This window comes from Pelobates fuscus, chromosome 5, assembly GCF_036172605.1.
Source record: "Pelobates fuscus isolate aPelFus1 chromosome 5, aPelFus1.pri, whole genome shotgun sequence".
NCBI lineage: Eukaryota > Metazoa > Chordata > Amphibia > Anura > Pelobatidae > Pelobates > Pelobates fuscus.
Window position 1 is genome coordinate 174,569,921 of NC_086321.1, and position 69,419 is coordinate 174,639,339.

The following is a 69,419-nucleotide window of genomic DNA, read 5'->3' on the forward strand; positions in this document are numbered from 1 at the left end:
AGCTGATCTTCTCTTTACCGTTGGTACACCTGGCGTCCGCCATTTTAAGTGTGGCAGGCTGGTTCCCTGGCCTCAGTTGCCGCGTCGCGGTCAATGCCACAGGGTGAGGACCGGGATCACCCCCCCGGTCCAGTGGGGGGGGAAACGGGGCCGGACCCGCTTCGATCTGCACCCGTGGCTGGATTCCGTGGCGCAGGATAGTGGGGCAGCGGCCGTCTGTCCCACTCACCGCAGGAGAAGGCCCTGGTCGGGGCAACATGCTTTTCTCCCCCCGGGGGACTGAAGCACGGTAAGCCAGCCTCTCCCCGGGTCCAGCAGTCTCTCAGCTTCGGGTAGCTGCTCTGGCGGTCTGATTTTTAGGCGGTTATACTCGGATTTATAGGTTATATATCGTAGTTTTGCAGGAGCTGCTCAGGCATGCGACCTTCCAGCTCGGCGGTCCGGCCCCGCCCCCCGTTGTAATATGTTTTAATGTTTTAAAACACTTATTTTTGTGTTCAGTGTAGTCTCTCAAGTATAACAGTATCCCCCATGTACAGTTTTTATGGTGTTTTGGAAAGTTAGAGAGTCAAATATAAGGCTTGCATTTCATTTTTTCACATTGAAATTTGCCAGATTGGTTATGTAGCCTTTTGAGACCGTATGGTAGCCCAGGAATAAGAATTACCCCCATGATGGCATACCATTTGCAAAAGTAGACAAAGCAAGGTATTGCAAATGGGGTATGTCCAGTCATTTTTAGTAGCCACTTACTCACAAACACTGGCCAAATATTAGTTTTTTGCTTTTTTCACACAAAAACAAGTATAAATGCTAACTTTGGCCAGTGTTTGTGACTAAGTGGCGCTACTATAAAAGACTGGACATACCCCACTTGCAATACCTTGGGTAGTCTACTTTTAAAATGGGGGTAAATCTCATTCCTGGGCTACCACACGGTCTCAAAGGTAACATTACTAATCTGGCAAATTTCAATGTAAAAAACTGTAAAATGGAATGTGCTATATTTGACCCTTTAACTTTCCAAAACACCGTAAAAACTGTTAATGGGGGCTACTGTTGTACTCGTGAGACTTTGCTGAATCCAAACATGCCTTTTTTTGCAGTAAAAGCGAACAGTATAATGACATTTATAGTCAAAATGTGAGGTGGAACTACAATTTTTTTTCACAGTTTGTTTTTTTATTTTATTCATAATAAATTTTGTTTCATATATAAATATTTGAAAGCCTTCTTTCTCCTGAACAAACTGATATATAATAAGTGTGGGTGCACTTAATATGAAAGAGGTGAATTCCGGTTGAACAGACATATAGCGCAAATTCCAGTTTTTGTTTACATTTTGTTTTGATCAGAACGTGTATTATTGACTCCGTCCTGAAGGGGTTAATAAACAGGAATAATTTCACCAAAAATATAAATAAATTACTGAGCTGAGAATATTCTTTCACTATTTTTCTACCACCGGCGTGATGTAGAGAATTTTACAATACATTTGCCATTTTACCTTAATTTACTGTCAAGTGTATAAACCTCTTAACTTAACATTTCTTTGTTTAGTACATATGGCTTTAAAGGTTTCGTCAGTTTATGAGAACTTACGTACACAGCCTTGTGCTGCTACAGTATTTTCCAAATAACAGTAGATAGTTTGTGTCTACATTGTTAGTCTCTTTTAGCAGATATACAGATTTTGTAGAATTGACTTTTTTGGGGGATATTCCTGCCAAGAATTCAATAGTTGTTCAAGCTTTCATCTTTATGCTGTGCTTAACATTCATTTCTAATGTGTGCTATATTAAATTTTATTTTTCCAGAAGGTTTATATTACTAGGCAGTCCCGTAACCATGATTGAAGTCTGTTCCTTCATCGTTACATTGGTAACATTCACAGGTATTTCTGTATTCCAATTATTGTTCTATTTTGTGTCCCCAAGCTATTTTCCTGTTCCCCATCTTGGTTTCTGTATCTTTCCAACTTGTTTTCCTGCATCCCCAGCTGAATTTGTAAATGGTTTACCAAATGTTGTGTCTCTACCCTGGTACTTGGCTAAGTATTTGCTCAAGCATCAAAAGAGCAATAATGATCGGCTGAGATCACTAGCTGAGTCAATCAGTGGCTGCCCATCACCAGTACAGCTTTAACCCCTTAAGGACACATGACGTGTGTGACATGTCATGATTCCCTTTTATTCCAGAAGTTTGGTCCTTAAGGGGTTAAGATGCACATATAATTACTCTTGATGGCCTGCCAGTGATAAGCTGACTGCAACACTCCCAAACAGTCCTAATTTTGGCAGAACCGTACCTATGTTGAGGTCCCATCACTCCATCCAAACTTTGTTCCCTGGCATCTAATTTCTGAGGACAATAGGGAACTGTCCCCAAAAAGCTTGATTGTATCCAGGGCCAGCTTGAAGGGAATGCAAATACCAGCCAGTGATTAAAGCAAATTAAGCATCTGCCAACCACAACGGAAGGTGCCTACTCAGAACAACCCCACACTGGACAAATTAAAATGATAAAAATGATTTGAGTGTATGAAAAACTGTATGTGAGTGTGTCAGTATCAATGTGTGTGTCTATCAGTGAAAGTGCATTTGTCAGTGAGTGTGTGTGTCTGAGTGAATGTGTTTGTCAGAGTGTATCAAAGCAGCGAAGATGTGTGTGTTTGTGACTTTGTGTCTAAGCATTGACAGTGTATCTGTCAGTAAGTGTGGGGGGAGGGGGAGGTGGGGTGTCCGTCAAAGTATTACAAATCAGTGAGGATGTGTGTGTCTGTGAGTGTGGATGTCAATGTATGTCAAATCAGTGAGTGTGTGTGACTCAGTGAATGTATGTGGTGTGTATCTGAAAGCTTGTTCCTGTCAGTGGGTGTGTGCCAATGACTGTGTGTCTTTCAGTGAGTGTAGGTCAGTGTAGGTATCAGTAAAGGTGTGCATCTGTCAGTCAAAAATGTTGGCTTCCTTTCAGGCCCTCATGGCACGTCTATAGAGTGGCCCTAGGTGCATGGGCCACCCGACTGGCTCCTCACCCTAAGGTTCCCAACCTATGCGGTTGAACTGGCAAAGGTGCTGCCATAACCACTGGATTAGTGAGTCTCTGTGACTATTGTGCATGCACTGTATGTCAAATAATTCTCTTTGAAAAGCACTTAGTTGGATAAAATTCATCAACCTGTATGACTTCACAGGTCAGACTCAAAAAGTTATTCTGTGTTTCAAAAAGTTACTGTTGTGCATCACCTGCATATCTCAAGTTGTACTTCAGGAAGGCCACCTTGGGCAGAGAAACTCAGCGAAATCATGTCTCCACAACCATCCCAGAATTCCCAGTTTGGCATGTAAATAAGCACAGACAGGCATTGTTTTTCAGACTTTGCCCTGTTTTAATGCAGATACCCTTGGCAATGGACACAGCTTCTTCTTTTTTTTTTTTTTTTAAACCAAAGCATCCCTTATGATCCAAAAACACCAATAACTAGACATCAGCCATTAACTCTACAGCTCCAGCTGCTTTCTTTTCATTGGTCTTTTTAGAACACTAGAAGGTAAAAAACAAAAAACACCAGTTCTGGCCTGGAATTTGAAGTCTCTCTGTGAGCATATAGCTAGGTGAAAAACTATTTGTGGTGAGACCAGACAATAAAAAACCTCCCACAGTGCAAATAGCAAAAATACTGTTGAGCATCACCTGCATATATTAAGTTGTTTTCTGTGTGTGTTTTTTAATTAGGCAGTTCATTTATGCACATAACTAGAGCACCACCTGCTGGAGAATTATGGGATTGTAACATACTCACAAAAGGAGGACTCTGTAGTAGATTGTTCTCAGAGGTTCATTATAAAGAACAAGCACTGCCAATATAAAAAGTATTTTATAATATGTGAATAGAAAGAGGAAGCATACAAAAGAGAGGGATAGAAGTAATCAGGGAAGATACATGTGAACATAGGCATTATGGGAAATTATGCCTTAATAAAATGGTTACTCCGTCAACGAATATACTGCTTTTTCCCTATGCTGGTATCCCCAAACTTGAAGAAAAAAAATAAAAAATAAACCTTAAACCTTAAACTTAACTCAATTCCAGCACTGAGGCCAGGATGTCCCCTCAGCCCAAACCTCCAACACTAACTTCAATCCCCCTCGCTGAAGTGGAAGGCAAGCAGGGGGAGGATATGGGCAGCACGAAGGAGGGGAGAGGGAACCACTTCAAATCGCTGAAATGGCTTTTGTGCATGGAGAAACCCTTCAGCCAGCTGTAGTGGTTTAATTAATTGTTCCCTACAGACAGCGTCACTTTAAGATGTTAATGTTATCGTGAAATGTACGAAGCCTGTTATTAACTTTACTTTTTATCTTTCACAGTACAAAAGTCACAAGTCACATGACAAGTCACCAAAGGTCACCTCAAATACTTATGAAAATAAAGCACGACTGTATGTGAATGTAGAAGATTTATACTGTCAAGAGCTGCTTTCTCAATTTGGGAAAATTAAGAAATGTATGTCTCCAGCTCACAGACAGATGCCTTTGCCTGCAAGCCCAAATCTCTGTAACAAGCGGTGTTTTGAAAAGCTAACTGAATGTCATGTCACACCTTGCAATGTACCAAGTAAACACTCAGAACACTACATACATCGTCCTACCATCTCACTCCCAGAGCAAGGAAGATTTCACATGGGTATAATCTCCATTCTGGAAATGAGAAACAGTAGCCAATTTCCATGTTCATATCACCATAAAAAATATAAACAAATATATATCTCATTCACAGCTGATGCTCACCACAGCCAGCTGTTGGTAGAATGAGAATGGAGGTGGTGAACAAAATGGTCAGTCCAATCAGGTCATGATGGCAGCTTGGAAAATGGGCAGTCCTTTGAACAAATAGATTGTGCCGTCCAAGCTGGTAATGCTTATCTTCATTGAAAGCAACTCACTGCCAACAAAAAGTAGCCAGCTTAATATGTATAGAAACCTTTAGCTATAGCTGTATTTGTTGTTTTTAAGGCAGTTCAAAATGGACATTTCGGGTACTAAGCACATGCATTTATGTCAAATTTTGAAATGTTATATTGCACTTACAGTGCATTTGTCCTTTAATAACTATCAACTTTTAAGAAATCATTAACTACCTTGTTCGGGAGAATTGGTAGATTTGCTAATGCGCAGACACAGAGTTATTCACAAAGTGAATTTCACATTCAAGGTAAAAAAAATAAAAAAAGTCAGTTATGCTTTCAGTTTAGCCACTTAGGCTTTAAATTTGAAATTCACTTAGAATTCTCCCGTTATTGAATAATGCTGTTAGAAATGTTAAGGATTATTGGTTAATTATTGGAAAAGTGCTTTCAGTTGATTTTCACATGCTGAATTTGGTTCTGTCATACCTCATCTTTGGAATTCTTGGGAGCAGTGAAACTTGAATGTTTAATGTCATATTATAGATGACTTTTTCATCAAATCAATAATAATAAAACTAAAGTCAAACATCAATATCTGATCAGCAGTGGTGCTGTGTTCGCATTGTGCTGGCTCTGCCCCTGATCTGCCTCTTTGTCAGTCTCAGCCAATCCTATGGGGAAGCATTGTTATTGGATCAGGCCACCACTTCTGATGATGTCAGCAGGCAGGTCAAAGGAAACAGTGACAAAGCAAGCAGCTGCAGACGTGAATACAAATAAGATTTTACTATATTGAGGGAGTCATGAGGGGACCAGGGGGGCTAGATGGTGGTTTTTAACCCTATAGGGTCAGGAATACATGTTTGTGTTCCTGACCCTATAGTGCTCCTTTAAGTTGGTGCTGTCTGTTATGGTGGCTTTGCCTTGTAAAGAGCAATCTTTGGAACTTTGTAATGCTCCCCGCCCCCTCTCCACAGCCTGAAGAGCAACTGTTAACTACCGGTACTTCAATTATGTTAGTGCTGTAAATAAATATAAACAAAACTGTGATTTGCACATACAACAAGAAACTGCAAAAAACAACTCCAATAGAAAACTTGTTATAAAATTCTGATTTATTAATATCTTACAAATATAGCTGTTTGTATATATGTGCATTATCATCTTCCGGTAGTAAGAGTTATAGGACAATCAATGATTGGATTAATATGGTGACCAGCACAGTAGGAGGGTTGTACAAGAAACCAGATCTGATTGTCTGCATCATGGAATGCTCTCAATTCATAGAAAGAGCAAAACAAGTCAGTTAGTTAGCAATATAAGGAAGCTTTAGGAAACAGGCTTTCAAAACTGGTTTTAAAAGAGAAGAGATTATGTGGACCTGTATTTTAAAAGCAGCTATTTTCTTGCCTTCACGTTCTTATCTACAGTAGGATAGTATGGTTAGATTCAAAATCAAACCTTAACTCATTTAAAGAATGACAAATCTCTTCATATTAGTCATTTCCTGAACAGTCCATGAAGACATTGTGGTCGAGAGAGGCTTTGTGTTTGCAGGGTAGAAGGGTAACACACCCATTTATTCGTCACATTCCTCCTAGGCTGACCATCCTTTATGGCGGTCTTCGGCAGAAACAGGAAATATGAATACTGGCAATTGCATAGTGAGGTGAACGGTATGTGGAAAACATTCAGTTAACTGTGCGGGAACGAGGACGCAGGCCACCCGGAGCAAACTGTAGCTCTATTGACTTCTTTCCATGTGCCTGAGAGTGCTCCTTGTACCATTCCTGAGGAAAGCACAATCAGACATGTAAAATACAGTATTGAGATTGTGCCATGGAGGACTGGCATACAAAATTTAAATGTTAATATACATTAATGCTAAATAGCCTTATGGAGAGTGAAAATGCCAGACAATTCATCAGAAACAAAATGCTGAACAAAAACACTCTCTAAATTATTAGCATTTTAAAAAACTCAAAGTCAAACATTCTACCAATGCAATAGTTCTTAAAGTGTGGATCTGAAGATTGCAATATATATGTTTTTTTTTGTGCCCATAACCATTATTGCTGCAGGAACAATCTCATTCAACTAATTTGGATTGTTCTTTTAACATTCCTCCTTAAGTTTGAATATGAAGTCTAAAAACTACAGAATGACATGTATTGCAGTAAGCCTGTAGAGGAGACATGTCCAGAAAAAATAGAAACATATTAAACTGCCAGTCACAATTATGACTGAAAATGTTAGCGATTCATTATACCAGAGTTGTTGTTTTAACCATACTAGATTACATTATGTTATGTTAGAACATAAACATAACAAGGAAATATAAATATTTATGCTCACGTATCGTGAATGAATCAAATTAAATTTGGGAATGTAAAGTTAAAATGCAGTAATTTTATTGAGGTTATGCCCAAATTCAGAGGTGGATGAGGTTTCAGATTCCTTCAGTGATTATAATATGCATGCTGACCTTCTTTCCCATACACGACTACCTGCTGTTCCTAATATACAAAACAATAAACAGAACACAGCAGGAACCTGAAATATATATCTCACCTGGATCTCTTCCTCGTACATTTTCATGCTTAGGTCACTCTTGGTTCTAGATCTGCGGCCCACAAACAGAACAGACCCAGTCTAAAGAAGGTATAAAATATGGCAATGTAAATAAGAGGCCAACGTGATAAATAGCAATATGGGATAGAGGTAGTCAGGGCAAGAAATGCTAAGAGACGGACAACAACAAAAACACAAAATAAAACTAATTTTCAGTATGGAATAGCATTATAAGATCAATATATGTAATAAGAGTTAGAATAAATAATAAAATGTTAGAACTAGAGAGAAAGAATGAAATCTATAGCGGAGATACAGCCCAAGAGCACCAGGAAAGGATAACATAAGATGACTTACTTCATTAGCTTGCAGATGAGAGAGCAATTTGCGTAGCTGTGACTTCTCTTCATTGCTTTGGGCTTGTCTAAGAATAAGAGTTAACTCCTCTCTCCCAACTTCTGTTTCCAAAGTAATTCCTTTATCATCTGCAATAAAACAGTAAAAGAGGGAACTTTTTATTTAAAGCGGACAGTTCAACCCACTTTGTTTACTTTTATTTTCCATAGCAGGTGCATATAGAGGAACCGTTAAATAATAAGCAATACCTTTTAGTATCAATAGCTTTACAATTTTGCAGTAGCCTGTGGTTCAAATTATTATTTTTGTCTTGTGTGCGTAAGTCTGTCTCTCAATAGCTTTGCCTGGGATGTAGCGGTCATTTCATCCAGCTCTGTGTCCAGTAATGTAGTAATGACAGGATTGGGCTGATTTGATTCTAAACCCCAATGTTACATGTCAGTGTAAATTCCTGATCAATGTCTGTCTGTTGTATACAGCTTGAATGAACACATAGTTACTTTATTTCATTGATATGGTTTCTACAGTTTCTTGTTAAACTAATCTCTCAAACTGACAAAATAGGGCTGGGAATTACACTTTTGGCTTTCATACCAATGCATGCGCTAATACCTGCCCAGGGCTCTGTGTGGCAAGCACCAATCATGTCAGAGACTGTTTTCAGACTTGCAACTGCTTGCTGCCAGGGAAAAACAACTGCAGCAACTTCCTTGCATGGAGGTTGTATTTCAAAAACTCCACTGTGGAGAGGCAAGGAGCTGCAATTCACATTGACTGCTCACCTTCTGCATCCTTGTTCTTCCTGCTGTAGTTCATGCGGAACACAAAGGCATCCAGAATACAAGCTACGATTATGGTGATTACAACCTGCACACAGACACGGCCATAAGATATGTTACACAATTCTGCAAGGGATCAGCCAATTCGTCATAATATTACTCACTCACCATGGTGACAATATAGAAAACCATGAAGTATAGACGTGCCCAGTGTGACGTTTGAGATGTAACACCTTCCTGAAATGGGAAAAAAAACATTTTAAATGTTATAGGTGCTTTAATGCACAATGAATACCACACTGTGTTCAAAGGCTTGATATGGTCATGGTGTCATGGGGGGGGAGGGGGATAGGGAGTGTGAGGAGTAGTTCCACAACCTTCAATTGACGCAATCATTTGAAGTAATACAAATCTAAATATGCATCAGATCAAAAGCAACTCATATTACAAGCAAAAAAAATATACGCCCAAAACATGCAATAAAGTATAAAGTAAGATACCTTTATTTTCTTCACTTAAAAAAATCTCATCTGGGACTGTACAGCAGGGGGAAAAAGCACAACCATGATGACGCTTACCCATTTCGTGCCTCAAGGGCACTTCATCAGAGACCTAGATAGTCTAGTAATGTACCTGCAAGCTAGAAATTGTGAGAAAACCATATGCAGCATTTGGGGCCTGTGCGAAGCCATCCTGGAGGAGGCGTTTGAATCTGTTCATTTGCTAGCAATTTTACCAATGCAGTATATATCTTGAGGATACATTTGGCATTTTGACTTGTAGATAACAATTTAAAGGAACACTATAGCGTCTGGAATACAAACCAGTGTTCCTAATGCTATAGTGCTCTCACTGCACATTAGATTTAGATCTCCCCAACCCCCCAATTTCAGTAAAAACCTGAAAATAAAATAGGATTTAAAAAATGATTTACTTACCGTTTCTCCAGCGCCAAGACTTCCTTGCATTACTTAATTTGGATCTAGAGTCAATGGTCAATCCAATGTTCCCCATAAAAGAGCACTGGAAACCGAAGAGCATGCGCAGCGAGTGTTGTACGGCACACATCCAAATGCTTTTCATAGCAAAGAATTGAATTCAATGCTTTCATTTGAGCTGCAACCTCACGTGACTTAGTTTTACTCAGTCGCTGAAGAGGAAGCACCTTTGGTGACTGTGAGGAAGACAGCCACTAGAGGTGCATTTGTTTAACTCTACACCCATGCAACTAAATTGAGATTAAATGGTCTCGGTGACTTTAGTGGTCCTTTAACTCTAAGATTTATAAGTTCATTATTTTGTGTTTCTCGAAGCTGGAAAATTATTTAAAAAAAGGCTTGTGATATTTTCAAATATTTTGCATGACGTATACATTAGTGAATTATATAAAATTATATAAACTCCCTTAAAAAGATATTTAGCCCCCCGCCTGTTTAACTACAACTACCAACAAGTACAAACATTAAAGTGAAAAATGATTTAATTAAATTCCTTCAATAACAGGAGTTTATTGTATGTGTTCTGGCCATTTTAATCTAAAGCATTTTTAACAAATCTGTTATGTTCTGTTTAGAAATAATATAATTCTTTAGTAAATACTGTGTTTCTTTATTTTATAAAAAATATTATTTTCTTAAAGATGGCGTCTAAGTGTCAATCTAACATCTGGCAATAGGCAGATACGCTTATTTTGTAAATAGTCCCAAAATGTACTTAATAACTTGAATTCAAGCCAAGCAACATTAGAAAGAAACACAAATTACTAAATGTGTTCTATGTTTTTTTTTTTTTAAAAAAAGAAAAGAAACCAAACAATGTGATCTGTTCTGTATCAATGAATGGAGAGTATGAATGATGGAAAACAAACATTTTATTTCAAATTAAATAGTGAAACTTTTTAATACTGTGAAACCATTACACGGTTTCTGAAGAACTTAAGAGAAGCATCTAAATATCAACATCCAATTAAGCAATGCATTCAGCAAGGTGTACATTTTCCACTTGCCACTGGCTTTTGGTGAGGGAAAATGTAGTGCTCTGTAATAAAATTAGATGGTCCACTGCTTGCTAGCTGGAATTTCTTTATATTTTCAAAAAGTCAACAATATGACTTCTTCGAGGTGCATATTAAAACAGCCCCCAAATAACTAGAAAACCAATCGCCCAAAAATAGCAACACATCGACATCACCAAGAGAAATGACATCAATGAGTTAGGACAAAACGTCTTCTCTTTATTAGATATCAAAGCGTAAAATATACATAAAGGCAGAAATATAAACCAAATGCCAACTGTACATAATGGGGAAGAGAAGGCGATACATACTAGTAAACCCACTAAAGATGAGACATTTTAACTCCTTGGTATCATTTCTCTTGGTGGAGTGCAATATTTGGGGTTTTTTTAAGTAAAAACTTAGCCCTGGCGAGTAGAGATTCAGCCCTGGTGAAGTGTGCCATGAACCCTCCAGGTTTGCAGTGGTGATCAACTTAAGGCTTGTCTACTAGTGTAGGTCTTGACATGCTAAGCACTGGCATTCAGTACATAAATCTTTGCCTAGTTGGAACACTCACCATTATGATGTACCAGTTATTTACCACTGTCAGCTCAAACAGAGTCACTGCACAGAAAGATATGGAGAAAATGATTAAAGTGAGATGTTGCTATGCAGATATAAATATATTTTTTTTTAACTCAAATGATATCTGGACTTGAGTCTCTTTAGCATTTTGTTTGGAGACAATAAGTAAAATTATAGTTTAAGAACTAGAATGCTAGCATGGGATCTACTCTATCAGGACACGCAGGAAAAAATAGGTCACGTCGATAACAACAAAAAAGTAGGCTAGCTTGGTCCAGTAAATCTATTACATCATGTTTGATAAACTGCATTAAGTTTTCATCACATTCCAGTAGCAGAGTTAGAAAGTAGTTGGGTTTAAGACACAATCTACCTGTGACCCCCCCTCTTACCAAAGCTGTTAAGGATGTTGTCAAAGTTGTTTAGGTAATAGTATCCCTCCTCAGGAAGAGTTTGGTTGCCCACTGTACGGTTCAGAAAACGATATGAGTCCGCCACTGTGCTGGTGCTGAGTTAAAGGGACACAGGAGACAGACATCTTTACGAAAATGGTCGATAACATTTCGTCCTATCATGTATTTCACATTACTCTGTACATGGTGTTCACGGTGTGTTAGACTTGTAAAAAACGTAAAAAGCCTTAAAAAGAAATAAATAAAATAAAACTTGCCACAAATAAAGGAGCACACTTTAAAGTGAGGAGTACCTACATAACTGATGGTAATGGGGATCCATCTATGTACACTCTTGTTACACAATACTGATTGGTGTTGCCAAGTGAGTGTTGATCACGCTTTTACCTTATATTATTGTTGTATATTGTTTTATTTGTTTTGTATAAGTCACATAAAGCTTAAGGGGGAAACAAAGAGAAACAACAGAGGGAGCCTAATTATTTCTGTGGTTTTTAAAACAAGCCAAGGTATTAGAAGAAGAGATACAAAGCATTTAGTGTTTAAAACTATTTAACTCATTTTATGCCAAATATCTTACCACTGTACTGCTTTAAAATCTCTTCCCATTTCTGGTGGTGTAGGCCTTTGCTCCCAACTAACAGAATGTGTAATCAACTAAATCAACTAAATAACTATGCTATAAATAGGATTTTAATTTAAGAGATCTTACAGATTTTAGATCTGTGTGTATATATATATATATATATATATAATACAGACTCAATTAAAGCATGCAACAGCTTGTTGGCTTTCCTTGTGCACTGCAAATAACAAAGGGGTACTGTCACTTTTTCTGAAATTAGAAAACTGAATTAAAAAAAAAGTCACCTATCACTAACTCATATTAACCTTTCTTCATGTGATGTCCAGTTTTCTTTTAAATACTTATTTAGATTTGGCCAGGACATCCCAATCCAGTTCAGTCCAGGCACAGTCACACCACTGAAATGCCGCGGAGAACAGAAATACCCGGGAGATTTTACAAAGTTTTGCAGACCTCTTACTCTTTAGTGTTATTATTGGAGCAATTTATTAAATCTGTTGCTTTTGCAACCCAACCGGTGATTCTGAATGTACGCCATTTCTGTTCCAGCCAAACAATCAATTTATTAATCTGTCCTTTTTTTATTCCACCAGAAAAGTGTATTATTTTTAAAGAAATTTTTAAATGTTGCAGATTATTATAAGAACAATTTACAGACCAAATACAAAATACACTTCATGCAGGGGGCATAGTATGTCTGTTCTACTTACTTGCAGCAGTTTGGATATAGCACTCCAGAGAAGAACTCCATGCCCACAATGGAGAATGAATAATAGAAGATGAGCAGAGTCAGACCCAAACTGCAAAATTAAAAGTGCACTTGTCAGCAATGCAAAGAAATAAAGACAGAGAAAATAGAGGCGATAGTTATTTGAGAAAGCAAATCATCCTATTCTAAGACCTACTCAAGCATTTAGGCCAGCAGCACAAATCCATATTTTCCAATACAATTGTAATAACCATGGATGTGGACCAGAATTCAACTGGTCTGGATGCAGCCACGTGGCTAAAATATGAAACACGCAGGTACACTGGTAATTGGGTTGAATAGGCATCTCTCTGCCTGCAAATTTGGTCCAACTGTCCTTTTAACATTTGGTTGGGATGAAATTGCAGGCAGGCAGTTGCTGATTTCAATGAGAGCTACCCTGATAAAAAGCTGTCATTACCACCAATCTGACATCTAACTCCACAGATAGTTCAAATATAGTCCAACAATTAAAATATTTATATTACATTTCTATTATTTTTCTATTACGATGTAACCTTACTGCAAAATGTTGTTGGATAAAGCCTTGCAGCACACCTAACTTACAAATGTGTGCTATGTGACTATAATTCTGCCCTCTCCCTTGCCAAGCAAGAGTGTTTTACCTCTCTCAATTCTACCTATTCTCGTGATCCCAAATGCCTCTTTCATGCCTTTAACTCCCTTCTTCGCCCCACTGTAATCCAGCCATTAACTAACCTCACAGCTTGTGATTTTTCACGTCACTTTACTGATACGATCAACTAAATTAGAAATGCAATATTCCCTTTTTGATTCTCCCCTCCAATACTCTTCTTCTATTCTTTACCTTCTTCCACTTTTAACTCCTCTCCCTCGTCTCGGAGCTACAGGTCTCTAAACATCTCCTGTCCTCTTGCCCTACCACATGCCCTTTTGATCCCCTCCCACCTTGTACAATCTCTTTCCCCTGGTCTGGTCCCATCCCTAATGCATATTGACAACTTTTCTCTCTCTACTGGCAAGTTTCCCTCTTTTCTCAAACATGCAATTATTAATCCAATCCTAAAAAAGACATCTCCTGACACTTCCAATCCTAACTACTATCCCATATCACTACGCCACTTCACTTCTAAGCTTCACTTTCTAAATACTAACTCTTTGCTTGACCCTCTTCAATCTGGCTTCCGCTCCCACCATTCTATTGGAACTGTCCTTACCAAAATGACTGATTTAAACTGCTAAATCTAAAGGCAAGTACTCTCTATTAATTCTCCTCAACCTTTATGCTGCTATTGGTATGGTTGACCATTCTCTTCTTCTTCATACCATCAACAGCCTTGAACTCTGTGACACTGTACTTTCCTGGTTTTCATCTTATCTTTCTGAATGCACATTTAGTGTCTCTTTATTTGGTGCCACCTCCTCCCTGCTTCCTGTCTTAGTTGATGTTCCCCAAGGATCTGTTCTTGGTCCTCTTTTCTTCTCCATCTACACTGCCTCTCTCAGTAACCTCCTTTGGATTCATTACCATCTATATGCGGACAATACTCAGATTTACCTCTACTCCCCTGACCTCTACACTGCAATTCTGGAACTTGCCACAAACTGCCTCTCTTCAATATATAACGGGATGTCTTCCCGTTTTCTAAAACTTTGTTTTTCTAAGACTGAACTCCTCATCTTTCCTCCCTCAAACAGTCCTTTCCTCCATCAATCTCCATGCAAGTCAAGGGGACACCTATTACCACAATCTCTCAAGCTCACTGCCTTGAAAGTCATACATTTTCACCTCACGTCTAGTCTATCTCCATATCCTGTAGCTTCCAACTTAAAAATATTGCGCGCATGTGCCCTTTTCTTACACAAGATACAACTAAGGCACTTGTTTATGCATTTATTTCCCGATTTGACTTTTGCAACTCACTACTTATTAGCCTTCCAAATACCCTCATTGCCCCTCATCCATCTAAAATGAATGCTGCAGACTGTCTCATCTTCCTGACTGACTGCTATTCCCACACATCACCAGTTCAGCAAGCTGAAGTGCTTTAGGCATCTGGAGTGTCCCTTTAACGCCTGATATTTAAGAGATACACATGAATAAAATAGGATTCATGTCTATTTTATATGTATAATATCTTCACTATTTTGGAAGATTACTTTTTTCATCTTCCAGAGCTACAAATTTCAGTCATTACAAAGACAGTGGTAACATATAGCAGACAAGCGAAAGTGATACCTACAAATAAACAACTTCTCCTGCAAAAAATAGGGCCCTCCAAGGAACGTCAAAATATTACTTCGGCACAGCCCTACCAAAAGGTTACCTACCCCAGATCTAAGTAATAGCATGGGAGAGAAATAAAAAGTTGACACAGAAGGCACATATAAACATAAAGAACCAAAGAAGAATTAAACATAAGATGATAGGAAAAGACAAACAAACAAATAGCATATTAGGATAAAGAAACATTAACCTGTGGCAAAAGTTAGGACAAAATAGACTACCTGGCCATCCGTGGAAGTAATTCAAACATTGTGTCTAGCACTGTTCTGTAACGCTTCTTTAATTTAAAAAGCCTGGAATAGAACAGAATGATAGTGTTATAAACAGGTGTGTACTCAAACTACTCTACTCCATTCACAGTATGTGTGCTTAAATATAATACAAGATGTGAAGAAAAGCAACACCAAACAAAATAATTAGTTCATCAGAAAGTAACACTGATATAATAGTTTTTGAATGTCGTATGCCAGCATCAGCATCAGTACATGATATAGGTTAACTATGAAAATGGTGTTTGACACACCCAATGCAAGAAGAGACATATAAAAACTCCTTAAGACTGGTGTATGCAGATGAATGCTATCAGCATCAATGTACACTGACCTAAGTAGCTGCAAAGGTCGCAGTACCACAATGAAGTAAAAAGGCTTCATGTCAAAGGCCAGAGCTAGGAGTCCAAGAAGAGCCAGTAATGTCACTGAAAAATCAAACCTGGGCAGGAGAGAGTAAAGACAGAACTGTATGTATCCACAATACAAAACCGAGCACTATACATCATGTACCAACACAGAAAGTATAGCCTAGCCATATTTTCAATAAACCATACAGATCACTAACTGGACACACAACTACTGAGGAACAAAATGTGGACATGTGTCAAAATGCTGTCCAGCAATTTAAAACATCTTCTCACCTCCAAACGTAGGGAATCTTCATGCAAAAATTACTATACATTGTGTTAGCATCTGTATGAATAAAATGTTACCCATGCACTCCCACAAAACCCAATGCATGATTCCAGAGTGCAATGCACATGCTGTTGCAATTACAGGCAGGCAACTGGCCAAGAAGAGAATTAGATTAAAAACACCTAGTATAGGCAATACAGGTATAAGCAATTCCACAGGTATAATCACTGTTTTGACAGTTAATTACAGACATGGGGGAACCTCTTGATTCACACATAAATGGATCAGAGGCCCATTGTAATTAGAATAGAAATACTCACAGATTCCAGCCTGATGTAAAGTATTTAAGAGGCCCTAGACCTGTCACCTTCAGCATAAGCTCAACCCCATAGACTGCAACAAAGAGAAAACAGGGAGGAGGAGGATAAATGAGCAGGGACTATAGATGATATCAATGAAATTGAGAAAAGGAAGGGATTGTAGGACAAGCAGAGATTGCATTGCTCACGTGTCAGGAAAACAATGTAGCTCCAAGGAACACCTTCTGGAAAAAAGTTACCACCTGGGGAGAGAGAGAGTATTGAGGTCAGCGTAATCACCTTGTGAGTGTACAGTTTAAAAGCAATGCCCCCCTGGTGTAGGAAAGAGTGTGATAAGAGACCTATTTTGAAGTTTAAAATCAGTAACTGGTGCAAGTGGAGCACAAACTTGATTATGATGAAAGGTAGAAAAAATAAAAAGCTAGACTGATAATACAGAGCCTTCATAATGCCATCTATCGCCCAATGTAAAAAAGGAGATGTTGGGCTTACCCCGCAACATAAATGTTTCAGCTAGAATCCAGCAACCATTGACTGCCACAACTGCATCTGTATGGAGAAAACAAACAAGGATTGACAATACACAAAACTAAAATAAAGAATGTGGAAGAGAGATTGGAGGTATAACTACATTGGCGAGTCATAGGGCAGCTGAGAAGATATTTCCACTGTATCTACCTCATGTTAAATTCCACATTATATGGAGGATGCCCCTTTAAAATGTACAAATTACCAGAGGTTCTTTGAGAGTACCAAAGAACTGTACAATTAAAAATGATCTTTTATTACCTGTTCATTAAATGGACACTCCCCTGTTTAGTAGATATATCAACAATATAAACATGGATGCCATTAATTATGCATTTGTATCATTGGGGTATATACAGCATGCAGCATGCAAATACTGCAGGCATCTTGTCTGCAGCCTTTGCAAGCCCTTCCCTAATTCCCCAGCCTAGACATTCTGTGGCTGTCCAATCACAGACTTCCCAAAGCAGCTCAATGAGAACTCTGTACAAGATATGGGCTCGGAGCAATTGCCTCCTCTTGAATTTAGCTCCATTGAGCTAAACAACCAGGATGTAACAAGATTGACTGTCTGACAGCCAGGGGGTTATAACAAGATTCATTGCTAAAAGTGTCAATTTCTATTGAAATCTGCTCTTTTTTTTAAATAAAAAGCAAGCTTGAGTGGTCTGGAGTGACCCTTTAATTAAAACCACCTATCCCCAACAATTCTTCAAAGACTAAAAGAACAGAACCAATATAGTAACTAATAGAAACAATTATTTGTATTCCAATTACAGATATGAAACATAGTGTAATATGATTATATTAAAGCACATTCCAGAGGGATAACCTGACTGTGAGAGAGGAAAACAGCTAAAACAGAACACAAGAATAGTAGAGATGGTAGAACTAGAACAACAGAAAGCTGTAGATTGTCTGGAAACCATTGGGGACCTTAGCAGCACAGTCAGACAGTATGAGATGACACAGACAAGCAATGCATTGACCTTAACAGAGATGTCTACTTACATACGGCATACTGGAAAGCTTTTGAATTTGCCAATACATTGATACCTGAATAAGAAACCAAATGCGTTGATCATGTGTTTAAACAAAGTAGACAATATAAAATAAACAGAAATATATCAAATAAATCTTAGTAATTAGATAGATTTATTGACAAACATGTCATTATTCATTAATGGAAAGATCATGAAGATACAAAAATCCATGTAGTGTATATGACATTTCTACTATACCTTTAAATATAAGAAGTGCTGTGGGAGGCAGATCATCAAACCAGTGATCACGGATCCTCTGTACCTGTAGAAAAAGAAATGGATCATAACTAAACTGCAATGTGAATTCCACACTAGAATTGAGAAGTCATGTAAGGAAAAATTAGCTAGAAGACTAGTACATGTTAACCTTTTCATACTCACAGCTAATCTTTCAAAATGGTATAAAAATGATGGTTAATGACAAGCATTAAAGAGGAAGGAGTGTGTGAGGCATACCTGAGAATGATGAAAATATTTACAAATAGATGTTTGTCACTCTGAATGCAGCCACTATTCCACAAGAATAGGCAATAGCTTAAAGATTCTATGCATTCTGTACACAGAGGTCTTCTAACAAAACACGTTTGATTTCCATTAAATGGACACTATAGCTACCATAACCAGTATAGCTTAAATGGACACTATTGTCACAAAACCAACTTTAGCTTAAGGAAGCAGTTTTAGTGCATAAATCATGATCCTGCAGTCTCACTGCCCAAACCTCTGCAATTTGGGAGTTACTAGATCACTTTTGTTTCTGTCCATGCAGCCTTAGTCACACATTTCCTGGCTGGGACTCACACACCAGGCATAAAAAAAATGGTTTCACTTTCAATTAGATGTAACTTACTTTAAAAGTTCTTATTACCTGCTCTCTAAAGTGAACTTTAATCATACACAGAATGCTTCTGTGGGGTCTAGCAAGCTATTGTCAGTGCAGGAGATAATACATTTTAATTGAAATAGAATTTGCAATGACGAAGTATAAACATTAGTTGACTCTTTACAGGAAGTGTTTAGGAAGGCTGTGCAAGTCACATGCAGGGAGGTGTGACTAGGGTTCATAAACAAAGTGATTTAACTCCTAAATGGCAGAGAATTGAGCAGTGAGACTGCAGAGGCATGTTCTATACACCAAAACGGATTCAATAAGCTAAAGTTGTTTTGGTGACTATAGTGTCCCTTTAATGTAGTAGTTCTCGTTCCTGCAGGCTTTTCAATGTAAATACTGCCTTTTCAGAGAAAAGGCAGTGTTTACATTGCAGACTAGACACATAAATAGCTATTTTAACACTATGGTGTCAGGAATACATGTTTGTGTTCCTGACATTATAGTGTTCCTTTATGTAACAAATACCGTATTTATCGGCGTATAACACGCACTTTTTCCCCCTGAAAATAGGGGGGAAATCGTGGGTGCGTGTTATACGCCGATATCCCATAATTACTTACCTGTCCTGAAGCGTGGGCCGGCTTCACAGCTTGCACCACGGTACAGGAACTTTAATTTCATGTTCCGGTTTCCGGCGGGACTGAAAGGAAGTGTGCACAATAGTGTGCACACTTCCTTTCAGTCCCGCCGGAAACCGGAACATGAAATTAAAGTTCCTTTACCGCGGTGCAAGCTGTGAAGCCGGCCCACGCTTCAGGACAGGTAAGTAATTATGGGAGGGGAAGTACACTATGGGAGGGGAGGGGAGGGGAGGGGGGGAAGTACACTATGGGAGGGGAGGGGAGGGGGGGGGAAGTACACTATGGGAGGGGAGGGGGAGAATACTATGGGAGGGGAGGGGGGGAGAATACTATGGGGGGGAGAATACTATGGGAGGGGGAGGGGGAGAATACTATGAGAGGGGAGGGGGAGAATACTATGGGAGGGGAGGGGGAGAATACTATGGGAGGGGAGGGGGGAAGAATACTAAGGGAGGGGAGGGGGGAAGAATACTAAGGGAGGGGAGGGGGGGAGAATACTATGGGAGGGGAGGGGGGGAGAATACTATGGGAGGGGAGGGGGAGAATACTATGAGAGGGGAGGGGGGGAGAATACTATGGGAGGGGAGGGGGGGAGAATACTATGGGAGGGGGGGAGAATACTATGGGAGGGGAGGGGGGGAGAATACTATGGGAGGGGGGGAGAATACTATGGGAGGGGAGGGGGAGAATACTATGGGAGGGGAGGGGGAGAATACTATGGAAAGGGGGGGACACTATGGGATGAGGGGGGAACACTATGGGATGAGGGGGGAATACTATGGGATGAGGGGGGGGAATACTATGGGATGAGGGGGGGGAATACTATGGGATGAGGGGGGGGGGGGAATACTATGGGAGGGGGGAAATTTCCTGGAATTTCTTTCTAAAAATGAGGTGCGTGTTATACGCCGGTGCGTGTTATACGCCGATAAATACGGTAACCACAAATCAAAGAGCTGAGATGCATTGTTTGGTAAATAGAAACTTAATAGGGACTCAAAATAGTTTGCTAATTATTCACTAAACAGTGTATTAACAAAATGTTCCACATGTCATTCTCGCTAGCCAATAGAGAATATAGGTGAATTGGAGAATGTTTCAAACAGCTATTTTAGATTTCAATGCACTACAAGTCTCTATTTTTCTGTGAATGACTTACCCAGAAAAAATTATAGACACTCACCTTCCACTTCAAGTCAACAACTTCGTAAAAATGGTAAAAGTCACTTAATCTGCAAGCACAAACTGCATGAAAATCCGTAAACAATAAACACCAAACACACAAACCAAAACATAGTGAATAAAAAAAACTTCTTGACAAAACAATTACCACATTTTCAGCTCTAGTTTACATTGAGCACACACAAGAACGCATATATATATATATATTTTAAACCAAATAATGGTTTACTGACCTGAGATTATCTGCACCACTCTGCTTCAAGGCCCTGAAGGTCAAATATCGGTCCCGAGCAGACATGCGGGGCTTGTAAAATCTCATCATCCCATCGAAATGACAAAAGGAGACCCCAGGGGGTCCCTGAAAACCGAGGGATAAAGATTAAAACAAATCATCAACTTTTTTTTAAATGTCAGATTTAAAAGCAAACTAGTACAGGTTGTTGCTGCAGCAGACGCAGGGAAACATACAATTAATAGCACACAAAAAAGAATGGTAGAAATGGTGAAAGAAATAGAGCTGCACATGTCTAGCTTCCAATAGCATAGCATTTAGTAAGAAATAGTCACAGAGAGCATATAAATTAGATTAATGGGGTTTAAAAAGTCCTTTAACCCCTTAAGGACAAAACTTCTGGAATAAAAGGGAATCATGACATGCCACACATGTCGTGTCCTTAAGGGGTTAAAATATACGAATTGTTCTAGCGTCTTACGATTTCCACATTGCTTGGAATCCATTAGTTTCAAACTGTGAATTTTGTTTGTGATGAAAGACACTCCAGGCATCATATCAACCTATGTTCATTGCATCCATATGATACAATGAGGTCACCTGTCACAGTCTCCTTTTAAAAGTTGTTTGCAGCTGCAGAGATTTGCAACTATTGCTGCAGCAATAAGCCGCTGCTTTTCTTTGTGATGTTAAGGAGGAAACCACTCTACCTCCTCTGACAATATAAATATCTGCATGTTCATCCGTGTGTAGATGCAGGCTGTGCAAACTCCCCATCTCTCCTATGCATCTCTAAAAGAACCCAAGCCACGGCTCTACACACGCATCACTGACTGATCAGGAGAATGCAGTCTACAAGCACAATCCAATAATGAAAAAAAGAGCTGTGAATAAACTAATAGCAGCCATGGCTGCTACAATGATCTGCCATGGCTGCTACATATCCCACGATCCTCTGATGCACCCCATGCTACTCTTTTCTTTTTTTATTATTCAAATGTGGCTTTGGTGATGGCAGCCAAAGAGCTCAAATTCTAAGGTAGCAATATACTCACTATAGCAGTTTAAGCTAATAATCTAAATGAAGTTGTTTTAGTGCCTACTGTTGTTACCCTCTCCTTAGTGGCCCCAAATAATTAGAGGGCTTGGGAGCACAGCTTCAAGCCACACGTACAAGCCCTCTGGCTATGAGAGCCAGGACTCTTTGTGTTATCCAGATACTTATGTCTACTTATGACACGATGATACCCTGCACTTATCACGGTCATCGTATTTTTCTTTATTATTATTTTATTTTTTTTGCGGTGTCTACTATCATTTATCCCACTTTTTATTTGGTATAAAACTGTTTTGGTAGGTGGGAAAATGTTTATGCTTGCCTGATTGAGAGGGGTTATTGAGTTACCGGATAGTAAATGCAGACCATAAAACCAGTGATCGAGGGGTGCCCTCGAAGATATGGCAAGGTTACTTTGGTTTTAGCATAATTTTAGCACCTACTTATTACTTGGTGTATTAGCATACTCCTGCCCTTCTGATCCAGGAGTACATCCTATTAAAACTTTCCCAACCATTAGATACACCTTGTTACATAGTCTGCCAGTACTTTGCAACAATTAATTCTGGTTTTTGTTTTGGATATAATTAGATCTCTTTGTAGGGATTAGATATACATAAAATACAATCCTACATCAAGGATTATTATGTTGCAAGCTACTTTCAGACTGTGTGTATATTCTTTAGAGTCTCCTACATGTGCAGTGCTGTACCGATCTGCCATAGAGAATCATTGCATGCAATGACTCTTTGACAGAATCACAGGCACACTGCGGCGGACGCAGCGCGTGCACCTACTATCGCCATTGCTCCTCTATAAAAAGTACTGGATTGAACCATCATCCTGTAGGCATTCCTCCAGAATGACATTAGATGAGGAAGGTACTCTGCACTAGAGAGAAGGTGAGTAGATTATTCTCTTTTTTTTTTAAATTGCAGCTCTAAAACTAACTTGGGACATTAAGACTGTAGCATTAGGCATACAGAAATCCCTTTTAATTGATCAGACCACCGCACTTTGCTACCTGTGGAGTTTTATTCATTGAATAAGACTACAGAGGCAAATCCCGGACGGATCGATTCATTCAGGCGTAGAATAAAAGGAATTAGATTATTTCGAACCACCTGAAAAACATTTGTGCACAAGTCTAGTTATTATCTTCTTCAATCATTAAGTTTTGTGATGAGATTAGAGATTTACTTCTGTTGGCCCTTCAATGCAAATCATGCTTGTGCATCCATCTGTAAACAGTGGACCGTTGCATAACTTAATCATCTCGAACAGCAGAAATTGCAAGCAACTGCAATACTTATCATAATTTCAATTTTCTTACTAATTTATGTTGCTACATTTACTAATGTATATCTCCTTCTCAGGGCAGGATGAATAGGAAACCGTACTCTAAAATTAGTAGGAATAGAGCTACCCACTTCCTCACAGAAAGTTTGTGCAATTAGCTCTACAAACCCCATAGGAGAATAGTGGAAACTGTAGGCACCCAGACCACTTCAGCTCATTGAAGTGGTCTGGGTGCAAACTCCCATCACCCTTAACCCTGCAGTGGTAATTATTTCAGTTTTTATGAACTGCAATAATTACCTCTGAGGGTTAACTCCTCCTCTAGTGGCTGCCTATTAGACAGCCACAAAAGGGACTTCTGGAATTGCAACTGACTTTTGGTCCGTTATCTGACGCTGGACGTCCTCACGCTCTGCATGAGGACCTCCACCGTCAGATTTTCCCCATAGGAAAGCTTTGAATAATGGTTTCCTATGGGGAGATCCTAATGAGAGTGCGGCCATTGGAGGAGCGTGGGCAGAGCTGAGCCAAGGCCAAGAGACATCAGCGCTGGACCCAGGTAAGTGACTGAAGGGGCCGCGGGGAGGGGACCTTGACAAAAGGGAAATCTATAGTGCCAGGAAAACAAACTAGCTTTCCTGGCACTATAGATTCCTTTAATGATGTTGTGGTTAATAATCAGTAAAAAGAAAATTATAGTAAGTATGAAACAATTTTGTTTGACTGAAAAACTATTGCAGCATTAACCAAATATAAACAAAGGGACAGAAAACGCAGAGAGTTAAGATACCAGTAACAAACATTTTCACCAAGAAATGCCATATAACAACACAGTGAAGTGCAAATATCCTCACAAGATGTGAGCAGAACACTCCACTATTTCAGGCCTGACAAAAGGAGCACACTACACAGGTTGCACGTTTGCAACCCCATGGCATTTAATTACAGACGGTATCCTGGGTAACCCATTCTATATCAAGAGACATGGAGCAAAGGATACTAAAACTACCAAATGTATAAAAGGGAACAATATACAAATAATTCCCAATGGCATTGGCTAATTACAAGTCAACGTCCTGGAAGCCAGTAAGTGGTTATCCAGAATATCAAGGCAAACTTGACAGGCAATCAAAAATCGAATTTTAAAATGAACAAGGGTTCAGGCAAACTCAAACATCAAGATCAAAGTAGAGAGGTTTAGGTGAGATCCCTAACCTCTGAATACAGGAAACCCAAGGAAGACACTTTTGCCTACTAGCTGTTTTATGGATCTACAGGGAAACGGAAACTACACTTTCCTCGCTTGGACTTAAAAATTAAAGTACAAAATAAATAAATGCTTTAACATAGGCCAGGCAATCATAAACAACGCAAAAACATGGATGTGAGAGTAGGCACATGGATTTTTTGCATAAAACAAGTCTTACATATTTTGGCAACACAATAAACATCAGAAGATCTGCAGAATGGTTAAGTAAATTCAAGGCTGCTCTCGGTGAACCCAAATTTCTTGGCTTTACAGAAAGCTTGAGAGTTTGGTTCACCAGTATCCTGTGATAGAACATTATTGCTATACCTGTAGCGCAGCAGCCCTGTGTTATACAATAACTTACTGCTTCTGCCTCGGGATACCTGTGAGTTGAAGAGCAGCTGGTAGCTGTGCTGGATGGCTGTGCGCTTGTGCAGTAGCAAAGACTTGAACTTCTTTTTTTCTATATCATTGAATGTGTCGAAAACAACAGCCAGGAGCTGGGGAGATGAAGCAATCAAAAGGTAATTGGAAAGGTCAAGGAAATTGAAGGTGAAGACAACCTACAGCACATACAAACAAAAATAAAAAGCAGTAAAGGGATTATACATACAAGTAAACCTTTACATGGCAAACCACCACACTACATTAAGCACATCGGATCTGGGAATTAATAAGTGGTTCACATTATCCAGTTAAAACAGCACAGATGCAAAGGTGATAAAAATTATTATTATTACTAGTATTTATATAGTGTCAGCATATTCCGTAGCGCTTTACAATATTATCAAAGGGGGAGATTTAACAATAAATGAGACAATTACAAAAACTTACAGGAATAATAGGTTGGAGACGGCCCTGCTCAAACAAGCTTACAGTATACAGGAGGTGTGGCATAAAACACAACAGGACAGGAGGTAGGAATCAAACAAGGTGGAGTGAAGCAGAGCTGGAGGAGAGAATAGTACTGCCCTTTAGGAAAAAAGCAAGAGGCAGGTATGTGAGGTAGAGGTTATCCATAAGCTTTCCTAAAGAGATAGGTTTTGAAGACTTTTTAAATGATTAAAGACTAGGAGAGAGCTTGATGGTCGTAGGCAGGCTATTCCAAAGGAAAGGAGCCACCCGCGAGCAGTCATGCAAGCGTGAGTTGGCTGTACGGGTGCGAGCAGCAGACAGGAGAAGGTCACGGGCACAGCGGAGAGACCGAGAAGGGGCATAGATGCGAATCAGTGAAGAAATGTAGGAGGGGCTAGAATTGGTCAGTGCTTTAAAGGTGTGGATTAGTACCTTGAATTGACTCCTATAGGATACAGGAAGCCAATGTAAGGACTGATAGAGGGGAGAGGTGTGAGAGGAGGCGACAGGAGAGGAAAGTCAGTCTAGCTGCAGCATTCATTGCAGACTGTAGCGGGGCAATACGACTATGCTACAGGGACCATGCATGGAGGTCAGGAATTGGTTAATATTTCCACTAATCCTCTTGCAGGGCAAGTTATAAATGATGGTTGCTAATATGATACCACACTTTTCTCTGTAATGATCTTTGACATTACAAACTCAACATTATAACACTGCTGACATGACAGTATATCTGGTTCTCTACCTTGTGAAATGTCTAAAAATTACATGTGAGGCAATAAAATCTTCTGATGAAGCTAAAATAAGGCTGATGCAAGCCTTACCGTCTCCATTTTATTGTACTAGATACGGACCCTTCCCCTTCAAAAATTGAGAGGGGGGAGGAAAAACAAAACAACTTACCTGCAATCGAGCCGACTATGAACTGCTGCTCCATCTCCTCTGAGAACAACATACATTTTGATCTTGGTACAAATTAATGTGGCAAATATGATGCATCAATTCGAAATCCATTTACACATTCGGCATCATCATGCTGTGCATGATAATGCCAAATGTGAATGTCTTTGAAAAACAAAAAAGTCTTAAAATAGAAGAGCCTCTGATGGCTGCTAGTCTGATCGCCACTAGGGCAGGGCTGCTACAATAGCCATGATGCTTTGCATGCCTTGAGAATTACAAAGCATCATGGAAGCTGTAGTTTTAATCTACCTTTTGGGCACCCATTCATTAGAGGACTGGTTTAGGCAAAGTTTAAACATTGCTTTATCTTGGAAACCTTTAACATTGCCAGACAAAAGGGACGGCATCAATGCACCAAAATCACTTCAGTAGGATGAAGTGGCATTGGTGCCTAATGTCCTTTAACTGTTGAAGAAAACAAAAATTTATTATAAAAAATTATTATTATTATAAGCTAAAGTGGAAAAATGTAAATAAAATAAAATAGTGTTCCTGCTTTTTTATATATTTTATTCATATTTAATGTTGTGTGCCCTTTCTGACCATTCAAAAAATATATAATATGCATGGATGAGATCCCCTTAACCCCTTAAGGACCAAACTTCTGGAATAAAAGGGAATCATGACATGTCACACATGTCATGTGTCCTTAAGGGGTTAAAGAACAAAGGAACTAACACATGGCATACATTCTAGGTTTCCTTTTAGTCCAGAAGTTGGACCATTGCCTCCCCTTTTAAGGTGTTAAACAGATATTTTAAATTGTACATTAGCATGTAATCTCACTAGCACAATGCACAGAATATATACATACCTGTCTTGTCACTCACATTTGGCTGCTTTGGTGAATTTCAGTGTCACATACATATAAACCCACAACAAATCATAACATATAAACACAATTGTAAGCTAAAGTCCATGCTGTGAAACGCTCACAAGATTCATGATGAAGTAGAGTTCAATGGACAGATAGACAATGAAGAAGATGCAGGACCAAGGGTTGCGAGAATATGCCGGCATCATGACATCCGGGAAACTGCAAAGCAAGAAGTGTGTTGTCATTTCAGTGAGAACAATAACATAAAATAATGACAGAAAAAACAATGTGCGGAACTTACTTGGCAGTTGTAAGAAGCACAAACAGGCTGACCAAGCTATTTTCCAGAGTGCTAAAATACTGAAAAATGTAAAGGAACATATCAAAAAGACATTAATCCAAACCACACATAGTTCAGCAAATTTGTATATAGGAGGAATATATGACTAATTCAGTTAAAGCACAGGCAAAAACAAAGATATACATGAAATGTTTTAACTCAAGAGCACTTCAGTGATCATCAAAACTTACTGGATCAGACAGATTTGGAGAAAACAAGTAGAAACCTAAAGGGATAAAACAAAAAAAACTTAATATTTTACCTGTGTAATGAACTGGTCTATGTCTGTGGTCAAAGTGTATATATATATATATATTGATATCCAGGCCATACACAGATTGGTCTGTCTGGTCTTAGAATCCCTTGAAGAGACACAACCAAGTTGCTGGGATTGTGTACCGAAACATCTGCACAGAATATGGATTGGACCTGCCTAAGTCCAGATGGAAGATACCACAAAGGGTGGTTGAGAATGACAGGGCTAAGATCCTGTGGGACTTCATGATCCAGACAGACAAGCAAGTGCTGGCCAACCAACCAGACAGTGTTGGTAGACAAGAACCGAGACTGCAGTCGTGGTGGATGTGGCAATACCCAGTGACTATAACATCAGGAAGAAGGAACATGAGAAGGTGGACAAATACCAAGGACTGAAAGAAGAACTAGAAAGGATGTGGAAAGTGAAGGCAGTAGTAGTCCCAGTTGTGATAGGAGCATTTGGGGCTGTGACTCCCAAGTTGGGGTAATGGCTTCAACAGATTCCAGGTGGGACATCTGAGATCGCTGTCCAGAAGAGTGCAGTTCTAGGAACAGCTAAAATACTGCGCAGAACCCTCAAACTCCCAGGTCTCTGGTAGAGGACCCAAGAATGAGGAATAAACATACCACCCAGGAGGGGTGAGAAAATAAATTCTAAATTTTATATAAACTATGCCATGAACTATTGTCAATCACCTGTTGTATTTGTGGATGACAAGGGATTATAGGACATTTCATCAGTTAATAGCTGGTGCTATCTTAAGCCCTTCACAACATTTTATACTGTCCTAAAAATAGTGGGCTTTAACATCATTAGAATGGCATGGAATGTCCTGTAGTCACGGTGTGAACAGGGTTCAATCCCTGCTTAAACCAGGGAGACCCAGACATTAATCAATACTTGGGGCTCCCCTCTGTCAGCTGGAGCCATATTTAGTGGCCCCAGAGTGACAGATGAGCTGTTAGCAGCACTCAGAGTGAGAGCTGCATTTGGACGTTTAAATTAATTTAAAATCACTGCTGCTGAGCAATTACGCTCAGCAGCGATGATTCTCACCTTGTCCCCAATCTGAGAGAGACCCTCATGATCTGAAAAGACCCTGATAGTGGGATTTATTAATCAGGACGGAAATGTAAATCTATTTTGTGTTCTTTCTCAGTTGCACTTGATGCCATTTTTTTTTTTAACCCATATTTAGTTTAAGTTGCATTTATACTTAAGGTTGTGTTACGAATACATATAGGATATAAAGAGAATTGCATCCCATTTAAACCCAGTATATAACATAATATAGCAGGGCTACCATCAGAGATGTTGGAGCCCCTGACAGAGCTCAAATGTTCAGAATATTTGTACGTGTATGCACCCTGGCTACTTTGCAAAACAAGTTATGACAAAGGAACTCTTACCTAATATAGCAAAAATTACCATGAAGAATAGGAGGAGAAGAAGGATATCTATAAAAGGTGGAAGAGACTGGAAGATCTGACGCAGATTCCTGGAGATAAAAAATATAAAAAGCTTTAGTGGCAGGTCTCATTCAACGCTTAACTGCAAAAAAAATCTTGTTCTCAACCAATAAAGCAAATTCAAATACACACTTACCAAAGCAACAAAACAAGGATACAAACAATACAGTATCGATCAACTAACCCAATTCTTCAAGAAGAGCTTAGATCTTTAGACAATCACTCTAACATAAATACCATAAGCTTGCATCTGTACTGTACTTTAAAAGACAAAAACTGGACAAACTTTATAACCTTGTAAATGTATCCAAAAATATATGAAACAATACAGATAATGAAAAAAACAATACAAACATAATGAACCCATTATAGCAAACGCAGGTGGATGTAATATATGTGCATATGATCTCTTCAAAATTCCAAATTTTTAACAAGCATTTTCAAGTTGCATCTGTTTTCCACTGACAAACCTCCACATGATGAATAGTAATCAATACCCTCTCCTACTCGCTATGTGCTTTTCTTACGAACATGTCACTTGCTTTCTACCTCTACAGCTAGACATGCATGTTATTTCTACTGGTGTGCATCATATTAGATATTCACCATGTATTCAACATTCAGTTTGCACCCTGCACACATGTGACTTGAATGCTGGTTACACAGATATGCAGTAAATGACTTGATACAGCCTGATGCCACCAACTACAATTTACTTTACTGGTCAGTTCTGCATCTACATATACAATTTATATTACCTCCGTACAGCTCCACAGTATCTACAGTCCACCAAGAAAATGGGGCGCAAGGCTCGAGTTACGCGCATGTGTGAAGTCTGTCTCACTAGCACTACAATGGCTTCAATAAGTTGCACCAGTAGCACACCACTCTGTAGAGTAAGGATGAGTATATTAACAATGGTTGCCAATTAATAAAGTATTGATAAACACATGCAGATCTGCAATCAAATGCACTCAGGTGCCTTCTTTTGTTTTGTTTAAATCATCTTTTTCCACATCAATCTAGACTAAATACTCCATAACAAAAGAGCAAAACCAGGTTTTTGACACCGTTGCAGATTAAACAAAATCAATCATTTTTTAAATTTACATTTAAGTTTTCAACCCCTTAACTCAGTACTTAGTTGAAGGACCTTTGGCAGCAGCAAAAGACTGTCTCTCTGGGTATGATGTAAATCTTTGTACACCTGAATTTGGGTCAATCCTGCAGATCCTCTCAAGCTCTGTCACGTTGGATGGGCACTGTTGGTGTACATCCATTTTTAGGTCTCTCCAGAAATATTAGATTGTATTCAAGTCCAGGCTCTGGTTGGGTCACTCAAGAACATGTACAGAGTTGTTCCAAAGCCACTTTTGCTTTGTCTTGACTGCATGCTAAGGGTCAGTGTCCTTTACAAAGGTGGATCTTCAGTGACATCCTCAGTGCTCTGGTTTTCATTAAAGGGCCACTATAGTGCCAGGAAAACAATCTCGTTTTCCTAGCACTATAGTGTTAATAGGTCCCCCCCACCCTCATGGCCCCCCTCCCGCCAGGCTCTAGGGGGAGGAAGGGGCTAAATGCTTACCGTTCTCCAGCGCCGTTCTCCCTCGGCGCTGGGGACTCTCCTCCTCCCGACGTCATTGGCTGAATGCGCGGCAAGAGCCGCGCGCGCATTCAGTCAGTCCATAGGAAAGCATTCTCAATGCTTTCCTATGGACGCTGGCGTCTTCTCCCTGTGAAAATCACAATCCGAAGCGTGGAAGCGCCTCTAGCGGCTGTCAATGAGACAGCCACTAGAGGCTGGATTAACCCTAATGTAAACATAGCAGTTTCTCTGAAACTGCTATGTACAGCAGGCAGGGTTAACCCTAGATGGACCTGGCACCCAGACCACTTCATTGAGCTGAAATTGTTCTGGTGCCTATAGTGGTCCTTTAAGGAGATCTCTGTATTTTGCGGAGTTCAGCTTTACCACAACCTAAATAGTATCCTAATGTCTGCTGCTGAAAAACACCTCCATGCTACTACCTCATGCTTAGTTTCCCCCAGAAATGATGCCAAACAGTTCAAATTTTGCAGTCTGAGAGTCTTTTTTGTAAAGTCCAAGTGGGCTTTCATTTGTCATGCAATGGGGAAAAGGTCCCCAATTTGGTCAGTCTGCCATGCCGTTTTGGTGGAGTATTGCAGTGATGGTTGCCCTTCTGCAAATTTCTCCCATCTTCACATGTGATCTCTGGAGCTCACCCAGAGTGACCATCTGGTTCTTGGTCACCTCTCTTATGAAACCCTTTCTCCCATGATTGCTCAGCTTGTCTGGGTGGCCAGCTCTAAAAAGATTAATGGCTGTTCCAAACTGCTTCAATGGCCTTTCCCAGATCTGTTCCACCACATAATCCTGCCTCTGAGCTCATGGCTTGTTTCATGCTCTGATGGGCATTTAAAGTTGTGAGAATATAGGCAGGTGCATGCCTTTCCAGATCATGTCTATTCAATTAAATCTGCCACAGGTGGACTCCAATTAGAGTGTAAAAACATCTCAAAGATGATCCAGAGAAATGGAATGTATCAGAGTTAAATTTCCTGTGTCTTAGCAAAGGTTCTGAATACTTATGTCAATGACATCTCAGTTTTCTTTATAATAAATGTGCAGAGATTTCAACAATCTGCTTTTTGCTTTGTCATTATGAGATATTGAATGTAGATTGGTGTGGAAAAAAACTATTGAAACATATGTGGCATATGGCTGCAATGTAAAAAAAATGTGGAAAAAAATTAAGGGGCTCAAATACACTATATTTTGCAATTTACACATATACAAACGATATACTTTAAGGATACATCTATGGGACTTAAATAATTCTACATAACTTGCAGCAATGCAACCAAGCTAATTTTTTCTCTGAAAACATCAAATTTACGGCATAATTTTTTATTATTTGTAAATTCGGAACAAAACACTGTCCTGTTTTCACGTTTACGGAGTCACCCCTGACCTTCAGCATGGTCCTGCGATGCTTTAGAAAACTTCGGCACCCAAGCCATCTCATCTTCATGCTCAATTCAAACATCACCAGTGCAAGAGCTAACAGTTCCAAAGTAGCATGAACCTATAAGTAAATTATAACAACCACCTGTAAATAAGGTGTGAGATAAAGACCTGGGGATAAGAAGCTCTTATGTTACATACAGATTTCTCAGTAACTGCACATATGCTTTTGCAAATGGTATGCTTCATTTTCTCAATAGATCAACTACTTGTGTAGTTCTAATGTTCTGCTTCTATCTATAGTTACAGACCTCCATACATACACACACACACACACATATATATATATATATATATATATATATATATATATATATATATATATACACATACCTACACACAAAAACAAACATAAAAATGCTCTGTTAATGAATCTGAAGTGATAGATTAAGTTCTACTCCACCACTGTCAAAGTGCATTTCAAAATCCCTCATTATTCAATGTGATTGCATAATTTGTGTGGAAGTGCAAATAACTACTACTAGCATTTCCACAACTCACACTTCCAAAAAGGAGAGTGTGAGCAGGCTCTCTCCCACTTAAAAACATATTATGGCACACCTCTTGAAATGCTTGAGCTGGAGTATTTCTCACAGACCAAAAATTGTAGGGATAACTGGAGTATGGATCATCAGTAAGTTACAATGTCATTACAGTAACAGTCTCATGCATATACCAATGGCCAGGGGATCCCCACTGAAGGAGGCCACGCTGAAAATGTGAATGGGCATAAGACAGGGACCGTGTATGAGCCAATAAATAAATACCTTTACTTTTCCTAAAGCGGCAGCCCCTGCACAAGCAAGTATCATCAACATATTGATTGCTACGTGGCCCATCCAAGCAGGAGCCCGCTGGACAGAAGTTTATGGGATAATTAGTTTATGACCTAGCTGGAGTTCCATTAATGCATAGCCAGGTTTACAGCCTTGTGAAGATGTATGTGTAACCAATCTCACAGCTGCATGTGGCTGTGGCATTCCTCTGTACAGAAGCGGAGAGAGATCCATTCTATTTGTACGCAGTGTGAGCATGCCACAGACACATACTGAAAATGGACAGATCTCAAATACATAATTAAAGGGACACTATAGTCATCTGAACAACTTTAGCTTAATGAAGCAGTTTTGGTGTATAGAACATGCCCCTGCAGCCTCACTGCTCAATCCTCTGCCATTTAGGAGTTAAATCCCTTTGTTTATGAACCCTAGTCACACCTCCCTGCATGTGACTTGCACAGCCTTCCATAAACACTTCCTGTAAAGAGAGCTCTATTTAGGCTTTCTTTATTGCAAGTTCTGTTTAATTAAGATTTTCTTATCCCCTGCTATGTTAATAGCTTGCTAGACCCTGCAAGAGCCTCCTGTATGTGATTAAAGTTCAATTTAGAGATTGAGCTACAATTATTTAAGGTAAATTACATCTGTTTGGAAGTGAAACCAGTTGTTTTTTTTCATGCAGGCTCTGTCAATCATAGCCAGGGGAGGTGTGGCTAGGGCTGCATAAACAGAAACAAAGTGATTTAACCCCTTAAGACCGCAGCCAAATGTACAAGTTGTGATCCAAAAAAAACGTAAACAAAACCTGGCATTTGCGCTATATGTCTGTCCAACCGTAATTCACCTCTTTCATATAAAATGCACCCACACTTATTATATATCATTTTATTCAGGGGAAACAGGGCTTTCATTTAACATCAAATATTTAGCTATGGAACATAACTTAATATGAATACAATATAAAAAAATGAGAGAAAATAAGATTTTTTTAAATTTTCTTAGTTGTGAATGTCATAATACTGTTTGCTTTTACTGCAATAAAATACACATATTTGTGTTCAGCGATGTCTCACGTGTAAAACAGTACCCCCTATGTACAGGTTTTATGGTGTTTTGGGAAGTTACAGGGTCAAATAAAGCATGTTACACTTTTCAGTTTTTTCACATTGAAATTTGCCAGTTTGGTTACGTTGCCTTTGAGACTGTATGGTAGCCCAGGAATGAGAATTACCCCCATGATTGCATACCATTTGCAAAAGTAGACAACCCAAGGTATTGCAAATGGGGTATGTCCAGTCTTTTTTAGTAGCCACTTGGTCACAAACACTAGCCAAAGTTAACGTTAATATTTGTTTGTGTGTGAAAAATGCAAAAAACTAATTTGAAAGCCAATTTTGGCCAGTGTTTGTGACTAAGTGGCTACTAAAAAAGACTGAACATACCCCATTTGCAATACCTTGGGTTGTCTACTTTTGCAAATGGTATGCCATTATGGAGGTAATTCTTATTTAATTAAACAAATATTTGTGTTTCAAAACAGTAAAAAGTATTACAGCAAAAATATCGTCGGTGTAATTGCCGTTTGTGTGCGAAAAATGCAATAAATTTCACTTTCCCTGACGATATCATTGTTGTAATACATTTTACGGTTTTGAAACACAAATATTTGTGTTCAGCGATGTCTCCCGAGTAAAACAGTACCCCCCATGTACAGGTTTTATAGTGTCTTGGAAAGTTATAGGGTTAAATATAGTGCTAGCAAATTAAATTCCCTATACTTTCGGCCTGGGTTGTTAGGCAGGTCCCGCTAATTGTAATTAATTAGGATACCTAATTATGTAAAATTATTACATAAATATATATGTAAAATTATTATATATACACGTGTGTGGATATATATATGTGTGTATATATATATATATATATATATATATATATATATGTATATAATTTTTTTACAATTATTTTTATTTATATATAGGTATACATATAGTGATGTATACGTATATACTTAGGTATATACATATATATTATTTCGTTCTACATGTATTTTGATATCAATATATATATATTAATATCAAAATACAGTTAGAACGAAATTACACACATATATATATTTTTAATTATTTTTTTTTAATTTTTTAATTTATTTTTTTTAACGTTTTATATTTTTTTATTATAAAATATATATATATAATTATAATTATGTATATATTTAATCAATATCCTTCTACGTGTATTTTGATATTAACCCCTTAAGGACCAAACTTCTGGAATAAAAGGGAATCATGACATGTCACACATGTCATGTGTCCTTAAGGGGTTAATATATATATATATAATTATATATATAAATATTAAAATACACTTAGTGTATGTGTAAATGTGTGGGTCTATATATATATATATATATATATATATATATATATATATATATACTTAGATCATATATATAATATATATATAAATGATCTATGTATATTTGATGTGTAGCTGTAATTTATTTTATTTTGTAACATTAAGGGGTTAAGAGGGGAGCAGAGGGGCAGAGACAGTGTCAGCCAGTGATTTTACATCACTGGCTGACACACAGGATCAGTGATCACAGTGACAGGCTGTCACTGTGATCACCTCCTGCAGATCACGGTAATTGGGCACAGGGGGAGTGCCTCGGTGGCCAGGCATGCCCCCCACCGTGATCTGCAGGGGGATCCTGCCTGCAGTTACTATGGGTCAGCCAATAGGCTGACACATAGTAACCTCTGATCGCAGTGACAGGCTGTCACTGCGATCAGATCGCAGGGAGAGGCTGTCTCTGCATTCAGATCGCAGTGAGAGGCTGTCTCTGCATTCAGATCGCAGTGAGAGGCTGTCTCTGCATTCAGATCGCAGTGACAGCCTCTCACTGCGATCAGACTCTGCAGATCGCGGTCACTGACCGCAGGGGGACTGCCTGGGGGGCCAGGCATGTCCCCCGACCGCGATCTGCAGATTGAAAATGCGGCCGGCTCCATGTGTCAGCCGATTTTAAAATCGGCTGACACATGGTAAATACCGATCGCAGTGACAGCCTGTCACTGCGATCGGAAGCTGCAGACCGCGGTCCCCAGGCACAGGGGGGCTGCCTGGGGGGCCAGGCATGCCCCCCGACCGCGATCTGCAGCGGCCATGTGCCGCCGGCCACGTGGGGGGTAAGACCGCCCAGGACGTACTATGCCGTCCTGCGGCGTTTAGAGCCGCCCAAATAAGGACGGCATAGTACGTCCTGCGGTCTTAAGGGGTTAACTCCTAAATGACAGTGAATTGAGCAGTGAAATTGCAGGGGAATGATCTATACACTAAAACTGCTTTATTTAGCTAATGTAATTTAGGGGACTATAGTGTTCCTTTAAGGTTTGATGCATAAACATTGAATATGATTTTGTTCTTCTGATCCTCAATAAATTATCACTTTTGGCACCACACTGAGAAGCCTGTGGATTCTGACTTTTAATAATTCTAAGAGACTGTGGATCACTGCCTGTGGTGCTCCAGTAAGGGTAGCAGATATTACTTGGTTACCAAAAGTGCAACAGTACGTTTGGATTAGGACAGATCTCCTATGGCAAAGAGTAAGGAAGAATTTTGCTTTGATGTCTGGGAGATGCAAAGGAAGCTCATAAATCGCAGTATATTATGCAAATCACTGCAGGAAAAAAATAAAGGGTTCGGAGTACTCTACGTACCATGACCTCTGCAATGATACAAAATTGCTACGTGCTTAAAGGGACCTTTCAGAGATTGTGTGTACATGTTGGATAGGTGTTGTTCTAAAGCAAGGATGCAGAGATATATTATGTATCTTTGTCACAAATCCCAGCCTCTTTTAAAAAGAACAAATCACTCTCTCATCAAGTTGAGAAGATTTTGTTTTACAATGTGATACTTTTATAGTTGTTAAAGCAAGTTATCCTTTTCCTCAGCAGTGAAGTACATTACTATATTTATCTAATTACAAAGTCCAACATAGTCCATGTGGATAAACCAAGTTTTTATTATCTATGTACATGGAACTTTTTCATTTCTACATATACCATCTGAAGAGCATGGAAAGTTGAAACCTGTATGACTGGGACAGGTTTAACAACATGCCATAAATGTTTGAATTGATTAGCTCACTAAGTTCACCTCTCACAGCTCAACATGCAGATTACTTTCTCTGCTCTAGTTACAAATACAAGTGGCTCATTTCCATAAGCTTTTCGGGCTACCCATTACTTGCAAAAGTCGCGGTCACTAGTGTGTTTTCCAAATGCAAATTCTCCCCATTAGCAACTAGTAATTATGATATGACACTATGGTTATACTCTGTTGAAGCCGTTAGTCGCTAGTTTCTGGCTGGTTTCTAAGCTTGTAGTGAAGTTTTACTTGGTGCCACTTTCAATCACGCTAATAATAGTGAGAAGGGGTTCCGAATAATCTAAAATAAATAATTAAGTTAATATATATATATATATATAAAACCTGATAACATAGTATAAAATAAAAAAAAAATGTAAATAAAGGAAAATAATCTTTGTCAGTCCATCGAGGGTTCTGTGCCATGTGTATTCATGGCAGAAAAGCCTTCATCAGGGTCTTCTCATGCATTGAGTTCTCAGTAAAAGCACTGTGAATGAATGACTTGGAAGTCAACTAATCACAGCAGTCTGACAAGCATGTTTCCGAAGAAAAGACTTGCCTCATAAGATGCACAGATGTTACATTAATGGACAAGTCTTGCGACAGGGATGGACACATTTACAGGTTTAGGAGACTGGACATCTCCTGGGCACTTTGGTGTGCAGGAAGTTGGGTCATAATCAGTGGGGCTCTTTGTGTGCTGGGCTTCGGTATGCTGTCCTTAGTTGCTCATGCAAATGTTAATTGTATTGATTAAACTGCTACAAAAACAAATGAAGTTCTTTAATTGAGCATGGTCAAATAAGGAACGGAAGAGGCAAGTTATTTACATAAGAGCTGCAGGAATTTGTTGTCAATAATTGACTATTTGATTAAAAATACCAATATGTCAGGTTATCTAATTAACACAAAACTTCTATAAGAAGATACCCGTTCTTGCATTGTTAGGCTAAAGTTGTTTTGGCAAGCAAGCTGGTTAAGTAAATAAATAAAGCCAGGGTTTAAAATTTGAATAAAATCAAAGAATATGAAAATATGACACCAGACAAAAATTCAAAGACACGTCAATAGCTAAATCCTAAATCCTTGCTCAAGTATGAAAAAAAAAATGTTTCGCTCATTTGTGCCATTACAGAAAGAACCTATACCATTTGCAAATAAGACTGCAAAAGAAACTTCCTGTATGTGATTAATGTTCAATTAACAGACAGAAGATAAAAACTTCTAAAGTATACACCTTGTACTGCCAGATGTGATTAAAATTGAAACCATTTTTTCATGTTGGCTGTAAGAGTAATAGCCAGGGCAGAAGTGGCTATGGCTGCATAAACAGAAGAAAAGGTGATTTAAATCCTACACCAAAACTGCTTCATTAAAGGGACACTATAGGCACCAAGAACACTTCATCTCATTGAAGTGGTCTGGGTGCAGTGCCTATGTATGTTAAGTCCACCTGTAGTGGTTGTTGTCTATAACAGTCACTATAAACTCTTACTAACAAAGTTTTACTCCTTGAATAGACGTACGACGTCCTCACACACTTTGCATTGGGACGAGAGAGAGGGAGGGAGAGGGGGAGAGAGAGAAAACGTGTGTGTGTGTGTGTGTGTGTATATATATAAATACAAAAATGCTCTTGCACTCACGCTTTAGTGTCCCTTTGTGACCGGGTGCTAGCAAACCAAGGCTGTATTATCCATTCTTCCAAATAGGTAGCTGCACTCACGGATTTGAAAAGTCCAAAATGTATTAATAAATGTTAAAAAGACGATCAACGTTTCAGTCCTGCATAGTGGACTTTCATCAGGGTCAAATACACATGTGTATTTGATCCTGATGAAAGTCCTCCATTCAGGACTGAAACGTTGATCGTCTTTTTAACATTTATTAATAAATTTTGGACTTTTAAAATTCTTTTAATTTCAATGCTTTCCTATGGGGAAATGAGCAACACTGGAGGTCCTCACACAGCGTGAGGACGTCCAGCGATGCTCTAGCACAGGTTTCCTGTGCTATGAAGGAGGAAGTGACCTCTAGTGGCTGTCTAGTAGACAGCCACTAGAGGTGGAGTTAACCCTGCAAGGTAATTATTGCAGTTTATAAAAAACTGCAATAATTACACTTGCAGGGTTAGGAGTAGTGGGAGTTGGCACCCAGACCACTCCAATGGGCAGAAGTGGTCTGGGTGTCTGGAGTGTACCTTTACCGTGTAGGGATTGCTGGTCCTGTTCAGGAGCACCGGTGGCTGCTGGGATTGAGTGCGGTTCCTATAATCATCTTTGTGTGTGTGTGTGTGTGTGTATGTGTCACTGTCAACAGTATCCACAAAACCACACAAAAACCATAAGAATATAGATATGAAGCTGACGATGTGGTTAAGGCAATACAAGTATGGAAATAACGTGGGGTAAACCACAATCTGACAAAAGCAACAGACAATACAGGTAAATGTTACAAAACAACAGAAAAAAACAAATGTGAACACATTTAACCCACACAATAAGAATAAATTCTACTTAAGAGTGAAGCAGAATGAAATACTACCTTTAATCAAACAATAATGTCATTACTTACATAAATATCCAGCCGCAGAGAGGGAACAGCTGGAGCTTCGCATACTGAGAGCAGCAACAGCAGAAGGCCTGTGCCGAGTTCCACTAAATAAAAAAAATGATTGTGTGCGAAGAGATATGCAGAAAGCGCCTTGGCATCACGGGGATGTGTGTAAAATTTGTCATTATTCTTTCCCTCCTGTAAAATGTAAGATAAATCCATTACACATATCAGGCCACTCATAAAAGAGAGAAGATCTTACGTTTGTAAAACTAACCTCTTTGATGCACAGTTAATTGTTACAAATACTTCTATACTACTCATCAATGGTGAGTACAGAGCACTATCATGCCTGGATTTATTTTAGCTCTCCCTTTTTATAAATAGGTTGTTGCTTGAATCATGTTAAGGACAGTGACACCTGAACTCTGGCACTCCATCTCTTATGAACTTAGGTTCCCATTATCCTCACTGGTAGGTGGATTAATATCATGAAGCTATTAGCCCACAGCAGATGGAGTGTCAAATGTTCTGCCAGTATCCACAAAGTGGGGATTTGTACCTGAAAATTAGTTGCAAAAAAAATTAAAAATAAAAATACTCAGATTTGCTGATTCTTCTCCCCCAGATCGGCTACTTTAACCTAAATTTCATGCATCAGTTATCATCTTGCCTTAACTTTTCTCAGAACTATTAGTCCTTGAGTTAATAAACCATATCCTAAATCTTTGGAATTTAGTACACTTTGGAGAGCAATTGAAGCATGTGATGTACTTTAATCACCCTGTGTATAATTTACGTTTAATGATATAACCTAACATTACATAAGTTATTTGGTTCAGTAAATATGTACTTTTCTACATCCTGTAAATACTTTAAAAATATATATTTTAACTTTTTGTACTACATTTATAGTGGAGATAAAACAAAACATAGATTAACCGGTTTGCTTTACATATTATAAATATAAAAATATTTGCACAATGAAAATCTTTAGACAGTATACAGTGGCATTTATCTTTTCTCACAGGGTATGAAATGTTCGTGTAAAATTAAAAAAAAAAATTTTTCTCACATACAGTAGGTGTAACATATAAATAAAAAATGGTCAAATAACTTGCTTATAGGTATTTGTAAGGAATTTGAGAAGGCATTACAAGCAGTACAGCTTGCTACAAATAGCAACACAATGTAAAAAGAATGTCTGCATTTAAACAAAAAGCCCACATACAGTAGATGCAGTTAAATTATATATTTCTAAAGTAAAGGTATTTAAAACTGCTGTGGCAAACTATCGATTTCTGGAATGCTAACATTAGCTCCTTGGTGGTCCAGCAGGGGTTAACTCTGCCTGTGGGTTCTGAGTACCTGATGGTCTAGCGGAGGAGCTTGAGGTTAACACCACCGGCAGATGCAGACCTCAGTAAGTGCTCCTTCACAGATCTATTCTTAGCTAGTCAGATTGCGAGCTGCATCAGGAGACTGCACCCTGACTCACTAGCGATCACTGGACCGCAACAAACCCATTACTGTACCTCTTGATGAGTGTGCAAACCTCAAACTGCCATTTTTGATCTCCACACAAAAGCAAACCTGCCAATTGCCTGCAGCAGGACTAAAAGAATGAAACAATACAGGACAGGCCAGTGCTCGGTAGTGCCTCCTTCAAGTGACACCCAGGGCATGTGCTATACCCTATTTACGCCGCTGTCATCAGCATCGATTTGATGACATATGGTATGTATGGGTACTCTACGTTATGTTAGAGGTCTCACAGAACATTTCAGACCTTTGTGAAAGGTTATTAGTGAGCACACAGTATACAATTAGGAGTGTAAAAAAATTAACAAAGCCCAGAGCTCACAGATTAGTGGGGACAAGTAAACGTTAGAGAGCATACAGGAGTAGAGGTATTGTGTGAAATGAGTGGGGAGAGGTAGGTAGGAGTAATGTTGTGAAGTGATTTGTACTGGTGAATCTGAAAACAATGAGTTGTTTTATCAGAAGTTAGTGGAGTGTTTAATAAATGTAGAGACACAAGCAGACAAAGGCATGCTGAGGCGGCTATAGAAGTAGCTTTTGGATTATTTTTGTTTTGGTTTATGTGGGATAATAGAATTTTGCAGAAGACCAAGGAGGATGGAAAGTCTATAGTCAAGCCAGGTAAAGACAAGGAAGTAGATAAGAATTTTACAGCTGAGACAGTGAATAGCATTAGGGCTTTTTAGAGGTTGAAAGCAAAAAGAGCAGAGCATAGTGGGTGTGTTTGTTAAAGAAAAGTGAAAAGAAATGATTCATGGATAACACATTAACAAACTGGGGTGAAGGGGAGACAGTGAAAGGAGGGAAAGAAATAATGGAATGAGAAAGCGGAGGTAATGGAAACGTTGCAGAACAGAAAAGATTTATAGTTCAGGCTGATTTTATTTGGTGAACGTAAAGGACACTGTAGAAAAAGGGAAGCCAGTGTGAAAAATATATGGTTACTGAAGTCATGATAAAAGCGAAAGTCAACACATGGAGTGGTATAGATAAAGAATGGGATGATATCAAGAATTAAGCCTTGAGATGGCTTTACAACAGCAAAGGGATCATTATCAGAGACAACTGGAGGCTAGATGTGCAAGGAATGGTAGAAGACGGGAAGAGGCAGAAGACGGGATGGGGAAAAAAGACAGAAAAAACAGAGAATAATAGTTGACATGGATGATGGGAAAAATTACAATGTTTAAACCCTCTGCAGAATGAAAGTCATTAAAAAAAATATATAAAAAAAAAAAGTTTTCCAACACATGTTTAACCCCTTAAGGACCAAACTTCTGGAATAAAAGGGAATCATGACATGTCACACATGTCATGTGTCCTTAAGGGGTTAAACACAAGTCAAAATGTTAAAAATATATATGTCTAAATGTCTATGAAGAAAACACTATGTCGCTTTAAAAGTACATTTCCTAGAAGCCAAAATTAAGTCATTTACAAATGGGCAGATAATATGTAATTTCCCCACGGGCATTCATTCTGTTCTAAACCTTAAGATTTTTTTAGCATTTTCTTGGACGGTGCCTTGTTCTGACCTGGAGGTAGATGGCAGCTTCTTGGTATCGTGTCTCCCAGCTTGTGGCTGAATTGTCTGATATATGGCCTTGCTCCGAGATATCTGCAAGCTGATCATACTCTAATCGCACTGCAGGAGGAGATTGGGAAGGATTAGATAACTGTTGAATCCAACAAGAAAACAATATTGCATATTATCTGTTAAACTCAATAATTCTCAGTGATATAAGGCACAATGATATATGTAGAGGCAAGCAATCTGGCCAAGCTTTAGGGTTCTTCCATTAAACTGTGTAATGAATGGAACACTTCTTAGTAGATAGCCCTCAATTAAAAACATACATGAGCTTAAACATCAATTTACAAGTTTGAATCTTTACAAGTTTGAATCTTAAAGTTCCATAGGAAGTAGGCATTAAAATCACTTAGGAGAGCATGTAATTCCCTTCAGTTTAAGTGCTAATAGGGTTAAATCACTGCTTACAAGGAGGAGATACTGATAGAGCTCCTTTTGGTCAGCGGTTACCAGATTTAGTGCTCCCAATCTTATTGATCAGATAGAACAAGTGCTCAAAGTGAAACCAGTTACATAGTACAGTATGGCCGAACCTCCAAGTCATCAATGGCTTTGGGGTGTGCTGGGATTGTCATGGGGCACCCACAGGTTCCAAAAAAAAGCCTGACAGAATTCCTCAGTAACCCCATGTTTGGCTGATTCTCACTCCTTTTATGAACTGACATATGGAGACTTGCAGGAGCTGTGATCAGTCACACAACTCAGCTCTACAGCACAGGGGAAAACAGTTGGTTTATTTTCCTGACGCTCAGATTTTAAAGTATACACAATCAGATTTGACAAAGTAATGTCCACATTTGTCATTTTCATCCCAAATTCATAGCTGTGATTTTTGTAAAAGCTATGAAATGTTAAAAAAAAAAATACTTATTCATCTATCTACTGGCTACTAAAATATACCCAAAACAAACCAATATTTCCTTGAAAATGTACCTATATATAATATGTGTGGGGTGGGTGTACGTAACATGAAAAATGAAAGTTAAACAAAAGTATCAAAATCTAGTTGTTGTTTGTTTGTTTTTCTACTTAGAAATTTCTCACTGTCCTTTGGCATTAACAAGGTAAATAGCAAATTCAGAGACCCAAGACAGCAACAGGGCATAAGCACACAGCCAAGGGTGAGCTATACAGCTGACTTAGACAATTAACTGCTATTTTAGGTAAATGTTTGCACTTTGTATGTTACAACCACGTAGAAAAATATATCAGTAACATCAATGTCCATAGCAAACATAAATGGCTTATAGTTACAAAGCCACACTTTTTGGAAAGGGCGAGCTATAGTGCAGATGTCAGTTGACAGATTGAGGTTGGTTAAAACATACACACACCAACAATAATCTTTAATACAGTTGATTACCAAAGATTTACTGGCAATCTTCCTTGATCATGCTGACGTGAAATCCAAACTCCATTACTGCAAAACAAATACCTCTAGGACAGGATGGTCCCAATATCGAGCAGGTTTCAGTGTAAAACATGCAATGAGTCGGACATGCATGGGCAATAAACAAGTATTAAGACAAACTTGATAACATTATTTTTATGAATAGCCCCTTAAGGACGCTGGACGGAAATTTTCCGCCATTGCAGTCCTCCCCTTAAGGACGCAGTACCGAAAATTTCCGTCCAATACTAAAATTAACCCCAGATTGCCACAATCGCAGCAATCGTGGGGTTAATGTTCCTGTAGTGTGTCTCCGTGTTAGAGGCACACTTCAGCAAGCAGTTTCACTGATTCAGCCAATGTGATCGCTCTGACCGGGAGTCAGAGCGATCACACATGTTGCAGTGAAACCTGATCTGTCTCCATGCAGCTCCGTGTGAGTTCTGAAGTGCAGAGAGACAGATCGGTGCGGATCTGTCTCTCGCCATAAAAAAACCTGTTCGTTATAAAATCCCACGGTCGGTCTAGTTCGGTAGTTTGAAAACTAACAAACTACTGAACAGAGTCAATAGTCTTACCCTAGAGCTTGTTCCCCTCACCCAGATGAATGATTTCACCGAACAGTGCCCTTCTAAATTGTATAGAACCGAACACAGGTGATGATGGAAGACCAGCGGTGTTCGGGAGTTTCTGTGTCCGATTTTAGTTCCATGAGCTTCATGCCCAAACACCGCTGCCTGCGTTCATGCGAACAAGATGGCCCGCACCTCGTGGTTGTCCACAGGAATTGCGGCCACCCAGACAAACAATTAGAACACTGTGGTGAGAAACGTTCCAAGTTGTTAATAGGTGTTAACAAGCTCCGGGGGGGTCTCTGGTTTGTGCGGTTGTTCGGTACCGAACCATATAATCCCAATTGCACGAATGTAGACTTTTATATCACATTTATTAAGGTCCATAGTCTGTGGGCAGCTGGCTGGCAAGCAGGCTTCTCCAGGAACTCGTGGCAAGCTCACTTGGACAGGGGTATATATATACTACCTAGGAATTTGTTTTGACTTAGGGTGCCTTGGAAAAATATAAAAATATTAAGGGCTAAAAAGTTTATGAACCACTAGTCTAGAGTGTTCCTTTAACCCCTTAAGGACCAAACTTCTGGAATAAAAGGGAATCATGACATGTCACACATTAAAGGCTGACCATGAAAATAGGAACTGTGTGTTATTAGATATGGATTGTTGGAACGGTTATTATAATACACCTTTATGAACCAGCACAGCTCAACGGCTGATCAGTCTCACCTGAAGTCGTATCATTGTTTGTTCCATCTGCAGCGTGATCAGCACAATCACCATTTTCTTCCAAAGTAAGAATAAGAGGTTCATCATCCTCCTGGTTTTCAGCCATTCTTATGAGATTTCACCCACTTCTAACTTAAAGCTTCAGCTCACACTCTCTGTTCTGAACTGCTATATCATCCATTTGGGAAATTCAGCCTTAAAAGCAGTTTAATCATACACCAAAAAGGATTTCACTACATCGACAAGTTTCTTGAGCTAGGAGTGTCATCGTTCCATGCCGTTATAGTAAAAGCAGATATAACTTTGAAGGTCTGACTGCAAGAAACAAAATCACAGACAAGCAATTTTTCCATAAGTGGTATGAAGAAAACACACCATAACTATTTCAGTTATGATAATTCACTTTATGACATATTCATTGAATGGAAAAATCTGTGTATGTGGGGATACATAGATAAAGTAGAATGGGTAATATTCACGTAATATCACTGATTCGGGATATACTTCTAAAAGCATTCCCAGCGAACATACGTCCATTAAAGGGACACTATAGTCACCTGAACAACTTTAGCTTAATGAAGCAGTTTTGGTGTATAGAACATGCCCCTGCAGCCTCACTGCACAATCCTCTGTCATTTAGGAGTTAAATCCCTCTGTTTATGAACCCTAGTCACACCTCCCTGCATGTGACTTGCACAGCCTTCCATAAACACTTCCTGTAAAGAGATCCCTATTTAGGCTTTCTTTATTGCAAGTTCTGTTTAATTAAGATTTTCTTATCCCCTGCTATGTTAATAGTTTGGTAGACCCTGTAAGAGCCTCCTGTATGTGATCAAAGTTCAATTTAGAGATTGAGATACAATTATTTAAGGTAAATTACATCTGTTTGAAAGTGAAACCAGTTTTATTTTCATGCAGGCTCTGTCAATCATAGCAAGGGGAGGTGTAGCTAGGGCTGCATAAACAGAAACAAAGTGATTTAACTCCTAAATGACAGTGAATTGAGCAGTGAAATTGCAGGGGAATGATCTATACACTAAAACTGCTTTATTTAGCTAAAGTAATTTAGGTGACTATAGTGTTCCTTTAAAAAAAAAACAACTGTTGGTTTATTGTAATGGCTACACCAAAGCAACATTGTTATTAAAAGAACACTCCAAGCACTTTAACTACTACTACATCACACTGTAGTGGTAATGGAGACAGGAGTACACTTGCATCCCTCCCAATGAAAAATATCAAACCATTTGATAACAGTTTACATTTCTTATTTGGAGTTTGCCAAGTGTAGTACAGAGCTTCCACCTCCCACTGAAGTAAGGAGTAAGTAACCATTAGTAAAACAGTTTAAAAATTTACATTGGAGGTGCAAGGGAGTTCCTGGTATTATAACCACTGCAATGTGCCGTAGTAGTTATGGTTCTCGGAGTGTACTTTCAACCAGGCAAATTTAAATCATTCTCAACATATGAAGCATAGCATTTGTTTAAACATTCCTTAGCACTAGATTAAAATTTATATTTGCACATGTGGCATGGCGTGGCTAGGCTAGGAACCACCTAGAAGCGACTCTAGTGGCTGGCTGGTAGACAGTCACTAGAGGTGGAGTTAACCCTGCAATTTAATTATTTTCCCTTTTTAAAGCCAAGTAGTCTTTTCTATCTTTATGATGCCTTTTATTGCAATGATTCTGGAAATATATTTATGAATACATTTGTGAAGGAGCCCACAGTCATGTAATTTTCCATAGACTTTTGAGATTTTATTATTTATATAGCGCTGTACAATGTACATAATCTCTGATATGCACATGTCCTAACAGTTACGGACGGAAAATGGTGGTGATGAGGGAAAATATTAGTTAAGTATACATTTAACCTCCCTTTAAGCCACACATGGACCATCCTGGAGGGGTCTTTGGGTAAAAATATTTTTTTTTTTTTTAAACTGACAGGTCAGCTTTAACTATAACATGTAGTATAGAGTTAAATTATTAAGCAATGTTGCTTTAAAACAATTCATTTGAAATTTTAGGTCAAAAGTAGCTGTACTTGATGCATAGGTAACAGATTTTTTTCAGTTCAGCTATTTTGGCCTTAAATTTACTTTTAATGGTCACTTTAGTAAATAACTCTATTGGCTTATTCTACCCTGCTCAACAGTCCTTCTTCCCAGCTTCAAGGCAGGGGTGTATGTTAGAGTTGATGTATGTGAATACAGGGGTTTATTAGATAAGTGTGCGAATGCAGGACTTTACATGTGCAGTGTCAGTTTGTGTGAATGCCAGGGTGCATTTGTAGTGTCAGTTCATGTGAAGGCAGATATTTACTAGTGCAGTGTAAATGCAGGGGTGTATTGTGAAGGGTGTCTACCAAAGCAAGGAAGAATTTGTGTGGAATTAAAATGTGTTTGTGTTTCTTGCACTTCCTGTGCAGTGAATACAGGGATTGTTATTATTGTGTATTGCAAGCTGATCTCTTTCCTTCTACCCCAGCCCCTATGCCTTATCCTCTGTAAGTTTTTGTTTCCGACTATCCCAGTCCCCATTCCGATCTCTCGTTATTCCCTCACATCTCCTTCTTCATTATTATTATTATCCTCCTATGTCCCTCCATCTCCTCCATTTGAGGTTGGTCTCACCCTGTGCCCAGGTTTGCTGACACACACAGTGAGCCCTTCATGCAGACTATCAGCCCACGTGTGTCACCCCTCCTACCGGTGGCACGGCAGAGCGGGCTCCTGGTACAGACCTGGCTCTCCCCTCTGCCAGGCCTTGCCACTGGGAGCTCTGGCGGCGGCTGGGTTGTGCGTGGAAAGGGGCGTGGCCTCCGCTTCGCCCCCCTCCCCCACAACTCCCAGGCGCATTGCAACCGTGGGAGGTGTCCCGGGCTGCGCCCTCCCTCTACTTAGGAGAAACGGTCTCGGTAAATGGCGATCGGGCCGGTTGGGCAGCTCATCTAAGCTACTCAGTCGGCTCGTGCCAACATTTGTGCCCGAGGCCGCACAGAGTGCAAATGTTTAGCTCTAGTGTGTACAACTCAAGGTAACAGCGCTGCATTCTGCGCATGCGCTCCATCCGCCATGTGAACAGAATCGGACGCTGTGATTGGCTGGGCGGGAGAGCAGTGCAGCCTATTAGTGAGGTTTCGGTTGCCTAGCAATAGGAGGTAAACGGAATGAGCCCATAGCGGAGCTGGCACTGCCGGTGGGTAAGACTATTTCTATCGGTTTTATTTTATAATGAGGGCCAGCCATGGGACTGCAGGCGAGGTGTGACAGTTACAGAGTTACAAACAATGTAATAACCCCAGTGACAAATCGCTGCGGAATTTGTTGGCGCTATATAAATAATAATAATAATAACTTATCACCAGCCAATAGCTGTGGGTGATGGGAGTTGTCCCAGTTAATTGAAAACTCCAAGCCGATGAATGAGAGCAATGGAAGTTACTCTTACAGATATCCCCTAACTGATGGCTGAGAGTTAAAGGGACTTTTTAGACATCAAAACAACTTTAGCTCAATTTCCGGCCATTTGGGAGTTAAATCACTTTTGTTTGTGACTGACACAGCCTGCATAAAACAAATTGGTTTTATTTTCAATCAGATGTTAACTTACTTTAGAAGTTTATATCTCCTGCTCTGTAAATTGAGCTTTCCTCGTTCACAGGAGGCTCCTGCAAGGTCTAGCAGGCAATTAACAGAACAGGCTATCAGAAATTCTAAATTAAACAGACTGTGCAGTAAAGTAAGTTTAAACATTAAATCTCACTTTACAGGAAGTGTTTACGATGGCTGTGTAAGGGAGGTGTGACTAGCAACAATGTATTTACAGCGAGGATCACAAGACATTTCTGGCAGATGTCTTATAGCCTTGTGTCATGGGGAGCCAACGAGCTAGCCAGCTGTCCGCCTTAGAGCCCATCCAAGTCAGGCAGCTGCTCATATTGTAAATTGGCAGCGAGGGAGCGCTGATCTCTGTGCTCTTCTTGTTCTGCTCCCTCGGACGAAATGCTGTGATGCCGGGAGCCAGAATATTACATCACTCCAGGCCCCAGCATCACTAAGCGTTTGTGCACCCAGGGGCCGAACAGCCACACTGGATCCCAGTAAAATAATGTGCTCCAGCTCTCCCAAAGGTAGGGAAGCTGGGAGGATTTAAATTACAATAAAAAAAATAATAATTTGTGAGTGTATGAGTGTGTGTCAGTCTGTCAATGAGTGTGTGTCTGTCAGTGAATATGTGTGTAACTGTCAGTGTGTGTCTCTGAAGGAGTGTAAATTTGTGTCTATCATAGTGTGTCAAATCAGATCTCATCACTCCAGGGGGCCCGGCAGCCCTGCCGACCCCTGCGACCAGGTGCCCGCCGTCATGTTTTGTGGCCCTGGCCCGTGCGTCAAACCGCCGGTGCCGCCATTCATGGGGTCGATGGACCCATGCTGTTAGGGCCACCCGATGGGTATGGATTTTCAAAGGGCCCGGTCAGCGCTGCAGCGCTTTAACAGCGCGACCAGCCCCCCTGTGACTGCCCCAGTCACTCCCCCCAGCATACACAGAGCCCACGCGGGAGGAAGCAGAGGAGGGAGTCAGAGTGGGAACTCTAACTCCCATCAACCTGAGCCACCACTAGACCCCAGGGAAACTCACCCCTCTGCACCTAAATGGTAGGAAACAGGAGGGTGACCTAAACATTTTATATGTGTGTCTTATGTGTGTGTGTGTGTCTGTATGTCTGTTTGTGTGTGTCTGTCTATATATCTGTATGTATGTGTGCCTGTCTGTTTGTATGTATGTGTCTGTATGTGTGTGTGTCTGTCTATGTATGTGTGTGTCTGAGTATGTATGTATGTGCCTGTGTATGTGTCTGTCTGTATGTGTGTGTGTGTCTTTTGGAGGGGGGGAGAAGAGGGAGGTGGTGGGGCATGGATCTGTTTTGCACCAGGGCTCCATGGATTGTGTGTCAGTCTGTTAATGTCTGTGTATGTGTATCTGAGAGTGTGTGCCTGCCAGTGAGTGGGTGTGTCAGTGTGTGTCTGTCAGTGAAAGTGTGTGTTGGTTAAATAGTGTGTGTGCCAATGACTGTCAGCCAATTAGCAGTGCCACTTCCCGATTCTGCAAGAGCCTTTCAGTTTCCCGATTTTGAGAAAACTGAAGGAGAGAGAGGCATGGTGATTCGGCGCTGGAACACAGTTTTTGGGGTTTTTGGTGAGCTGCAGGTAAGAGCTTCCCAGGTGCTCTCTATCTCTCCCCTGCCCATTGTGCCTGTGTGGGCACTGATCTCCCCTCCGGTCCTTTAAGGCAAACAACAGGGCTGGCTTGGGCCGGCAGGGGAGACCCTCAGCCAGCACTATTTTCTCGGGGGGAGGGAGGGGTGGCAATTGCCCCCCCTTGGATCCGCCAGTGGTGCTAACGGTCTGTCAAGTTCGGTAGTCTTTTACAGGTTTCTCTGCAGGGCTCATAGTCTGTGGGCAGGAGGCTGGCAAGCAAGCTCCTCCAGGAGCACATGGCAGAGGCATTTCTGCCGCACATATCAGACAAAGCCTTATCTGTCCTTTAAATAAATATTAGGGTTCATACTTTTATTTTATTATGCTTTAGTTTTATTGATTTACACATGGTATTCTTGTGGATTTTTTAAGCAATGGTGGGGTCATTCCAAACAAAAATCCATGTTGAGCAAGGGGAGTTAAGTTTTATATCACTAGGTCCTTGCAATGTATTTAGAATAATCATATTTCCATTATTCCCTATTTTTGTTGACCTATTCTAATACTCCTAACCTTCTCACCTTTTCTTTTGACAATACAAACTGCTGAACTACATTAATGTAATTATTAATATTTATATCTGTGTAAAGAATTATATTAAAGATGGCCCTGGGTGTCTTCAAAAAAGCACAAATTGCTTATATTTGGTTTTTGTAATGTGCACTACAAACCACAATGAAAGTAAGTTAAAATATATATATAAAAAAAATTAGAGCACTGTGCAGCACCTTGGTTGAATTATCTGTGAGTGATTTTTAGGTAGAGTGCCAGATTATTGTGTCTGTGTGTGTGTATATGTGTATATATTATATATTTTTATTTTTTTTTAAACTTATTGTGGTTTGTGGGTATTACATTGAAACAAACATAACACATTAAAAAAAAAGGGGGGGGGGAGGAAAGGGCATTGGTCCCAAACACAAGGAATCTCTGAAAAATCTCCTTCACTACAGAGTTAATGCAGTATCTATAGAATACATTTTAAAAATGGGGATTACTTCCAGCCTGGAGTATCCTTTTAACTAACATTTTTATGGGAACCAACATGTCTACTTAAAATGTGATTGAGTTTGTGTTAATTAACCATGAAGTACACTAACTCATAAAGTATGTTTGTTCTTTTAATGCAAAAATAATAAAACAAAATATAATGTAGAATTATGTAAGCTTAGGTTATGTTTAACTATTTATATATATATATATATATATATTTTTAGAGGTCTCAGAAAAAAAGATGGATAAAGCCACCAAAGTGCTTCCCCCTTCCCGAGGAGTAACGATGCTTTCGCCTCAACCTCTGGCATCTCCCATCGAGAGCTACAAGAAAAAGCAGAGTAAAATGAGCAAGAAGATGCTGGACCCAGGTCGAAAGAAGTTAAAATCAGTAGAGACACAGCGAGTTATTGCAGTGCTCGATGAGACAATTAAAAGGTTGGAATTGGTCAGCCTTTTCCAGTATGCAGCCAATAACCTGGATCAATTCAGTTTCATTTTTGGTTCAAAGTTGACAGGGGCCATTCGTGAGTATCAGAGGCTGCAGGAGAGACTGCAGATGCAACTTAGACGCCTGAGTACAGAAAGTGAAGGAAAAGAAGATGATTGTATCCTACTGGAAGGGAAATTTCCAACTGAAAGCACAGAGTCGAAGCTCTCTGTACTTCATGAAGGCATTAGGAGCAATATAAGAAACATATTGAGAATTTTCCGCGATAATCCGGCAGCCAGTGAAACCTTGAGATCAAAAGGCAATGCACGTGATCCAACATCTCAGAATCTGATACAGACATTCTCAGATCTCAGAAGTTGCATATATGAGATGCTCTTGAATAATCCTTTTGAGCAGGAAGAACAAATGCGTTACTTCCATAAAATTGCTTCACGTGACCAGAAAAACAAGGTCATTCTGGCATCTTTGGAAGAAGAGGTTAATGCAGCCATTCTTGATCGGGATGCTGAGGTATTGAAGTTTACAAGTTGCATGGCTGGGCTGGGTAGAAATGAGCAGATTTGTAAGTAATGAACCATAGGATCTTTTCCAGCATGTGCTTTTAAATGAAATTTCCCAGGTTGAGTTGAACCATGTTTTTTAATGCATTATGTAGATAATACATTAAAATATCTACAAAATATATTTTAAAAAAAAGTAAAAAAATACAAAAGACGTTCTTGCATTTGCTACAAATCCTCAGGGTTTGCAACACATTGAAAAGGTCATACCAGTAAAATGTGTTAGTAAGTGTTAATTATGTCTGTGTGCACTGCCATAGTGCTGTTACATACCTGCCAACATTGGAAGGTATGAAATTGGGACTGTGGTGTGTGGGCTGGCAGGGTTGCGTGTCACTGATGTCATAAGGTGCAGGTCCTGTCCAAAAAAAGGTTTGGGCCCACCAGGAAAGGGGTGTCCAAACAAAAGGTGGAGTCAGCCTGGCCTAAATATATACCAGGTTGACAGTCCATTGCTCTGGCTCTAAGCTGGAACACCTTAGTAAAACCTGTCAATCCCTTTACTGAGACAGAGGTCAGAGACCTATGGCACATGTGCCATGCTTGGCATGCAAGGATTCCAAATGCAAACAGATTGGGAAGATCTTAGGATCTCCTCTGAAACTGGCCAAAAAGGGTTCCAATAGGACACCTGCAGAACTTTCGTCACTAGCCATGATTGCAGGAAGTGGTGTGGGGCAGGCCTAAAATCACCCATTGTAGTGCCTGGAGGATCATTTTCTACCAGTGCTTCTGAAGGGGAATCCAGTTTGTGATCTGTATTATTTAATAATACTGTGCACAAATGAACAGAGACCGGTTTCAACAATAAAAACTTAATATACTAGCCACTAAGAGGACATGAGGCAGCTTGACCAGGAGGGTCTATCAGTATTTTGTACTGCAGACATGTCCCTGAGCTGGGACCACACTTGACCACACTTGACCACTATGTTTGCCAAAGTTGGCAAGTATATAAAAAAAAACATTTTCAGCCACTTGAGTGAAACAGCACTGATCTTTAATGTTACTTGATGTGCTAATGTTGTCTTATTTTCTACCTGTTTACTCTTTACTTTCCTTGAAGATTTCCAGGACAAATGAAATTATTCGACAGCTTAAGATAAACCTGCATCATATGGAAATATCGTCAGAGAATCAGGTGAAGAACATAACGCAAGAATCAGAGACGCAACAGAAAGCAGACCGTCGCGCTTCTGAAATAAAGTGTGCTAAGCTTCAGCAAGACCTCAAGCAACTAAGATCCCAGCTTAGTGCCACTATTGCTGAAAACCAAGAGATAGAGATAAAACTAAGAAAGGTATGTGACTTAATACCAGATATAAACAACCTTTTCCATTCTAGCTGGCATAAACAGCCATGACATGAGTTTAGAGTCATGGGGATCAAATTCCACAACAGCAGGTAAGGTTACATGGGCAGAATATTCGTACATTATGTTAGAGTAAAGTATCTATGTTTTTTATTGCCAGTTTGAGCATTGTAAAGTGTATTGGGTTTATTCACAAGAAAATGATTTGTAGTGAATTTAAAAACAAAATTTCACAATTTAGAACAAATTAGTGGTTTGAAAAAATTCTCTAACTCGGCTATAGTCAAAACTTGTCTATTTTATCCTGAACATTGAATTATTTACTATACCCATACTGTCCACCTGAACACAGGCTTTTAGGATCAACCTATGAACAACCTCCTCAAAACTGTCTATAACCAGTTATTTTGTAAACTTAACCTGTGGGCCACATGGTGAAAGAGAGCACATGTCAAGGAAAAATATTGCTGTTGATGAGTAACAACATGTAGCATTTGCTGCTGGCAGTTATTGCATATAAACTGCTACTTCGTACATCTTATACAGCCATTTAATTGGATTCTATACTGTTAGTACTTCAAATCTGTATTCTTAACACTATAGCGCCCTCTTGTGCCGCCCCCCAGAGGATGAGCAGAGCATGAAAACGTCCAGCGTCTTTTAAGGGACTCAGAGTTCGTTAGAATCCCAGAAGCGCCTCTTATGGCTGTCTGGTAGATGGCCACTGGAGGCAGTCTTAGTGCTGCACAGTAATCATTGCTGTTTCAAAACTGCAATGTTTTACAATGCAAGACAAAGTTATACAGGGACACTGCACTCAGACTACTTCAATGAGATAAAGTGGTCTGGGATCCTATAGTGTCCCTTTAATATATTTTAGATTTTAGACTCATATAAGGAACTGTGGTACTGTACAGTGATGTTGGTAAGTAAAATGGTTTTCCAGAAACTAAACTGTCTCATCAAAACGTAGATCTGTTAATACAGGCTTCCCCAAACTCCAGCCCTCAAGATGTCGCTGAACTACAACTCCCATGATTCTGAGCCTATCTATTTCATTCATAGAATCATGGGAGTTGTAGTTCAGCAACATCTGGAGGGCCAGAGTTTGGGAAAGCCTGTAATTAATACATAGTTTCTAGTAATAATTCTATGTACACAGAAAAGTTGACAATGTCTAAGAAAAACATGTACTTTAGTACTGATTTTGTTTCACTGCAAATTGCTCAGTTATTTTAGGATACCCACATAATGTAATGAATTATATGTTTATTTTTACAGAAAGAATATAGGCTGGAAGCAGAACTGGAGCACTGGATAGAGAAATATGATGCGGATATGGGAAAGAAGCAGGTATGGTCAAGTATTAGAATGCTATTTCCGTACTGCCAGGTTTACATTTGGCAAATTGCTTGGCAATAAACAATATTAATGGTTTATATAACATATTTAGTTATATAAGAGAGACTCGCTGGTTACCTCCTAATAGGCAGACATGTACCTACAGAACTATTGGTATGCTTTACCTTTTATAATGGGAACTAGGAAATAATCACCTGTTTGTAAATCTTATTTGTGGTTGGTATCAATAAGTCAAATGTATGTAGTAGAGGTAAAGGGTAGTAAAAGTCACTGATGATTTACCAATGTGATCTCTGTGCTTGACAGACAGCTAATCTTGGCAAACATATGTTTGAAAAAACATGTTAATCAGTGGTAGACATGGTAGGTTAACTGACCAGTGAGTTTTGGACAAAGAGATCATCAGTTTTTATATTCTTAGGCACTCTCACAATTACAGCCTAATTAGCATCCCAATCCAAAGTTTCCGAATGAAACTCTGCACATACAGAGATATTTAATGTTGCTTCCAGATCCCACCTCTAATGTGGGATCCTCAGTTCCAGGCAGGACTATAGTAGGGGAAGGGGGAAAAGGCACACAAAGGTGCTGAGGGAATAGACTAGGTGCTGGGGGGAAGAGACACACAGAAGAGCTGAGGGGGAAACATGACAGAAAAAGGGACATGGAAAGTGGAAAAAGAGACACACAAAGGTGCATGCGAAGGGTAAAAAGATACACACAAAGGGGCTGTGGGTAAAAAGATACACACAAAGGGGCTGTGGGTAAAAAGAGACACACAAAGGGGCTGTGGGTAAAAAGAGACAGACATAGGGGCTAGGTGAAAGTAAGCGACTCACAAGTGGGTGTAAGACACAAAGGGTAAAATGGAGAATAAGATGCACTAAAACAGGTAAGACATTTAAAAAGGTAATAAGAAACACAAAGGGGGGAATTAAGAGACTACAGGTGAAGATGCTTTATTTGTTTTTTTGAGGGGCTAGGGAGCAAAATGCATTTTCGCCTGTGTAGTCAAAAAAGCTTAAACTGTGACTTCATAAGAGGCCAAAAAATCCTTATTTATTTGTATTTTTTCACAAGTGTGTGTATGTGTACATACATTGGACATACAGCCACTAGTTTTATTCATTATGAAAGAGCTATAGAATAGTCAAGTAATTTTGACTTTTCAGCGATTTATTTATTACATATAGCCCCATTAATATTAAAGAGATACTCTAGGCACCAAAACAACTTTAGATTGTCAATCTTAGTGTATGGATCATGCCCCTGCAGTCTCACTTCTCAGTTCTCTGCCATTTAGGAGTTAAATGACTTTGTTTATGCAACCTTATTTACACCTCCCTGCATGTGATTTACACAGCCTTCCTAAACACATCAATTACTTCATTAGGCTAAACTGGTTTTGGTGCCTACAATGTCCCTTTAAGGAAACACAAAGTAGAATGCAGAATAAAATATTGCAGTTTTTTTGTATATGAATAAAGTAACTAACCCTGGAAACATTGTTTCTTTCTGTGCATAAGACACTTTTCTACAGTTTACTTTCTCTTACATTCTAACTCCCTCTAGTGTCAAAAAACATAATTACACTAACAGGATTATTCACTAAAGTAAGAATTAAAGGAACACTATAGCGTTAGTAATACAAACCTGTATTCTTAACACTGTAGTGTTTTCCTATTTATTAAGGTTTAGCCCCGCAACCAAATCTAAATAAAAATTGGAAAAAAGGTTTTACTAGAGATGAGTCCCTGCTGCCCCACGACCTGTACCCCATGACCTGTACCCCATCACGTCACACCAGTGTTTCTAAAAGTTGAATCCAGTGAGCACTGGGGAATAAGAGCACATGTGAGGCAGAGCAGCGCTCCTATTGGAGGTTAGCTGTTACAACCATGCTTGACATGGTTCACACTGCGGAAGTTCCTTCAACAGCTGTCAGGTTAACTACCACAAGAGACATTATTTGACCCATTAATGTAAGTATTACAATATCTACTAAACTGCATTTGTTTACATTGCAGGGTTAAAGCATCCAGACCACTTGATTGAGATGGTAGAGTCTGGGTGTCTTTAGTGGTCGTTTAGAGATGATTTTTTTTTGTGTTGTATTCTTACTTTAGAAAACAACCTTGGGTTCACTATAATTATTTCGGTTTTTTTGTGTCTCTGTTCTTTAAAGGAATAATATAGTCACCAAAACAACTTTAGCTTAATGAAGCGGTTTTGGTATATAGATTAGCCCATGTCACAGAGATTTTCTTTTCACTGTTTGTCTGCTGGCTACTGCTGCCAGTGGGCAAATAGAAAACTCTTAGTCACAAAACAAATGAAACGGGTTGTCCATTGACCATTTCATGTTTTATTATTCAGCCACAGGTCAATTCAGAATTTTTGGACAAATTACTGATCAATAGAAATTCAGTTGAATCGTAATACATTCCAAACCAAATGTATATCATTCATTCATTTTTACTTGTTAATATATAATATAATAATGAATACTTTTTTGATGTAATTCTGTACGCTACTTTTACCGCACCAAACACCTGGCGGTGATATAGCTTTGGTTACTGTGTGTGTTTGGGAATATACTTGATGGTTTGTAATGTAATCCATTGGAACACTGCCTCCATTTATCTCTAAATGTAACATTTACTCACTCGTGTTTTTTCAACCTATAAAAAATATTAAGGAGCGTAGGTTCCTAAATAATGTCTCTAATAGTTTAACATATAAAAAATATTAAGGAGTGGAGATTTCTTCATAATCTTTATAATAGATCAACATATAAGAAGTATTAAGGAGTGGAGATTCCTTATTTTATTTGTGCTTTCTTTCTCGTCAGGCGGAGCTGGAAGAGATTGAAGGTCCTTACACAGAGGAGAAAGCCCAACTGGAGGAGTTAACAGAGAAGCTGTCTGTGATGGAGGTTGAATACCTTCAGATTATAGAGGAGAGGCGACTTGCACAGCTAGAGAAGGAGGCAGCAGAAAAGGAATTGGCCAATAGAAACAGAGCTGCCACTGTAATTCAGGCCCATTGGAAAGGCTTCCAAGTGCGCAGAAAAATAAAACCGAAGAAGAAGAAAAAGAAGAAAGGGAAGGGAAAAGGGAAAGGAAAGGGAAAGGGTAAAAAAAAATAAGAATAAAAAGAGGCTACACTGATGACCGATATTAATGCATCTTTATCCAATATCCATTTAATTGAGTGGATGATTCCTTTCTGTACTAATTTTCAATCTTTTTTTAATCTTTTGTTTTCTAGGTTTTTGGAATTGGGGTGCCATAATTAATTCAATAAATGCTTCAATAAATGTACAGTCTACATGTCCTATCATAATACGATATAGATAAAAAACAAACACCAAAGAAAGTAACAGCTATATTGGCATAAGATGAGAGAAATATATAAAAGTGCAAGCAAACTGGTAAATGCAGGCACTCTCAGGATAATTCCCAAAATATCCCCAACCAATAAATAACTCACATTTATAACAGAGGGTGCCAAATCACAGCTATTCAATTAATACATATCACATAAAATACTCATCAATAAGGAAGGACATATGGAAGGAATAAACAAAGAAAAAGATCATGGCAAAATAAATGTACCAGCACGTAGAATTGTATCACACCTAGGGCTAGAAGGTAACGTCTTACCGGGCCTTAGAATGGCTGGACTTAACGTACCAAAGAATAGTCAGAATACTTGCTGAAGTCAGGGACACAGAATGGGACACAACGATAAGGGAAAGCCAAAAGTCAAGGATACCAGAATACAGGGAAGTCAAAATGAAGCCAAAGTCAATAAGTCACACTCTCGGACAACCACTAAGGGAAACCACGACAGGGCAATGAGGAAAAAAATATATATATTTTTTTGTAAATATGCTTTTATTTAATTGTGCAATCGTTCAATTTGTCAAATAACTATGAGTATGCGTCAGTTAGGACACGCAGGTCCCGTCAGCATAAAACAGTGACAATCATATTAGGAAGTGGTGTTCGATCAATCATACATTGGTGACACGCAGGCCACAGCATAGCATGTATTTTCTTGTAAATAGTGCATTTATGAGCAGTTCGTACAATAGCAGGTAGTAATGCGTGAGATTTTAGTGAGACTCACAGGTCTCAGTCTGCATCTTAACAATGACGACATGAGCACAGCATGTGCCTAACGTTAGTTTATGCAACATTGCCGTAGTCGTAAGTATGCTGGCCTACAACCTTGATGTCTTCCTTACAATCTCCTACCGGTCGTTAGATAGTGAGGCTAATCCCTAGTTAATATCCACCAGTGTGGGGGGCACAGTGCGAGTCAGTCTTACAGATCAGAGTCCTGTAGTCTAGTAACGGGTCTCGGTCTCCCTCGTCCGTCTGCCCTAACACTAGTGTCTTCCGCTCTGTGGTGGTTACTTAGGTCTATCTGGGAGTATCTACTGTCCGGGGCTGAATCCTCATCTGGTTCTCATGAACGAGGCGAAGGGAAAAAGTAAAATTGCGTTTAAATAAGCTCTTTACAAATCTGATTGGCCAAAAATCGGCATTTGACCCCAGAACATGCGCGTTCGTCTCCCGCGTGACGTCACGGATGCTGACGTCGTAATCAATGTGGGGCTATAATTTGACATGGATCCGCTGCAGCCGGCGTCCATCAACCTGTTGCAGGAGTCAGGTATACAGACGCATGGCCGCTGAGCGCAAATACCGCAAGGTGAGGATGAATTTGTTACATTACCCCCCACCTGAAGACTGCCCACTGGGCAGGCAGGACCAGGCTTGAGAGGAAATTTGGTGTGGAAAGAACGAATCTTGCGGCCAGCATGGATGTCAGAGGCCGGAACCCAAGCATGTACGGCAGGCCCATACCCCTTCCAATCAAATAAATACTGTAAAGTGCCACGAGAAAACCTGAAATCCATTACAGAGGAGACCTCATACTCCTTCTGTCCAGAAAAAAAACAATGGAGGAGGGGGAGCACTTGGGACAGTATATCTATTGCAAACAAGTGGTTTGAGCAAAGAAACATGAAATGTATTTGGAATACACAAGGAGAGGGGGAGAGCCAGAGAATATGAAACAGGCATAATTTTACAAAGGTTACGAAATGGACCAAGGAATCTGGGAGCACACTTCATGCTAAGAACACGATGATAACCACACCCTCTCACCCACTTGGTAAACAGGGTTGGCACCCCGCCGTTTATCAGCATAAAATTTGAAACGATCAGCCGCAGTTTTTAGAGCGGAGTGAACTTTGATCCAAGTATCACAAATAGAAGCAAGGTGGTCATCCAAAGCAGGGATAGCTGTGTCAGAAAAAACAGCCGGCAGAACAGTAGGATGATGTCCAGAAGAGTCATGGTCAGCATTATTCTTAGCAAACTCGGCCTAGGGTAGTAATTCGGACCAATTATCCTGAGTGCTATTAACAAAACAACGCAAATACAATTCCAATGACTGGTTAGCCCTCTCAGCTGTGTTATTGGTTTGGGGGTTATAAGAGGAAGAAAAAGACAATTCAATGCCTAACTGATTATTGAAAGCCCTCCAAAACCGAGAGACAAACTGAGAACCCCTGTCAGAAACAATATTGTGAGGAATGCCATGCAGTCGGACAATTTCTCATATAAAGATGAGAACCAGGTCTTGTGAGGATGGCAATTTTTTGAGGGGAACGAAATGGGCCATCTTAGAAAAGCAGTCAACCGTATAGCCATTAGAATTAGGAAGTTCTACAATGAAATCCATAGACAAATGGGACTACGGAACATTAGGAATGGGAATTGGATGTAACAATCCACATGGAAGCTTATGAGGTACTTTAGAAACAGCACAAACAGAACAGGCCTGCACATATTCTTTAACATAATTTCTGAGAGAATCCCACCAAATGATCTTGTGATCGCAGATATGGCTTTATTAACGCCCGGGTGTCCAGCAGTCACGTTGTTGTGGAACACCTTCATGACATTTTCCCTTTCACCCAATGGAACAAACAATCTATTCCTTGGTTTATTGCATGGCACCTGAGACTGAGCTTCCATGATGGCGCCAAGCAGAGGAGATGATAAGGAAAGGACAGTGGAAGCGATGATACACACACATCAGTTCCTGTACTGATTCCGTATCAAATTGCCTAGATAAGGCATCTGGGACCAGGCCTGCAAGTTATCATAAAGCTAAAGCGAGGAAGGAACAAAGACCATCTAGCCTGTTTAGAGGATAGTCGTTTAGCATCCCCTATATAAGTTTTTGCTGGTGTCGGGATGGATCAATATGTCAGCAGAAGCAAAACTTTGTTTGAGAAGTTCAAAAGCTACTCTAGCCTCTTTAGACCATATCGTACTGCTAGCCCCCTTACGTGTCATATTGGTGATGGGGGCTATCACAGAAGAGAACCCTTTGATAAATCTCCTGTAATAATTGGCCAACCCAATAAACCTGTGAATGGCTTTTAGTCCATTGAGCAATGGCCAATGTAGAACAGCTTCTAGTTTATGAGGGTGCATCCGAAAACCAGAGGCAGAAATGTTATACCCTAAAAACTGTACTTCAGTCTGATCAAAGATGCGTTTTTGCAATTTACAATAAAGTTGATTCTTAAGTAAAGTTTGCAATACTTGTTTAACATGTTTGCGGTGAGTCTGAAAGTCAGGGGAATAAATAAGGATATCATTCAGATATACCAGGAAAAATTAATAAATATAGTCCTGAGTACATCATTAATAAAGTCATGAAACACGGCCGGAGCATTGCACAACCCTAAGGGCATTACAAGGTACTCATTGTGCCCACTTCTAGTGTTAAATGCCATTTTCCACTCATGATTTTCTTTAATCCTTACCAAATTGTGTGCACTCCTGAGGTCAAATTTAGTAAAGACTTTAGCCCCCTGGAGTCTATCAAACAATTTAGAAATGAGGGAAATGGGGTAGGCATTTTTAATGGTGATTTTGTTTAATGCCCTGTAGTCAATGCATGGACGTAATTCACCATCTTTTTTAGATACAAAAAAGAACCCTGCACCAGCAGACGAGAATGATTTACGTATGTGGCCCTTCCTTAGGGAATCTGCAATGTATTCTTCCATTATTCTACTCTCCTGTGGATATAAGGCATACACTGCCCCCTTAGGAGGCATAGCGTGGGTAGCAGATTTATGGATGAGTCATATGGTCTGTGAGGAGGTAGAATATTGGTCTGATTCTTACTGAATACCTCCTTTACCTTCCAGTACTGTATGGGAATCACAGGAGTCTGAGGCGTAGTAATGGGTAAAGTAACGATACCCACTCTTTTGGTAATGGGTAGCACACATCTCTCTGTACATTCTTTACGCCATTCCAGTATTTCTCCCTTTGCCCAGTCAATATGAGGATTATGCTTAGTGAGCCAAGGAAATCCTAATATGATGGGACAAGAAGGAGAAGCAATTATCTGGAATGTAATGTCTTCCTTGTGTAGAGGTCCAATAGTAATGTTGTGGGGATATTTATGGGATGATAATATTAAACAGTCGAGAAATGCCCACTATTTCAATTCTCTTAGATCTTAGAGATCGTTATCATGTAAGTGAAATGTATTCCATACAAATAAAATCACAATTTGTTATAAAAATAGATATAATTTATTGTGACAAATAAAATAATAATAATATTAGGCAGCATGCATGATAATAATCAGTGAATATTTTAATATAACATAAGTATGCAATACAATGGCAATACACAGTAAAAATCTACAGCATCAACTGTCAAGACAAAATTTATGAGGGTACTTCACAGACAGAAAGTAAAACTTCACACAGCCCAGCGAAAAGCCATAAAACCTTGGCTAACAGTTCAACTGAGTAACCCTTTCAATGCTGGCTAGATCCTCCTAGGCATTTAATATCCTATTTTCATGTAATTTTCAATTGAACTAACATTTAAACCAGCTCATTAATCATTTCCTGGAACCATCCAATAAAAATAATCTACTAGATTATATAAGCCGAATTTTAATTTGCCTAAAAAGATATCTTAATTAGAGCAAATCAATACACCTGGATAAAAACATTGGTATGCTAACACGTGATAATATCACATTAACATATAATTATTCTTAATTCCACCTGCAGAATGGAATGTTTATAACTATATATTCTTTAGTTAAAGGAACACTATAGTCACCTAAATTACTTTAGCTAAATAAAGCAGTTTTAGTGTATAGATCATTCCCCTGCAATTTCACTGCTCAATTCACTGTCATTTAGGAGTTAAATCACTTTGTTTCTGTTTATGCAGCCCTAGCCACACCTCCCCTGGCTATGATTGACAGAGCCTGCATGAAAAAAAAACTGGTTTCACTTTCAAACAGATGTAATTTACCTTAAATAATTGTAGCTCAATCTCTAAATTGAACTTTAATCACATGCAGGAGGCTCTTGCGGGGTCTAGCAAGTTATTAACATAGCAGGGGATAAGAAAAGCTTAATTAAACAGAACTTGCAATAAGGAAAGCCTAAATAGGGCTCTCTTTACAGGAAGTGCTTATGGAAGGCTGTGCAAGTCACATGCAGGGAGGTGTGACTAGGGTTCATAAACAAAGGGATTTAACTCCTAAATGGCAGAGGATTGAGCAGTGAGGCTGCAGGGGCATGTTCTATACACCAAAACTGCTTCATTAAGCTAAAGTTGTTCAGGTGACTATAGTGTCCCTTTAACTAAGATTTCTAAATATTGAAATCTGACCGTGATTTATCCAGTCATATATCATGCTATTAGATTTTTAATTAATTTAGATTAATTAAATAAAACCAGCATAATTACCAGTTAAGTAGATATTCTCATCAGATGCTCTTAGGTAGTCCCAGGAACTTGTGTATGGGTCCAAGAGAGTTTGAATGTTGAGTTAGTCCCAGAGTGAATATCTGTCATGGATCTCTCTGCATGTCCGAATCTGAAAGCCCAAACTCCACTCCAACTCCCTCTCTCTTCCCTTTGTCCTAACTTTTAAAGGGAAAGATTCTCTGTACGTCATCAGTTGATAAGGCCAATAGGAAACTGAAGGTGTGGTCAACCTGCAGATCACAATTTAGGTATTTGGTCCATAGAGGGCACTCTCGCCTCACTAAAACTGACAGTTCTAAACTCAATTTCAACCCTTACTTACAATGGGACCTTGTAAAATTTAGAAAGTAAAATTAATTACTAGTCTTCTCTGTCACTAATGTCTGTGTTTAAAATTATTTCTATTCTATTAACATTTAAACAGAGCATTCCATCCCCCTGCTTCATTGCTTATCACTTGACTTATTTATATAATGCATTCCTTAGCTCAGGCTCAGTGGTTAGTTACAGAAAGGATAGAAATGATGTATCTTTGTTAGCCTGAAGATAGCAAAATGGAGTCTGCTCTGTTCTGAGTGACTCTGACAATATACAGTTTTAATTTCTATTTTAGCACATATTTTAGCACAAAATGTCTGCCGATATAAATATCCTGACAATATTAATAGGCAAGGTTTTATGAGTAATCAAGGGTTGACAGAGAGGTCTCCCGTCAATAGCCTCAACAGCGAGAGGTGATGATCTCTCAGTGAAAGGTTATAACTGTTTCTTAACAAAATGTATGTCAATGAAGAGTCCATCAGAGCTTTGCATGAAAAGTTATTTTTGTCACACAGGACCATAATATCAAACAGAAACCTATTTTGCTTGTTACCAGAGGACGTATCCATCACACCTAAGACCTGTCCTCTTAAGGTTCTTAGGTGCGGAGGTTTTCCGGACGTATGGGACAAGCACTCCTCATATGTCCTTTTCTACCGCAGTATAGGCATAGACCCTTTTTTCTCCTATATTGTCTTTCTGCCTCTGACATCTAGTGACCCCTAACTGCATAGGTTTGGTTTCGAACTGTGTAGGGAGTTCAGGAACAACAGGTCTGGAGAGACGAGGTGCCAATGACATAGTCATACATCTAGTTCTGTTTCTGGTAATTTCTCTGGTTCTTAATCTATTATCAATTTGCATAACAAATGTGATAAACTTGCAGAGATGCAGAGATTAGCCCGCTATTAGTCCAATCTACCTCAGAAGCGAAGGTGCGAAATTCTATGGCATAATCTGAGATAGACCGGTTCCCTTGTTTGATATGCATTAGGGCAGTGGAGGCATCATCCTCCCTGCCTAATGGTTTGAATGTTAATTTGAATTCCGCAATGAATTCCTGGTAATTATGTGCAATACTCCTATTACTCTCCCATAACAGATTGGCCCAAGCTAAGGCTTTACCTTTAAGTTGGTTCATTAGGTAACCAATATTAGCTCTTTCTGAGGGAAAAGATCCCGGTGAGGCCTCAAAATGATTCTCAATTTGATTGAGAAATCACCGGCATTCTTGTATATTACCATCAAATTGCAGGGGAGGAGATAGGGAGATAGTAGGTGCCTTATGTACTATAGGTGGAGGTACATTAGGCGGAGGAGACATAGTCGGAGAAGCCTCAGGTTGTAGATGTGTTGTTCGGGTAAGAAACGTACTAAAAGCCTGGCCAAATTGATCCATATGATGATCATTCTCCTCTAGCTTTCTCTTGCAAGCTGCTATGTGCTGACACAATTCTACAGGATCTATGGCCATGTCGTAATGTCAGGTTTACTAATTGATCCAGCACGTAGAATTGTATCACACCTAGGACTAGAAGATGTCTTACCGGGCCTTAGAATGGCCGGACTTAATGTACCAAAGTATAGTCAGAATACTTGCCAAGGTCAGGGACACAGAATGGGACACAACGATAATGAAAAGCCAAAAGTCAGGGATTCCAGAATACAGGGAAGTCAAAACGAAGCCAAAGTCAATAACCAGAAGGAAACGCTCAGGAACACACTCTCAGACAACCACTAAGGAAACCACGACAAGGCAATGAGGAAAAGTAAAAGTATGTTTAAATAAGCCCTTTACAAATCTGATTGGTCGAAAATCGGCCTTTGACCCCAGAACGTGAACGCGCATCTCCTGCGTGATGTGACATGCATGCTGACATCGTAATCAACGTGGGCAGATGTGGGGCTATAATTTGGCGTGGATCCGCAGCAGCCAGCGGCCATCAACATGTTGCTGGAGTCAGATATACAGACACATGGCCGCTGAACGCAAATAACGCAAGGTGAGTTACACACATAGATTATAAAAAAATTGCACTCACAAACACAAATGCACATAAAATAGAACTATGTGCAAAGAGAGCATTAGAGCCTGGATAGGTTAAAAATAACAACCTCTCAGTCCACCTGGTACAGCTAAGAATGGAACCTGCAGATCCAATGGTTGGAAACTCAAAAATCTGGTCTCCAACGCTGAGCTTCACAGGGGTTGTGTGTGGATGTGGGAGGGTGCATGATTATGGTCTGCTTATTGTGTTATGTTTGTTTCTGCAATGCTTGTGGTATTTCTGTGTGGGGACTGTTTGTGGTATTGTTAATAGATGTGGGCTGCTTGTTGTGTTATGTATGTGCAGTATGTGGTCTTGTATGCATAGAGACTGTCTGTGATGTAACGTGTGTGTTTGTGTGCGGATTGTACTATTTGTGCCTCTTTGATGGATGCTATTGTCATGAACTCACCCTACTTCACAAGTGTACGTAACGTAGTTGTGGTGAAAGGGTTAAAGTTCACTATTTGTCTGCAATAGGCCGGAAATAATGATAAAATCCCCCATAACACCACCCACACCTAAGCATAATAATATAAATATTACTATTTTTATGCTGCCACCACCAAGAGAATTTATAAATGGGGTGCCTTGGTCCCTCAGGTAACGTAATAATAAAAACCCACCAAGTACAACTTAGCACAATATCCAAGCAATTGCAAAACACTAATTAGTCTCTTCAGGTAATGTGATTCTTTACCAGACAAAGGCAGAACTTAATAAAGGAATATTTATTATGAGCAGAAAATAGTCACAGTGCATACAAAAATATAAAAAAGTAGATAAATGTCAGCGCTGTGCAATATCTACTTTTGGACATTCTATCACATAGGTTTGCGGAATAACCTTTTATGTCTGACAGCTAAAAAGATTTTTATCTTTGGACTTTTAATATTTGGTGTCATACAGACGATTTAATTTTATATTGCGCCTTTTTGTTCTATTTTTTGTTCATACAAAAATATAGATGACAATCAAATTACTCACACCAGCAACAGATAAAAACAAAAGGGATAAAATAACAGAAGTCCTAATCACTTACTCAGGTTTACCATTTTTCCAATCCATAGATATGTCACACTTTTTACTTGTGACCCAATATAGTGGACATCACAATCCCTTCCCCTATGGTTACACAAATCATGTTTGGGCTTGATTAGAAGATTGTGCTGGTCACATTACAAATATAACAAAAATGAGGCTTAATTATTATTCTGTGGGTAAATATTAATGTTTCTTTCTTTTGGATATGATACTGGAACACAAGGCTTGTTTTTTCTCTTTTCTTGAAAGCTAGTGATCATTTATATATATCAAAGAAATCCACTCAATTAAGAGGTAGATGCCATATAGCTGGTCAGCTAGTTTGCATTGGAGCTAGACTTCCAGGCCACTTATGTGTGACTTCTCACACCTTACAGACCTTTTGATTAATCAAAGGATCAATGCATATGGTAAACCATCTGCTCCCTTTTACATTCCTATGTAATTCACACTATCCCTTCTGTCATCTGATCTTTACCAAGTGGTCAATTCATGTATGCACTACACAAATTACATAAATATTCTATTGTGCAACAATGAATTTTGCACCCTTGGCGTGACAGCTACCTGTGCTTTTGTTTGTATGCGTGTGATGGGTGCTAACTGTTGGTTTGTGTGTATATGGCATTGTGTGTGTGCTGGAAGCACTGTTGTTTGTAGTATTGTGTGTATTTATGTAGGCTCTCTTGGGTAATGCATGAGTGTTGTGTGGTCTGCCTGTGGCATTATGTGTGGTGAGGCTGTTTGCAGGGCTATGTATGTGTGGCTGCCTGTACTGTTGTATGGGGATTATTATTATTTATAAAGCGCCAACAAATTCCACAGCGCTGTGCAATGGGTGGACTAACAGATTGTATGTTTATTTTGTGTGTGTGGGAGGTGTTTATAGAGATCTTTATTTATACAAGAAATATTGCTTTAATAAAAAAAAATAATGTTAAAGTTTTTTTATAAAGTAGTTTTTTGCCAGGGAAGGGGCATGAATCCTTATAGACTCCTGCTATTCCAGTGATTGGAGATTACCATCTGCTTTCATGATTAGGACATTTTAGAAACTTTTGAAGAAGGTAAAGAATTGTGTGGTGTGGACATTGATATGATAAAGATGTTGCTGGTAAATAAAACAATTTTGGCTTGGTTTATTTGTAGGTAAGGTGAGATCATCAAGTGGGCATTGTGGACAAGAGGAAAGAGATCAGGTATAAAAGAGGGGCAAAAGAAAGAAGATCTGCATGTTGTCTTCGAAAGACTGGGTGTTGAGGGTATGGCAAAGAGATGAGGTGTGAGAGGCCATATAGAAAAAAAGAGGTCCAGGAACTGAACGCTGTGTTACACCAACTGGAATAGTTGTCTAGTTGTTGAAGGAGACTTAATTGTAAATACCAGAACTGTAGTATGAGAATCAGGTGAGGGCCATACCAGTGAAGAGGAGTAGAATGGGGAAGTGGTGGAGTGGGATCATTTTAGGTTGTTGTGCAGAACATTTTTTTAAAATGTTCACAAAGAAGGACAGGATGTTGGAGTGATTGGAGGAGGTAAATGGTAAAAGTGAATCCTAGGCAGGGAAGTATGCTCTAATATTTGATTTCAGATAAGTTCAGACAAGATTGGTTACAGTACTTACATGAAAACTGTAGGCA

The 69,419-nt window shown here is 39.4% G+C and overlaps 2 protein-coding genes across 4 annotated transcripts; one reads left to right on the forward strand and one right to left on the reverse strand.

The window, feature by feature from the left end:
• Window positions 1-6,006: 6,006 nt before the first annotated feature.
• On the reverse strand, window positions 6,007-48,418 carry TPCN1 (two pore segment channel 1). 3 transcript variants are annotated; one of them, XM_063454711.1, is made up of 28 exons: window positions 48,291-48,418; window positions 45,575-45,889; window positions 42,828-42,937; window positions 39,772-39,948; window positions 32,205-32,318; window positions 29,970-30,100; window positions 29,152-29,240; window positions 27,675-27,709; window positions 27,445-27,503; window positions 27,263-27,362; window positions 24,889-25,005; window positions 20,902-21,026; window positions 20,670-20,718; window positions 18,212-18,275; window positions 17,982-18,026; window positions 16,935-16,991; window positions 16,631-16,684; window positions 16,443-16,515; window positions 15,818-15,925; window positions 15,436-15,507; window positions 12,908-12,997; window positions 11,591-11,706; window positions 11,191-11,237; window positions 8,786-8,854; window positions 8,621-8,705; window positions 7,839-7,966; window positions 7,482-7,562; window positions 6,007-6,700 (listed from the first exon to the last, which is right to left on the reverse strand). In XM_063454711.1, exons 2-28 carry the CDS (start codon window positions 45,678-45,680, stop codon window positions 6,602-6,604), a joined length of 2,400 nt encoding a protein of 799 aa, XP_063310781.1. In that variant the 5' UTR covers window positions 45,681-45,889; window positions 48,291-48,418; the 3' UTR covers window positions 6,007-6,601. The 3 variants fall into 3 exon arrangements, with proteins under 3 accessions (XP_063310781.1, XP_063310782.1, XP_063310783.1); XM_063454712.1 differs by having other exon boundaries at window positions 48,282-48,418; XM_063454713.1 differs by having other exon boundaries at window positions 48,325-48,413.
• Window positions 48,419-48,604: 186 nt separating this feature from the next.
• On the forward strand, window positions 48,605-58,819 carry IQCD (IQ motif containing D). The gene is made up of 5 exons (XM_063454714.1): window positions 48,605-48,779; window positions 52,060-52,799; window positions 53,916-54,149; window positions 55,443-55,514; window positions 58,375-58,819. The coding sequence occupies exons 2-5, from the start codon at window positions 52,077-52,079 to the stop codon at window positions 58,669-58,671; spliced, it is 1,326 nt and encodes a 441-aa protein (XP_063310784.1). The 5' UTR covers window positions 48,605-48,779; window positions 52,060-52,076; the 3' UTR covers window positions 58,672-58,819.
• Window positions 58,820-69,419: the final 10,600 nt, after the last annotated feature.

Bases quoted from the DNA above. Each gene is read 5' to 3' on its own strand.
- TPCN1 (XM_063454711.1), bottom strand. From the start codon at position 45,680: ATGGCTGAAAACCAGGAGGATGATGAACCTCTTATTCTTACTTTGGAA. The intron at 39,949-42,827 runs GTCAGAACAAGG...TACATTTTACAG, and splicing joins AAGCTGCCATCTACCTCCAG to GAGGGAAAGAATAATGACAA. The intron at 21,027-24,888 runs GTATCCCGAGGC...CTCGGTTTTCAG, and splicing joins AGCTGCTCTTCAACTCACAG to GGACCCCCTGGGGTCTCCTT.
- IQCD (XM_063454714.1), top strand. From the start codon at position 52,077: ATGGATAAAGCCACCAAAGTGCTTCCCCCTTCCCGAGGAGTAACGATG. The intron at 52,800-53,915 runs GTATTGAAGTTT...CTTTCCTTGAAG, and splicing joins TTCTTGATCGGGATGCTGAG to ATTTCCAGGACAAATGAAAT. The intron at 54,150-55,442 runs GTATGTGACTTA...TTATTTTTACAG, and splicing joins TAGAGATAAAACTAAGAAAG to AAAGAATATAGGCTGGAAGC.